The following is a 60,948-nucleotide window of genomic DNA, read 5'->3' on the forward strand; positions in this document are numbered from 1 at the left end:
GCGGGGTGTCCCTCAATGATTAGGTGAACAAGATGATCCGCCTATAGATTTCAGCCAGCCTCTCTCTCTAGTCACACCAGTTCCTACTATACAAAGTAGCCATTACAGCAAGATGGGGGCTATGCATGGACTCAGTCACATGGACTTACCCTTGCCAAGCCTGAGTTGGCTATTGACACTGCTATGTGCCAAACCATGGCAGCAAAGTTTATTGCTAAGCTTTTGATGCAGGACTAGTCAGTTACCCAGTGAAAGATAAACTATATTAAATATTTCCTATTATGGAGGGGCTGCTGTATGTTTCCCAGGAATAGATACATATTCAGGTTTGTCTTTTCTGCCTGCGGCATTTCTCACACCACCACCATTAATGGTCACACAGATTGTGTTATCCATTGCCATAGTATCTCATGAAGCATCAGCTATGACCAGCAGACACACTTTACTTCAAAAGAAGTGTGACAGGCTGGGCCCAGTGGCTCATACCTGTAATCCCAGCAATTTGGGAGGCTGACGTGGGCAGATCACTTGAGATCAGGAGTTCAAGACCAGCCTGGCCAACAGGGTGAAACCCCATCTCTACTAAAAATACAAAAATTAGCTGGGCATGGTGGCTTATGCCTGTAATCTCAGCTACATGGGAGGCTGAGGCAGGAGAATCACTTAAACCTGGGAGGCAGAGGTTGCAGTGAGCTGAGATCATGCCACTGCACTCCAGCCTGGGTAATGGAGTGAGACTCTGTCTCAAAAAAAAATAAAATAAAATAAAAATAAAGATTTTCTTATTGGCAATTGGTTGAGTTATTATCTAAAGATCTGGAATCAATAGAAAGAAGTGTCTGGGTAACAATAAGGGTTGTGGAGACCAGGGTTTTATCAAGCAGATAAAGCCTCCAGGTAGTAGGCTTCAGAGAGAAAAGATTATAAGTGTTCCTATCAGACTTAAAGTCTGTTCTATCAGTCTTAAGATCTCTGTTTTAATGTTAATGCTGGCCAGTTGTGAGGCATGTCCAACACCCACTTCCCGTCATGGCCTAAACTAGCTTTTCAGGTTAACTTTGGAAGACCCTTGGCCAAGAGGATGGTCCATTCAGATGGTTGGAGGGCTTAGAATCTTATTTCTGGTTTATATTCTCCCCTTCTGGCCAAGATTTGCCAGAGGCAACATCAATGGCCACCAAACTTTTATTTTGTCCCATAGCATTGCTGGGGTGGCATGACTGCCCACCCCAGGTTGCATGACTGCCCACCCGAGGTCCATCCTGTCCCTCAGTGGGAAACCTATGGCCAAGGGACTTACAGCCAAAAGACTTATAGCCAATTTAAACATTCTAGGCCAGATGTGAATGGACATGGACAGGCATTCATTAATTTTAAAACGTTTAAGTAATATAAAAGCCAACATTATCCCAGCACTTTGGGAGGCCGAGGCTGGTGGATCTCGAGGTCAGGAGATCGAGACCATCCTGGCTAACACGGTGAAACCCCATCTCTATGAAAAATACAAAAAAGTAGACGGGTGTGGTGGCAGGCGCCTGTAGTCTCAGCTGCTCGGGAGACTGAGGCAGGAGAATGGCATGAACCTGAGAGGCAGAGCTTGCAGTGAGCTGAGATAGTGCCACTGCACTCCAGCCTGGGTGACAGAGTGAGACTCTGTCTAAAAAAAAAAAAAAAAAAAAAATATATATATATATATATATATATATATATGTATGCCAACTAATGAAAAGGAAAAGTTGAGGTTACAAAATTGACTTATCTACCTTTAACTTCTATGTGTTGAGCTACTATGATCTTGATTTTAGACACTTACAGCGATTAGCTATATAAAACCTAAGCATTGTTAAAAGTTAAGCTAAGGAATTTAGAGACTTTTGTTGTGCTTCAATACCTTTTGCTGTCTTTTGGTAATTTGTCCTACAGTGGCTGATAAAAAAATTTAATATGTATCTATCTGCACAAATCTCATAACTGGGAGAATTATACCTAGGAGGCTTTGTCACAAGGTATGTTTATATGCTGCCTGTAATAATAATATTTTAATTATATGGGAAGCAGGAAATTCTTTATGGATAGAATGGTTGAAAAGTTACCACTCACATAATAATCCAAGAGGCAAGTCCCTTATTTTACCAGCAGTTTAGCATCTGTGTACCCATTCTTAATTTGAAGAGTCAGAACTAATTCTGTCTCTCAAAACCAGCCCTTACCATCTTATGTACCCACCTCTTCCACAATACTTCCTGGAACTAGAGGGAGGGTGCTTGTATAGTTTTAGCAGCAGGGCATTTGCAGTGAAACAGATCAAGTTCAGTGGGATTCCAAACAAGGACAATTTGCAGGCTTTTTCGAATCATCTCCAGTCTTCAGAATATCATGATTCTAGTTTTCTTTGAAGGAATAAAATTATGAGAGATAAATAACATTAATGATTTGACAATCAAAAGAGAATGTGTGTGTCAGAATAGAAAAAGGAACCTATTCCAATAGGCTGCTAATTAAAAACACAAAGAAAAGTATAACCTGGTACTCTTTAGAGGATTATTGTAGCCAAAAATAATTCATTATTCAATCTGCACTCAAATACAAAAGTCAGGGCTGGAATCCAGTAACAGGTGTTATCGTTTTCCTTTGAAACAATTTCTCTCTAGCCCTCCTTTTCTACTAGAGAGAGATTATAGTAAGACCAATTTGTGTGCAAAATAAGTTTTAGGCTTATTATACTTGGCCTGATTATTTGCATAAAGTATAGCAAGAATTGATTGGTCATATAGACTCTTTTCAAGTTGGCTTTGCTGGAACTTTATCTAAATATATGTTATCCTACTCAAAGCCTTGGTAAAATAACCAGTGTCTCCAATTGTCCTGTTTTAAAAGAAAAGATTCTTACTAAACTCATGCAAATAACTATATTGTCATAAAATCAGAATACTCACAAATAGTTTCCAAATTTTGGAGAACTCAGAGAGAAAGGTAAATTTGCTTATCAAAATGTACTTTAACCAATTGCTGTAAATTATAAATAACTCAAAAGAGAAAGATTTCCTTGACTCCTTTTTAACCAGAACAGCTGCCTTCCGAACAGGATATCATTTGTTCACCTTGGAACGGCCATTCACAAGCCAAGCAGCTCTTGTCAGATGAGAGCTGTTTATCAGGCATTGTAGAATCCAGCAGCTCCTCACACACAGTCAGTCCTAGGGGAAAAAGAGGCTTCCTGCTCATGAGTATCTCCTCCTTGCATCCCCATGTAGCAAGATTCTGTATAAACCATTTCTATTTTATCATGGAACTGTTTTGGGCGCCATTATTTCCATTAGCATAGGAGTATAGGAGTAGCTTCAGTTAACATCCCAAGGTAGTAAATGCTCCTCAAGTGGAAGTTCTCTGGTCCAAAGTCCCAGTAGTTGTCATTGGGAAGTGCTTACAAGCTTTTGCCATAAGCTCCAAATGAACCTTCCTCAAAGAACTACCAAGTGGAGAATTTGTCCTGACCAGCACTCCAACTTCTACCTTATATTCTGTGAACTCAAGCAATCTTACTAGTTCCCATTTAGCATGTGAAATTAACACTTTTCAAAGGACAGATTTACAAGCCTTCAGTTTTATAGTACTAGACAGGGGAAACATCCCCCACTCAGCTACAATACCTATTTTTATAAGACATTTAAGTAAAGGAGTCACAGTTAAATCTCAAGTTTCATAATTCTATCACCCTTTACATTTTTATGTTCTGGTCCCAGGAATTTTAGTTCTCTACCCCCAGACCATTTTATCTTTTCTGGTGAAAAAGGATTTGTGTTCCCAGCAAGGAGCTGAGACAAGAGACATAGGCCCTTTTGACAATCTTTATCTTAATTTGCCTCAACTTTGTCCCAAGGAAGTGTTAGCTTTCTCATTTTAACCTTTGTTTTTTTATTTTCTTACATTTCTTCAACGTGGGGCAAATGCAGAAAACGGGTGTGGAGCTCTTTAATGTTGACCAACTAGCAGGGGTTCCCTTTGTTCCTCCCAACCTTTGTCAGTGTTGTAAAGACCTTTGTTTTAACCCCATCAGTTTTCATTTAATTTATTTCATTTCTAATAACCATCTAAAGATTTCCACCCATCCGGGATGAGTCCTTTGACTCCCTTTTGCCTTTCCTATTATTTTTTGTTAATTACCTTAATGTTTTATTAGCATCTGTAAGACCCATGAGGGATAGCAAGTTTGATAAGGCTTCTGAAACAGTTATTTGATTCTGCATTTCTGTGGGAGTAATGTCACTCAGAGTGCCCATGCAGAAGTGTTAATGAAAAGAGGTCCTGATCCAGACCCCAAGAGAGGGTTCTTAGATCTCACACGAGAAAGAATTTGGGGTGAGTCCACAGTACAAAATGAAAGCAAGTTTATCAAGAAAGTAAAGGAGTGAAAGAATAGCTCCTCCAGACAAAGAAGGGCACCTCTTACTGAAACTAAAAGGAGGAACATGCCCATCCTAGGTATAGTGCTTGTTTATATGGGGAGAAGTTCTCTACTACAAGGGTTTGTGATAAAGGATTAATTTTTGTAATTACTATATTTTGCAAGAATTGATATTATTATCTTTAAAACAAAAATTAAGAATGCCTTTGTTCTCAAGATACTGGGATTCCTGAGCCTGGGTCTGTTCAGTAGATATTACTGATCTGTTCCCTTAACCATATACATCTAGAGGCTAGGAATGCCTAACCTCCTGGGAATGCAGCCCAGTAGGCCTCATCCTTATTTTGCCCAGCCCCTATTCAAGAGTGAGTCACTGTGGTTCAAACGCCTCTGACAGAAGGGGCCACTTTAACCACAGCATTTACCATGACCTGGGTAATAGGCATATTCAGTGGGAGAATATCCTCATCATCATAAAGCCAGCCCTACATGGCTTGTGTATAAAGCATATCAGCCACTTCATCTGGAGTCCTCCACTTAGCATTTTATAGGGAGAGTTGGGCAGTCCCTTTCTCAGGGTAAACAGACCTTACAGTAGCATTTATCCAGTGCATTAGGCTGGTTGTTCTCTCAGAAATAACCTCCAGTGTGTCTGGATCTATATACTCAGTGATTAATAGTGAACTGTGGATCCTGCATCAGCCCAATTTTATTCTGCAGCATGTAAAATTAAAGATATTGTTCTTAAAGTAGTTATTTTTACAAACCATTATAGTAAAGGTTTCTCAGGAAACTGATGATACCAATCTACAGAATGGTTTGTACAATTTACAAAACGTAAAATTCCTTTACATTATACCCTCTGGTTTTGTTAGTTGGTTTTGCCCTTCCCCCACACTATCTTCTTGATAACCTCAGGTATTAGAGGTACTTTCTGTTGTCCCTGCATAATTTTGCCATTGGAGGGGCAGTTTTCAGGCTGGTGGCATAAGCTCGTACAAACCTAAATCTGATCTTGGTCTAGCATCAAGGTCTGATCCAACATTCTCCTTTAATTTTATTTTAGGTATTACAAATAGCAATAACCAAGAGATTGAATATTTTGCTTTTTCTTTATTAGTTTCCATTTCCTTATACATCTAGTGAATCAACTCCCTGGGAGCATGATCCATCTCTAAATTCCACGGGTAACTTTTACCTTTAGAATCTGAATGCAGCTCAGTTGCAGCTCCATACTATGGGTGACTATATAGCCACCCAGGAGTCAAAGGTTTCTCATTCCCCATGCTTTTATTTTTCTCTTAATCTATTTTTAATCTATTTAGTTTTTTTTTGTTTTTGTTTTTTGTTTTTGAGACGGAGTCTCGCTCTGTCGCCCAGGCTGGGGTGCAGTGGCCGGATCTCAGCTCACTGCAAGCTCCACCTCCCAGGTTTATGCCATTCTCCTGCCTCAGCCTCCCGAGTAGCTGGGACTACAGGCGCCCGCCACCTCACCCGGCTAGTTTTTTTTTTTTTTTTTTGTATTTTTTGGTAGAGACGGGGTTTCACCGTGTTAGCCAAGATGGTCTCGATCTCCTGACCTCGTGATCCGCCCATCTCGGCCTCCCAAAGTGCTGGAATTACAGGCTTGAGCCACCGCACCTGGCCTATTTAGTTTTGTCTGTATAAATTTTCTTTATTTTAAAATGATTCTTAAATAGCCTCTAAACTAGAAAAAAAATTACATTTTCTGTAGCAAACCCCACGCATCCTTGTGTGTTGTAAACTTCATCAAAAACACTTTAGTTTGGTATTAGTATATTTTTAATACCAAAGTCCAATTTCTAGAAAGACTATTATAATTTATTTTAATTATAGTCAACTTAATTATGTAACTTTTTAAATAGTTTTTTTTTTTTTTGAGATGGAGTCTCACTCTATCGCCCAGGCTGGTGTGCAGTGGCGTGATCTCGGCTCACTACAACCTCTACCTCCCAGGTTCAAGAGATTCTCTTACCTCAGCCTCCCAAGTAGCTGGGACTACAGGTGCGCGCCACCACGCCTGGCTAATTTTTTGTATTTTTTGTAGACATGGGGTTTCACAATGTTAGCCAGAATAGTTTCCATCTCCTGGTGTGCTCCATAGTATCTTACCACTGAGTCGTTTCCACCCTTTTACCTGAATTAGTTTCTCTCTCTGGAAGTCTATCACCTCCAAGAGGGCTCGAAATGCTGAGTGATCAGCTCATATGTGCATTTCCTGGATGAGCTTTTTAAAACTAATTCTGTTGGAGCCTCGCCATAGGGGGCCACTGCGTGTTATGAGAGGTTAATCCCCCAGACACTCACACTTGGCCTCCAGTCACCCAGGGGTGCCTTTCAGCTAGGATGAACAAAATGCCCTTTCCCTTCAAAGTTGAAGAGCTCAGTCTCTCATTTATCTGTGAAAATGACAGTTCACTTCCTCAAAAAAATGTGCAGACAAGCCAATTGAGCTTCATTTTGGGAAAAAGCAATGGAGAAGTACTTTCAGAATGCATCTCCAAGACAGAAACCAAACAGGGTGCCTGAAAGGGGGTCATTTGCCTTGTCTTTAGAAAAAGACAATGGAGAAGACCCTTTAGAATGCATCTCCAAACCAGAATTCAGATCCTAAACAACAATTCCCTAGGGGGAAAAAGCGGTTCAGAATAAATCAAACACCATCAACCAAATGGAGGTCCAGGGCTTAGGAGAAGCTTGAAGTCAGGAAGGGCTTTCAATGGGCCCTTACAGGTACCTTAGCTCCAAGTTTGGCAACTACTTCAGGGTTCTGAGTCTTCCCTGAGGCCCCATGTTGGGCACCAAGTTATTGTCAATGAAAAGAATTAAACTGTAAAATGTTTGAAGAGACTTATTCTGGGCCAAATATGAGTGACCAGTGGCCTGTGACACAGCCCTCAGGAGATCCTGAGAACGTATGGCCAGGATGGTCAGGCTATAGCTTAGTTTTATACATTTTAGGGAGATATAAGACATCTATCAATACATGTAAGAGGTACATTGGTTCAGTCTGGAAAGGTGGGACAGCTGGAAGTGGGATCTTCCAGGTCATAGGCAGATTCAAAAATTTTCTGATGCTAATTGGTTGAGTTATTATCTAAAGACCTGGAATCAATAGAAAGAAATGTATGGGTTACAATAAGCGGTTGTGGAGACCAAGGTTTTATCATGCAGTTGAAGCCTCCAGGTGGTAGGCTTTGGAGAGAATAGATTGTAAATGTTTCTTATCAGACAGATAGTCTGTTCTATCAGTCTTATGATCTCTGTTTTAATGTTAGTACTGGCCATTTGCGAGGCATGTCCAACTCACACTTCCCGTCATGGCCTGAACTAGTTTTTCAGGTTAATTTTGGAATGTTCTTGGCTAAGATGAGGGGTCCATTCAGATGGTTGGAGGGCTTAGGATTTTATTGCTGGTTTCCACTTCTTAAAGGAAGTGATATGATTATTGTCTATTGCCCCCAACTATGTTGTTAAAGCAAGGACTATGTTTTGTTCAGTACTATACCTGCAGTGTCAATCATTGTGCCCAGTATGTAGTAAAAACTAATACCTGGATCATTGACGCAACCTCCTCCCACTTGTGACTCCCATCTGCTAGTCCCACCCACTCACTCAGTTTAGTAGCATTTTGCAGAAGTGGCCTACTAAGTATACATAATATGTTGCAGAATGTGGGAAAAAGCATGTGGTGCTTAGAGAAGAGGCAGAGGGAATGGGAATGGTGAGAGATGAAAGGGCTGCAAAAGCAGTTTCAGCCCTGTCTTCCCTGATGATTGTAATGGGAGTGGGGGCCATGAATCATTTCCGGGTATCTTTGTGGGAGGCATCTGCCCTCTCCTCAGTACAAGATCCTTAGAGCAACTCCCAGTTCCAACGTGGTCCCTGAAATCTCTGCCTCTCCTTAGATCTCCTCACAGACCCTCCTCCTATCTTACATCCTAGTGCAAACCTATCAACCTTCCCTACCTGCCATCTGCCTCCCTCTTGTCATGTCGTTTCCAAACCTGATTAGGATGGGAATATGAGAGAGTCCAACTGCCTCAGCCGTGCTGACAATAGCCCTTCCTCCTTCTCCTTGTCTTCACTGGCAACTGAAGGCCAGATGCCTTGAGGTAGATGTGTACCCTAACTCAGACAAAAAGAGAGAGAAGGGCAGTGGGACAGAAAGAGGTAAACAAAAAAGCAGGTTAGAGAGACAGAGGAGAAGAGGTGAACAGAGAAGCAACAGGACAGAGCAAAAGACATAGCCATGAAGAGATACACAGTCAGGATTTATAGACAGTAGAGAGAACCAGGGCAGGAAGAAGAAGGTACGCCTCCGATGAGAAGACTCAGGTGTTTCAGGTCCCCTACCCCAACCCCCATCACTCTTTACCTGCTGTTGAGCTCTGTGAGGGGTGGATCAGGAATCTGAGGGGATTCCTTTGAAACTCTGCTCCAGGGAACTTGATTCTCAGGAGGACAATTCTGGCAGCTTTCTAATGAGCTTCTTGTGCCTTTGAATTCCCCAATATCTGAACAATGGGTCTGATCTCCAACACCCAAACTCAAAGCTATGTACAGCCAGACCCCTTGATCCTCCCAACCTGAGCCCTGACAACTCCCATGGGCCCTCCTTGGTGGTCCAGCCAGTTTTCTGACTGCCCATGCCCTCTTATGCTCTATGTTTTCTCTGGGTTAGATTCCCTACTGCATGGGTTTACATTACCAGGTACGAGTTTGGGCAAGTTCAAAAACCTCTCTGGGACTCAGGGTCTTTTATCAGGAAAACAGAACCTGCTTCATAGGGTTGTTGTGAAGATAGAATAGGTTGATAAATAGAAAGCTTTTAGGACCGTGCCTGGATTATAGTAAGAGCTCTGCAAACTTATTATTCCCTTTTTCACCTCTCCTACGCTCCCCACCTGAAGATCTTCTCTTATATCTTCGGGTTGCCCCTGAATTTTAGGCCCATCTCCCTCAGTCTGCATTACCTTCCTGTTACCCTCACTTTCCATCATTGTTCTTAGGATTCCTGGGTCATCTGTGAAGACTTTGAGGCACCCAGCCCACTGTCCCAGCTACAGACCCCAGACTGGCAAACATGCATGACTTCTGTCTCCCAAGAAAGCATGCATCAGCTATCTTGGGCACCTTCATATTCTATCTTCTAATATACACTTTTTATCTCTCCTCCAGGCCAGGTTTTGTGCTGGGAAGAGGGAATGTAAAGCCAAGGGGAAATTTTTCCTGGTAAATAAGCATTTACAACCCTTTAGGACATTCCATGAGGATTGCACTAAATGTAGGAGCTCTGAAGAGGTAGCAGCTAAGTTTTCCCAGGGGAATGCCATTTAATTTGGGCCTTAAGGGTGCAGTGACATATTCAGTGTGGAAAGGAATAAGAATCTTAGACACAAGCAAGCAAAGTCTAGGTGATGTGAAAGTGCACAGCATTTCTGAACAGAATAATTCAGCAGATTGATCTGAGAGTGTCTGAATCAGAATAAAGAGAAAAGTCAGAGAGATAGGCAAGGCTAGGTTACAAAAGGCCTCTGTAACCATGAGAAGAATCTACGACTCTGCCCTGGGCAATGTGGCACGCTTGGAGCATTAATATGAGGGAATGAAATGGTCTGAATTTCAGAAACACTACTCTGATGACTGGTGTGTAAGAAACTAGAAAGGGGATTCTAGAGATAATGATACTAAGAAAGAGGAAACCCCAAACTAGATATTTTTGGTTGTCCCAACTGGTGGCGAGTGGGGGGTGAGGGAGTGGCGAAGTGGAATCTAGTGAGTAAAGGGAGAGATGCTGTTAAACATCCAGCAACATACAGGACAGTCCCTGACAACTATGAATTATCCAGCCCACAATGTCATTAATGCTAAGGTTGAGAAACCCAGGACGATAAGAACATGAGTTCAGATGAAGCCCCCCCTGAAGTTGTAGACCTACCTATATACTGAAGAATAGGTCTGCTTTGACTTTCTGGGGCATCCTTAGGATGGAAGAGACCTGTCTGAGAGGTCAGAGGCCTGGGTTGTATCTTGATTCCATCATACGTAATTTAGGACAAGCTCATCCTATCTGAGAGACAATGCTTTTATTTACAAATGAATAAATATTGGCTTGAAGTGGTGCTTCTTATTAGCCTTCCCAGATGTCAGCTATCTAAAGATCAAAGGAATGACATATGGCTCCTAGTCTCAAGGGATTTACACATATCACACAATAGTATACTTTAATGACAGCATGTCATGGCCATAATATGTAAAGTGCTTAATGAAACAACAAAAAAGTCCAAAACAGATTGAAGAGTTTATTAAATACGTGATGTGACCACAAGAAATGATATATGAGCTAATAGAATTTTAGAAAGAAGTGGAAGAGAAAAATAAAATGACCATAGAAAAGTAAGCCAGACACACATATACACCATGGAATACTATGCAGCCATAAAAAAGGATGAGTTTGTGTCCTTTGTAGGGACATGGATGCAGCTGGAAACCATCATTCTCAGCAAACTATCGCAAGAACAGAAAACCAAACACCGCATGTTCTCACTCATAGGTGGGAACTGAACAATGAGATCACTTGGACTCGGGAAGGGGAACATCATACACTGGGGCCTATCATGGGGCGGGGGAGGGGGGAGGGATTGCATTGGGAGTTATACCTGATGTAAATGACGAGTTGATGGGTGCTGACGAGTTGATGGGTGGAGCACGCCAACATGGCACAAGTATACATATGTAACAAACCTGCACGTTATGCACATGTATTCTAGAACTTAAATTATAATAATAAAAAAAAAAGAAAAAGAAAAGTAAGCCAGACATTGCTAAAATTGCATCAGAGGACAGAGAAGTCAGAATAAAAAATTACGCAATTGAAATGGAAATGAACAAAGAATTTGAAAGGATTACAAAAAAATAATATATATGTAACACAAATGAAGACCAATATATGCAATCAATTTGTGTCTTTGAAGACTAAACTGAATAAACATACCAGAAGTTTATATTTAAAACTTAATACAGGAACATTTAAAAAGAAAAATCAGTTTTCACTCTACAGATTGAAAGGTGACACAATACAATATGTTAGTAACAACTAATATAGAAGATCAGAAAAGAGGCCTTCCCAATAAGTATGTCATGCTTGATAATAAATAAAATCTCCTTTGAAGGATCCAAAGAAAAGAAACACTTATAAGGGAAAAATATTAGGTTGACCTCAAACCTTTTTACAACATCATTCAGGAGTAGAAGATGGGACAGTGAAACAATCTTCATCCGAAGTTCTCAGTGGAAGGAAAAAAGTATGACTCAAGAATATTATAACTAGCCAAACTTTTTTCATACACAGGGAACAAAACTTTTTATATGCAAGAACCCAGGAAATATAGTTTTATGATCCTTTGTTGACTAACAAATGAAAAAACTATGGCTGTAAGCACTGAATTGATTTAACTGAGGCTATATAATTTTTAGTACTAATATTAAAATATGTTAAAGATAATTGTCAATATTTGACCTTTTTGGTGTTTTATTAGAAGGCCCCATTTGCACAGTTGTCTTTATTTGATCTAATGTGGTCCTCATAAAAGGTAAAGCTTTCTGGGGCTTTCTTTTTATCAGGGACATTTGTTGAAAAAAATTAGAAGCAATTTATTAACTTCATGGCTCCCTCAAACGATAAATAATAATTGGGACAAATAATAGACTAGTCAAAAAGCTTAGCAGAAAGCTTTTTGAAATGCTCTGACATAGTCCTTGGAATCTAAAGGGCCACCCATACGCATAGAGCTATATGCAGACCCCCCACTATATATGTAATCAGGAATGACCCAAGAAGGCCCTAGCCCTCACCTTAGGTTGATATTGAGGACCTACACAATCAGGAACCAGGAGATAAGGCAGCATAGTCAAAAGCCTGATTAATGTTGAAGGTATGCCCCACATGCAGAGTGCCTCAGCAAAAACTGGGAAATTTATTGGCTCCAAGGGTTTAAGGAAATCTCTGTCCAATCATTAGCTGGCCACTAAACTAACTGAGAAGAGATGTTAGTGGTCCGTGACACATGATAAAGAGCGCAGACTCTATAGAACCAGCTCAGAAAAGTAACAAAACAAACAACAGCAACAAATCCATGGAAGGCAGAGCAATCGTATTCCCAGAGTCGCCACAGAATGTTATTTAAAATGTCTAGATTTCAACAAAAACATTACAAGACATGAAAAGAAACAAGAAAGTGTGATCCATACAGGGGAGAAAAGGCAATCAATAAGAACTGTCCCTGAGAAAACCCAAACTTTGGACTTACTAGACAATGGTGCTTTTTTGTTTGTTTTTTGTTTTGAGATGGAGTTTCACTCTTATTGTCCAGGCTGGAGTGCCATGGCACGATCTCCGCTCACTGCAAACCCCCACCTCCCAGTTTCAAGCAATTCTCCTACCTCAACCTCCTAAGTAGCTGAGATTACATGCACCCACCACTATGCCCAGCTAATTTTTTTTTTTTTTTTGGTATTATTAGTAGGGTTTCACCATGTTGGCCAGGCTGTCTCAAACTCCTGACCTCAGGTGATCCTCCCATCTTGGCCTCCCAAAGTGCTGGGATTACAGGTGTGAGCCACCATGCCTGGCCTGGACTTACTAGACAGTGGTTTTAAATCAACTGTTTTAAATATGTTCTAAGAACTAATGGAAACCATGTCAAAACAACTAAAAGAAAATATAAGAACAATGTCTCACCAAATATAATATATCCCTGGATCATAATAAGCAAATAAAAGAATATATCAATAAAGAGATAGAAATTCCATCCTTTAAAAGAAACAAATAGAAATTCTGACATTGGAAAGTAGAATAATTGAAATGACAACTTAACTGGAGGGGCTACCAGAAGATTTGAACAGGCAGAAAAAACAAACCAGCAAGCTTGAAGATAATATGAGAAACATATAGAAAAATAAATAAACAGAGCCTCAGAAACTTATGGAACACCACCAAGTGTACCAATCATACAAATAATGGGAGTCTTAGACGTAGAGGAGGGAAAGAGGCAGAAAGAAAGCTGGAGAAATAGTGGTCAAAAACTTCTCAAATTTGGTGGAAAACATTAATTTACACATCTGAGAAAAACAACAAACTCCAAGTAGAATAAACTCAAAGAGATCCATATCTAGACACATCACAATCAAACTGTGAAAAGTCAAAAATACAATCTTTAAAATAGCAAGAGAGAAGTGGCTTATCACATATAAGTGATCCTTGATATGCCGAATAGTTGATTTCTCATCAGAAATGATAGAAGCAAGAAGGCAGTGGGATGACATATTCCAGATGCTGAAAAAAGACTTTCTGTTTTTTAAAAAAATTGTTTTTGCTTTTTTAAAGAGACGGGATCTTGCTCGATTGCCTAGACTGGAGTACAGTGGTGTGATCGTAGCTCACTACAGCTTTAATCTTCTGGCCTCAAGGGACCCTCCTGCCTCAGCCTCTTGAGTAGCTAGAACTAAAGGTGTACAATATCACTCCCAGCTAAGATTTTAGTGGGGTGTATGTATGTGTGGGTTTTTCCATTTGTTTGTTTGTTTTTTGTAGAAATGTGGATCTCATTGTTGCCCAGGCTGCTTTCAAGCAATTCTCCTGCTTCAGCCTCCCAAAGTGCTGGGGAAAAACACTTAAATCAAGAATTCTACATCGAATAAAACTATCTTTCAAAACTAAAGGAGAAATTAAGGCATTCTCAGATAAACTAAAACTGAAAGAATCGTTTCTAGCAAATATAACCTATAAGAAATTCTAAAGGAAGTCTTTCAAGCTGAAATGAAAGGACACTAGACAGTAAATTCAATCTGCACAAAGTAATAGAGAGTACTGGCATAGATATTTACATAGATATACGTGAAAGATAATATAAATGTACTTTTTAGAAACTTTTTTTCCCTATCTTAATGAGCACACAATATATAAAAATACAATTTGTACGAGAACAACAGCACAAATGTTGGGGAAAGAAATGATGGTACATAGGATCAATGTTTTTCTATACTGTTGACAAATTTGATCTTAATCTGAACTAGATTGTTCTAAATGTAGATGTTAATTATAATCTCCAGGGAAACCACTAAGAAAAAACTCAAAAATTACCGTAAAATGGCCAGGCGCGGTGGTTCATGCCTGTAATCCCAGCAATTTGGGAGGCCAAGGTGGGCGGATCACGAGGTCAGGAGATTGAGACCATCCTAGTTAACACAGTGAAACCCCGTCTCTACTAAAAAAATATAAAAAATTAGCTGGGCATGGTGGCAGGCTCCTGTAGTCCCAGCTACTCAGGATCCTGAGGCAGGAGAATGGTGTGAACCCAGGAGGTGGAACTTGCAATGAGCTGAGATTGTGCCACTGCACTCCAGCCTGGGTGACAGAGCGAGACTCTGCCTAAAAAAAAAAAAAAAAAAATTACCATAAAGTAAATGACAAGGAAATTACATTGGTAGACTAGAAAATATCTGTTTAATACAAAAGAAAGCAGTAATGAAGAAATAGAATAGAATAAACAAACAAATAAACATAAGATATACAGAAAATGTTTTAAATGGCAGACATAAATCCTACTTTGTCAAAATAACATTAAATGTAAACGTATTAAACACTCCAATGTAAAAGCAGAGATTCAAAGAAAAGATTTTTTTAAAAGTCCTACTATACAGTCTACAAAAGACACACCTTATCATCAAAGGCACAAATAGATAGAAAGTGATAAATGGGAAAAGATATGTGATGCAAATAGTAACCAAAGAGAGCTGGAGTGACTACACTTAGACAAAATAACTCTTAGGACAAAAATTTTTATTAGAGAAAATAAATAATATTTTATAATAATGAAATGGTCAATCAGTCAAGAAGATACAACAATTATAAACATACATGAATCAAACAACCTAGCTCCAAAAGCAAAAATGGTCAGAATTTAAGTGAGAAATAGGCAATTCAACAATAATGTTGGAATGTCAACACTCAACTTTAAATAATAGAATAACTAGACAAAAAGTAAAGAAACAGAACACTTGAAGAAGACTATGAACAAGCTAAACATATATCTATAGAACATTCTACCTAAGAGAAGCAGAATACATATTTTTCTCAAGTGCATATGGAATATTTTCCAGGAGAAACCATGTCCTAGTACCTAAAACAAATCTTAATAAATTTAAAATGATTGAAATAATACAAAGTATATTTTCTGACCACAGTGAAATGAATTATAAATCAATAATAGGAGCACATGTGGGGAATTCACAAATATTTGGAAGTTAACACACTCCTTAATAACCACAAGTCAAAGAAGAAATCACAAGAAAAATTAGAAAATATTTGGAAATGAATGAAGCACAAACACCAAAATTAATGAGATACAGAAAAAGCAGTTCTCAGGCCGGGGGCGCTGGCTCATGCCTGTAATCCCTGCACTTAGGGAGGCTGAGGAGGGCAGATCACCTCAGGTCAGGAGTTCGAAACCAGCCTGACCAACATGGAGAAACCCCGTCTCTATTAAAAATACAAAATTAGCCGGGCGTGGTGGCACGTGCCTGTAATCCCAGCTACTAGGGAGGGTGAGGCAAGAGAATTGCTTGAACATGGGGGGTAGAGGTTGCGGTGAGCCAAGATCGTGCCATTGCACTCCAGCCTGGGCAACAAGAGCAAAACTCTGTCTCGAAAAAAAAAAAAAAGAAAAGAAAAAAGAAAAAGTAAAGCCGTTCTCAGCATAAAATATAGCTGTAAATGCCTATTTTAAAAAAAAAGAAAGAAAAAAAACCTCTAATCTGGAACCTAATATTCTGCCTAAAGAAACCATAGCAAAAGGGAAAACTAAACCCAAAGTAAGATTAAGGAAGGAAATATAATACAGAATACAATGAGCTTAAACGAAATAAAGAGTAGAAAAAAATTAAGAAAATCTGTAAAACCAAAAATTGTTTCTTGAAAAAAAATCATCAAAATTCACAATCCTTAAACTAAAAGAAAAGACTCAAATTACTAGAATAAAAGGACATTACTACTTACCTTACAGATAAAAAGGATTATAAGGGAATACTATTAATAACTGTATGCCAAAAAAAACTATATGAAATAGACAAATTCCTAGAAAGATATAAATTACTGAAACTGACTAAAGAAGAAATGGAAAATCTAAGTAGATCAATAACAAGTAAAGATGTTTAATCAGTAATTTTTAGAAACTTCCCACAAAGAAAAGCCAGATATCTTCACTGATGAATTTTACCAAACATTTAAAGAAGAATTAATACCAATTATTCTCAAACTCTTAAAAAAAAAAAGAAAATGGAAGAGATGGAAGACTTCCCAACTCATTTGATGAGGCCAAGATTTTTCTAACACCAAATATATCACAAGGAAAGAAATCTACAATAATATTTCTTTTGAATATAGGTGCAAAATTACCAACAAAATATAATTCAATAACATATGAAAAGAATTATGTACCATGACCAAGTGGGATTTATCCCATAATGCAAGGTTAATTCAACACAGAGAAATCAATCAATGTAATCACCATATTAACAGAATAAAGGACAGAAACCACAAGGTCATCTCAACACATTTAGAAAAGCATTTGGCAAAATCCAGCTATGATGATTACTTTTAGGTATTAACTTGACTCAATTAAGGAATATTTAGATGTCTGGCAAAGCATTATTTTGGATTGTGTTTGTAAGGGTGTTTCCAGAGGAGATTGGCATGTGAGTCAGTGGACTGAGTGGGGAAGATTCATTTTCAATGTGGGCAATAGACTTGAGGGTCCAGATAGAATAGAGGCAGAGAAAAGTCAAATTTACTTTCTTTCCTGGAGCTGGGGACTCCTTCTTCTCCTAACTTTGGACATCAGAGTATCAGGTTACCTGGCCTTTGAGCTCCAGGATTTGCATCAGTGTACCCCTGGGTTCTCAGGTCTTCAGTCTCAGACTGAGTTGCACCATTGGCTTCCCTGGTTCTAAGGCTTTCAGACTTGAACTGAGTCATGCTGACAGCATCCCTGGGTCTCTAGCTTTCAGATGACATATTGCAGGACTTCTCAACCTCTACAATTGCATGAGTCAACTTCCCTAATAAAATCCCTCTCACCTATCTATCTGTGTATGTATCTATCTATCCATCCATCCATCCATCCTATTGGGTTTGTTTCTCTGGATTCTGGAGAACTCTAGTACACCAGCCCCCTCTCATGATGAAAACACTTGGCAAACTAGAAATAGAAGGAAATGTCCTCAACTTAATAAAGCACATTTACAAAAACCCCACTGCTAACTTCATACTTATTGGTGAAAGACTGGATGCTTTCCTCATAACATCAGGAATAAGATAAAGATGTGAATCTTTGCCACATTTATTCAAAATTGTATCAGAAGTTCTAGCCTTGGCAATTAAGCAAGAAAAAACATAAAAGACATCAGATTATAAACAAAAAAAAAATAAAACTAAATCTATTTGTAGCAGACAGTATATAGTATATAGAATCCTAAGGAATTTTCACATACTAACAGCTATTAGTGCCACACTAATGAGTTCAGCAAGGTTGCAGGCTACAAGATCAATACCCAAAAATCAATAATATTTATATACACTAGCAACGAATAGTCTGAAAATGAAATTAACAAAACAGTTCTATTTTGTTATAGCACCAAAAACAATAAAAGCTTAGGAAAATTTTTAACAAAAGTCGTGTAAAAATTGTACATTTAAAACAGTAAAAACAAAAAAACAAAAAAACAAACAAACAAACAAACAGTAAAACATCATTGAAAAAAATTAGAGAAGACCTAAATAAATGGAGACACACCCCATGTTCATGGATTGAAAAGCATAATATTATTAAGATAACAACACTCCCAAATCGATCTGCAAATTCAACCTATCAAAATCCTAGGTGACTTCTTTGAAGAAATTGACAAAGTTTTCCTAAAACTCATCTGGAAATGCAAGGGACTAAGATTAGTCAAAATAACCTTCAAAAGGAAGAACAAAGTTGGGGGATTCACACCTCTTGCTTTCAAAACTTTCTACAAGCTACAGTAATTAAAACTGCATGGTATTAGCATAAAGACAGACAAAAAATAAAGGGAATAGAATTGAGAGTACATAAGTAAACCATTTTATTTTGGTCTATTGATTTTTGACAAGGGAGTGAAGACAATTAAATAGGGAAACAATAATTTTTTCAACAAATAGTACTAGGACAACTGGATGCCCACAAGCAAAGGCATGAGTTTGGACCCCTAACTCTAACTACATACAAATATAGATCAAAGACACAAGTGTAAGAGCCAAAAAATATGTAACTCTCAGAAGATAACACATGTGTATATGTTCATGATCTTGGATTAGGCAATGATATCTAAATCCCAAGCAACAAATGAAAAAATAGATAAATTGGACTTCAAAATTAGAAACTTCTGTACCTCAAAGGATACTTTTAATAAAATGGCAAGACATTCTACAGAATGGGAGAGAATATTTGCAAATCATATATCTGATGAGGGAGTTATATCTAAAATATTTAAGAAAAATTACAGCACAACAACAAAAAGGCAACTCAATTTTTTAAATGGGCTAATTATTTGAATAGAAATGTCTCCAAAGAAGGTATACAAAAGGCCAATACGCACATAAAAGATGCTCAACATTGCAGATGCTCAACATAATAGTCATTAAGGAAATGTCAATCAAAACTACTGTGAACTATCACTTCATACCCACTAGGATGGCTATAACAAAATGACAGACAATATCATGTTATGTACCTTAAATATATGAAATGTTTATTTGTCAATATTCCTCAATAAAGCTGGATTAAATAAATATATAAGACAACAACAAATGTTAGTGAGGATGTGGAGAAACCAGAAGACTTACAGATTGCTTGTTAGAATGTAAAATTGTGTTGTCACTTTGGAAAACAGTTTGGCAATTTCTCAAAAATTAAATATAGGTTTTCATGTGCCCCAACAATTTCACTGCTAGGTATATACTCAAGAGAGCAAAAGCATACGTTTACACAAAAAAATTGTACATGATGTTTATAGCAGCAGTATTTATAATAGCCAAAAATTACAAATCTAATTGTTTATCAACTAATAAATGAATAAATAAATTTGTGATATATCCATACAATGGAATGTGATTCAGCTACGAAAAGTAATGAAGGCTACGTACATGTTACAACATGAAACACTTTGAAAATATCACGCAAGGTGAAACAAGCCAGACACAAGTAGTCACATGTTGTATGCTTCTATTTATATGAAATCTACAAAATAAGTAAGCCATAGAGACAGAGTATACACTGGTAGTTCCAAGAATCAGGGAAGGAGGGAATGAGGAACTAATGGGTAAGGATTTCCTTTTGCAGCAATAAAAATATTCTGGAATAAGATAGTGATGATTGTGCACAACCTTGTGAATATATTAAAAAACCACTGGATTATGCATTTCAAAAGGGCAAATTTTATTGTTTGAAGATTATACCTAAAAAATGATCACAAATCTTTCAGATAAAAACATTTATCAAAAAACAAACATGGATAAGCAAGAGAAACACTAAAAACTTAAAGATTATCATAAAATGCAACAGAACCAAGAAGAACTATATTAGTTATACCAATTAAGGTAATTAGACAAAAATTGCATACAAATGTTTCTCAAATTGAGTCACAAAAAAAGGGGTAGTGAAATTAGACCATTAAGTTTCACTCTTAAACTGAAATCAGTTTCTCAATCTTTATTGCCATGACTCAATGGGGGAAGTTTGTTTGCATATTGGAGAGTCAACCAAAATGTCTATTACATTAGTAGATATCCCAGAAAAATCAAGGAAAAACTATCATACATGCAAGATTGCTTGATGAGGTGGACAGCAAAATAAAATGTTGAAATGTAAAATGGTGTAGTCACTTTGGAAAATAGTTTGGTAATTTCTCAAAAAGTTAAACAGGTGGTGGGCAAGCTGGCCACATAGGAAGAACTCCGGTCAGCAGTTCCCAATGATTTCAACACAGAAGGCAGGTGATTTCTGCATTTCCAACTGAGGTACCTGGCTCATCTCACTGGGACTGGTTAGACAGTGGGTGTAGCCCACAGAGGGTGAGCTGAAGCCCAATGGGGCGTTGCCTCACCCGGGAAGCACAAGGGATTAGGGAACTCCCTCCCCTAGCCAAGGTAAGCCATGAGAGACTGTGCCCTGAGGAATGGTGGATTCCAGCCAAGATACTATGCTTTTCACATGGTCTTAACCCACAGACCAGGAGATTCCCTTGGGTGCCTACACCACCAGGGCCCTAGGTTAAAAACACAAAGTGGGCAATCCTGAGCTAGCTGCAGGATTTTTCCATACCCCAGTGGTGCCTGGAATGCCAGTGAAACAGAACCGCTCACTCCCCTGGAAAGGGGTGTGAAGCCAGGGAGCCAAGTAATTTAGATCAGTGGATCCCCCGCATGGAGCCCAGCAAGCTAAGATCCACTGACTTGAAATTCTGGCTGCCAACACAGCAGTCTGAAGTTGACCTGGGATGCTCGAGCTTGATGCAGGGAGGGGCAGCCGCCATTACTGAGGCTTGAGTAGGCGGTTTTCCCCTAAAAGTGTAAACAAAGCTTCCAGGAAGTTCAAACTGTGCGGAGTCAACCGCAGCTCGGCAAAGCCACTGTAGCCAGACTACCTCTCTAGATTCCTCCTTTCTGGGCGGGACATCTGTGAAATAAAGGCAGCAGCCATAGTCAGGAGCTTATAGATAAAACTTCCATCTCCCTGAGACAGAGCACCTGGAGGAAGGGGTGGCTGTGGGCACAGCTTCAGCAGACTTAACGTTCCTGCCTGCTGGCTCTGAAGAGAGCAGTGGCTCTCCCAGCACTGTGCTCAAGCTCTGCTAAGGGACACACTGCCTCCTCAAGTGGGTCCCTGACCCCCGTACCTCCTGACGGGGAGACATCTCCAAGTGGGGTCAACAAACACCTTATGTAAAGGTAAACTGAGGCTGGAGCTGAACTGGGAATGAAGACACAAGGCAAATGGCAGTGAGAATAGCCTTTTATTAGGACTTGTGGGCAAGGTTCCTCGGTCCAAAGGTGCGGGCCAAGGAAGTCGGGCTGAGGGAGGAGGGTAGGGGCTTTTTATAGCCCGAGAGGTAGGGAAGCTGGTTGTGCAAACAGGGCCTAGGGGGTCTTGAAACTACTAGGGCAGGAGTTGAGTAAGGGTCATGAGGAAGGGGTCTTTGGAAACTGTCAACGGAAACTGCTGTTTACGAACTTGTGGAATGCAGGTGAGCTGCAGGTCATGGGGGAGCGTGGTTGCCCAGCCTGAACTCTGACGCATGTAAGTCTGTGGGTGTGTACAAGGGTGAAGGGAGTCTTTAACAAAAGGCCTGCTATGCCAGGTAACACTGTCATGTTGGGCCTAGATTCCTGCCTAACACCTCATACAGGAGAGATCCAGCTGGCATCTGGTGGGTACCCATCTGGAATGAAGCTTCCAAAGAAAGAAACAGGCAGAAATCTTTGCTGTTCTGCAGCCTTCACTGGTGATACCCAGGCAAACAGGGTCTGAAGTGGACCTCCGGCAAACTCCAGCAGACCCGCAGCAGAGGGGCCTGGCTGTTAGAAGGAAAACTAACAAACAGAAAGGAATAGTATCAACAGCAACAAAAAGGATATCCACACAAAAACCCCATCCAAAGGTCACCAACATCAAAGATCAAAGGTAGATAAATCCAGGAAGATGCGGAAAAACCAGCACAAAAAGGCTGAAAATTCCAAAACCCAAAAGGCCTCTTCTCCAAAGGTTCACAACTCCTCACCAGCAAGGGAACAAAACTGGACAGAGAATGAGTTTGATGAATTGACAGAAGTAGGCTTCAGAAGCTGGATAATAAAAAACTCCTCTAAGCTAGAAAAAAAAAAAAAAAAAAAGCATGTTCTAACCCAATGCAAGGAAGATAAGAACTAGAAAAATGGTTAGAGGAAATGCTAACTGTCATGCGCATCCATGTGAAGAGACCACCAAACAGGCTTTGTGTGAGCAAAAAAGCTTTTTAATCACCTGGGTACAGGCGGGCTGAGTCCGAAAAGAGAGTCAACAAAGGGAGATAAGGGTGGGGCCGTTTTATAGGATTTGGGTAGGTAAAGGAAAATTACAGTCAAAGGGAGGTTGTTCTCTGGCGGGCAGGAGTGGGAGTCACAGGGTGCTCAGTAGGGGAGCTTTTTGAGCCAGGATGAGCCAGGAAAAGGACTTTCACAAGGTAATGTCATCACTTAAGACAAGGAACGGCCATTCTCATTTCTTTTGTGGTGGAATGTCATCAGTTAAGGCGGGGCAGGGCATTTTCACTTCTTTTGTGATTATTCAGTTACTTCAGGCCATCTGGGCATATACATGCAAGTCACAGTGGATGCGATGGCTTGGCTTGGGCTCAGAGGCCTGACACTAACTAGAATAACCAGTTTAGAGAAGAACATAAATGACGTGATGGAGGTGAAAAACACAGCACGAGAACTTTGTGGAGCATACACAAGTATCAATAGCTGAATACATCAAGCGGAAGAAAGGATATCAGAGATTGAAGATCAACTCATTGAAATGAAGTGTGAAGACAAGATTAGAGAAAAAAGAATGAAAAGGAACGAACAAAGCCTACAAGAAATATGGGCCTATGTGAAAAGACCAAACCTACGTTTGATTGGTGTATCTGAAAGTGATGGGGAGAATGGAACCAAGTTGAAAAGCACTCTTCAGGATATTATCCAGGAGAACTTCCCCAACCCAGCAAGACAGGCCAACATTCAAATTCGGGAAATACAGAGAACACCACAAGGATACTCCTCAAGAAGAGCAACCCCAAGACACATAATCATCAGATTGACCAAGGTTAAAATGAAGGAAAAAATGTTAAGGGCAACCAGAGAGAAAGGTCAGGTTACCCACAAAAGGAAGCCCGTTAAACTAACAGTGGATCTCTCTGCAGAAACCCTACAAGCCAGAAGAGAGTGGGGACCAATATTTAACATTGTTAAAGAAAATAATTTTTAACCCAGAATTTCATATCCAGTCAAACTGAGCTTCATAAGCAAAAGAAAAATAAAATTATTTACAGACAAGCAAATACTGAAAGATTTTGTCACCACCAGGCCTGCCTTACAAGAGGTCGTGAAGGAAGCACTAAATATGGAAAGGAAACACCAGTACCAGCCACTGCCAAAACATGGCAAATTGTAAAGACCATCGACACTATGAAGAACTGGCATCGACTAATGGGCAAAATAACCAGCTAGCATCATAATGACAAGATCAAATTCACACATAAGAATATTAACCTTAAATGTAAACGAGCTAAATGCCCCAATTAAAAGACACAAACTGGCAAATTGGATAAAGAGTCAAGACCCATCAGTGTGCTGTATTCAGGAGACCCATCTCATGTGCAAAGACACAAATAGGTTCAAAATAAAAGGATGGAAGAATATTTACTAAGCAAATGGAAAGCCAAAAAAAAAGCAGAGGTTGCAATCCTAGTCTCTGATAAACTTTAAACCAACAAAGATCAAAAAAGGAGGGCATTACATAATGGCAAAGGGATCAATGCAACAAGACGAGCTAACTATCCTAAATATATATGCACCCGATACAGAAGCACCCAGACTCATAAAGCAAGTCCCTAGAGACCTACAAAGAGACTTAGACTACTACACAATAATAGTGTGAGACTTTAACACCCACTGTGAATATTAGACAGATCAACGAGACAGAAAATTAAGGATATCAAGGACTTGAACTCAGCTCTGGACCAAGCAGAACTAATGGACGTCTACAGAACTCTCCATTCCAAATCAACAAAATATACATTCTCCTCAGCACCACAATGCATTTATTCAAAAATTGACCGCATAATGGGAAGTAAAACACTCCTCAGCAAATGCAAAAGAACAGAATTCATAACAAACAGTCTCCTCAGACCACAGTGCAATCAAATTAGAACTCAGGATTAAGAAACTCGCTCAAAACCACACAACTACATGGGAACTGAACAACCTGCTCCTGAATGACTACTGGGTGCATAACGGAGTTAAGGCAGAAATAAATAAGTTATTTGAAACCAATGAGAAAAAAGACACAATGTATCAGAATCTCTGGGACACAGCTAAAGCACTGTTTAGAGGGAAATTTAAAGCACTAAATGCCCACAAAAGAAAGCAGGAAAGATCTAAAATCGACACCCTAACATTACAATTAAAAGAACTAGAGAAACAAGAGCAAACAAATTCAAAGTCTAGCAGAAGACAAGAAATAACTAACATCACAGCAGAAACGAAGGAGCTAGAGATACGAAAACCCCTTCAAAAAATCGATGAATACAGGAGCTGGTTTTTTGAAAAATTAACAAAGTAGAGAGACCGCTAGCCAGACTAATAAAGAAGAAAAGAGAGATGAATCAGATAGACACATTAAAAAATGATAAAGGGGAGATCACCACTGATCCCACAGAAATACAAACTACCATCAGAGAACACTATAAACACCTCTATGCAAATAGACTAGAAAATCTAGAAGAAATGGGTAAATTCTGAACACATACACCCTCCCAAGACTAAACTAGGAAGAAGTTGAATCCATGAATAGACCAATAAGAAGTTCTGAAATTGAGGCAGTAATTAACAGCCTATCAACCAAAAAAAAAAAAAAAGCCCAGGACTGGACGGATTCACAGCCAAATTCTACCAGAGGTACAAAGAGGAGCTGGTCCATTCCTTCTGAAACTATTCCAAACAACAGAAAAAGAGAAACTCCCTCCTAACTCATTTTATGAGGCCAGCATCATCCTGATACCAAAACCTGGCAGAGACACTTTCAGGCCAATATCCCTGATGAACAAAAAAAAGAAAATTTCAGGCCAATATCCCTGATGAACATCGATGCAAAAATCCTCAATAAAATACTGGCAAACTGAATCCAGCAGCACATCAAAAAGCTTATCCACCACGATCGAGTCAGCTTCATCCCTGGGATGCAAGGCATGTTTAGCATATACAAATCAATAAATGTAATCCATCACATAAACAGAAGCAATGACAAAAACCACATGATCATCTCAAAAGATGCAGAAAAGGCCTTCTATAAAATTCAACACCCCTTCATGCTAAAAACACTCAATAAACTAGGTATTGATGGAACTTTTCTCAACATAATAAGAGCTATTTATGACAAACTCACAGCCAATATCATACTAAGTGGGCAAAAGCTGGAAGCATTCCTTTTGAAAACTGGCACAAGACAAGCATGTCCTCTCTCACCACTCCTATTCAACATACTATTGGAAGTTCTGGCCAGGGTAATCAGGCAAGAGAAAGAAATAAAGCACATTGAAACAGGAAGAGAGGAAGTCAAATTGTCTCTGTTTGCAGTTGACATGATTGTATATTGAGAAAACCCCATCACCTCAGCCCAAAATCTCCTTCAGCTGATAAGCAACTCCAGCAAAGTCTCAGGATACAAAATCAATATGCAAAAATCACAAGCATTCCTATACAGCAATAACAGACAAACAGAGAGCCAAATCATGAGTGACCTCCCGTTCAAAATTGCTATAAAGAGAATAAAATACCTAGGAATACAACTTACAAGGGATGTGAAGGACCTCTTCAAGGAGAACTACAAACCACTGCTCAAAGAAATAAGAGAGTAAACAAACAAATGGAAAAACATTCCATGCTCATGGGTAGGAAGAATCAATATCGTGAAAATGGTCATACTGCCCAAAGTAATTGGTAGATTAAATGCTATCCCCAACAAGCTACCATTGACTTTCTTCACAGAATTAGAAAACACTGGCCAGGCATGGTGGCTCACGCCTGTAATCCCAGCACTCTGGGAGGCCAAGGCGGGCGGATCACCAGGTCAGGAGATTGAGACCATCCTGGCTAATATGGTGAAACCCCATCTCTACTAAAAATACAAAAAATTAGCCAGGCGTGGTGGTGGGTACCTGTAGTCCCAGCTACTTGGGAGGCTGAGGCAGGAGAATGGCATGAACGTGGGAGGCGGAGCTTGCAGTGAGCCAAGATCGTGCCACCACACTCCAGCCTGGGTGACAGAGTGAGACTCTGTTTCAAACAAAAAAAAAAAGAAAAAGAAAAAGAAAAAAAAAGAAGAGAAAAAACTACTAAAAGCTATTTTAAATTTCATATGGAACAACAACAACAAAAAGCCTGTATAGCCAAGACAATCCTAAGTAAAAGGAACAAAGCTGGAGGCATCACACTACCTGACTTCAAACTATACTACAAGTCTACAGTAACCAAAACAGCATGGTACTGGTACCAAAACAGATATATAGACCAATGGAACAGAAGAGAGGCCTCAGAAATAACTCCATATATCTACAACCATCTGATCTTTGACAAATCTGACAAAAATAAGCAATGGGGGAAGGATTCATTGTTTAATAAATGGTGTTGGGAAAACTGGCCAGCCATATGCAGAAAACTGAAACTGGACCCCTTCATTACACCTTATACAAAAATTAACTCAAGATGGATTAAAGACTTAAACATATGACCTAAAACCATAAAAACCCTAGAAGGAAACCCAGGCAATACCATTCAGGACATAGGCGTGGGTAAAGACTTCATGACTAAACCACCAAAAGCAATGGCAACAAAGCCAAAATTGACAAATGGGATCTAATTAAACTAAAGAGCTTCTGCACAGCAAAAGAAACTGTCATCAGAGTGAATAGGCAGCCTACAGAATGGAAGAAAATTTTTGCAGTCTATCCATCTGACAAAGGGCTAATATCCAGAATCTACAAGGAACTTAAACAAATTTACAAGGAAAAAACAAACAACCCCATCAAAAAGTGGACAAAGGATATGAACAGACACTTCTCAAAGGAAGACATTCATGTGGCCAACGAACATATGAAAAAAGCTTATCACCACTGGTCATTACAGAAATGCAAATCAAAACCACAATGAGATACCATCTCACACCAGTTAGAATGACGATCATTAAGAAGTCAGGAAACAACAGATGCTGGAGAGGATGTGGAGAAATAGGAATGTTTTTACACTGTTGGCGGGATTGTAAATTAGTTTAACCATTGTGGAAGACAGTGTGGTGATTCCTCAAGGATCTAGGACCAGAAATACCATTTGACCCAGCAATCCTATTACTGGGTATATACCCAAAGGATTATAAATCATTCTATTGTTAAGACACATGCACATGTATGTTTATTGCAGCACTATTCACAATAGCAAAGACTTGGAACACACCCAAATGCCCATCAATGATAGACTGGATAAAGAAAATGTGACACATATCCACCATGGAATACTATGCAGCCATAAAAAGGATGAGCTCGTGTCCTTTGCAGGGACACGGATGAAATTGGAAACCATTATTCTCAGCAAACTAACATAGGAACAGAAAACCAAACACCGCATGTTCTCATTCATAAGTGGGAGTTGAACAATGAGAACACATGGACACAGGGAGAGGAACATCACACACAGGGGCCTGTCGGGGGATTGGGGGCTAGGGGAGGGATAGCATTAGGAGAAATACCTGATGCAGAGGACGGGTTGATGGGTGCAGCAAACCACCATGGCATGTGTATACCTATGAAACAAACCTGCAAGTTCTGCACGTGTGTCCCAGAACTTAAAGTATAATAATAATAATAAAAAAGTTAAACATAGGTTTCTGTGTGCCCCAACAATTCCACTGCTAGGTATGTAGTAGTAATATATAATAACTACAAATACTAACAAGTAAAAAGTCTTATACCTGAAAGACAGATTATCAGTATATAAGAGTGTGGATTGAGATAATTTCCTTTCAGCACATTGATGATAGTACTTTATTCTCTACTGGATTCTACCATTGGTGCTGTGAAGATAGCAGTTAGTTCTATTTGCCATTCCTTTATAGGTAAAATACCCTTTTTCTCTGGCTGCTTACAAGATCTTCTGCTTTTCTTTGTTGATCTGAAATTACATTATGATATCTAGGTATGGATTTTATTTTCATCTTGCTTAGTATTTATTGAAATATCTGGGAGTTTATCACAATCCCAAAATACACAATCCCAAACACCATTATCCTGAATGCTGAAACCCGGAAAGATCAAAATCCTCAAGCCTAAAACCCTGAGAATCACAATCCTGAAGATCAAAATCTTGAAAATATAATACTGGGAAAGTAATTTTAAAAATTCTTTAAAAGATGCAATAACATTTTTTAAAGGGGATTTATTTGCAAAACATAAAAACACAACAACACTTCATAGACCACTTTACACAATAAAATAGGCAATAATATAACCTACATATTTTTGTAAGCATAAACACTCAGGTATACCAACGATGGTCACACAGTATAAAAGTTATGAGCAAAGAACCGTATTTATAAAGAAATAGGTCAAAAGGAAAAATGTATAAATGCATATCACTATATTTGGTAATTGTGTGTGCCCAGCTTTACAACTGCAGTCCTCTGAAACACCTTGATGAACAACCTAAGCTGTTTTGTTTAGAGATGGAGTCTTACTTGGTTGCCCCAGGCTGGAGTGCAGTGGCATAATAGCTCACTGTAGCCTCGAACTCCTGGGCTCAAGTGATTCTCTCACCTCAGCCTCCTGAGTAACTGGGACTATGGCACACACCACCATCCCCAGCTATTTTTCCCCATATTTTTAGAAATGAATCTAGCTACAACAACGTAAGTTTATTTTTATGAGATCAATCAAAACCACCACCATGGGTCACCATCACATATTCTGTTGTCCAAAGAGCCAAGATCTTGAGAAATTTTATCTTTCAAAAATGCAGATGCCCAAAAAGGACATATCTTCATTTATTAAGTTTCAATGTTTTTACATTTGTGCACAATGCTTAGACACAGTCAACCTTGTGATGATGCACTTTTGTGGAATCAAATTTACAAAGAAGCCAGGTGTGATGGCTCACATCTGCAATCCCAGCATTTTGGGAAGCCAAGGCAGGTGGATTGCTTGAGCTCAGGAGTTCAAGGCCAGCCTGGGCAACATGATGAAACTTAGTCTTTACAAAAAATATGAAAATTAGCAGGGCGTGGTGGTGCGCACCTATAGTCCCAGCTACTCAGAAGGCTGAGGTGGGAGGATCATATGAGGCTGCGACATCAAGGCTGCCGTGAGCCAAGATTGCACCACTGAGGCAACAGAGTGAGACCCTGCATTGAAAAAAAAAAAAAAGTAAAAAGAGAAAAAAATTTGCAAAGAATGCATAAAACAAATTAGCTCTCTCTGTCTCTATACAATTTATGCCTTCAGTATTGGAAATAATGCAAAGAAAATTCTACAAATGAAAAAAGCGTATTATGGGAATAGATTGTGCAACTGTACAGAGATAGTTCACTGGAGCTGGCTACTTTTCACAATCATTAACTATATTTCAAAGTCTTGCATCATGATGAATAGATGGGGTTTTTTTTATTCTTTTAGAACATGGCTTGCCTCAGACAGTAAGTTCACATTCATTTTCTACATGGTGCTATTTTTTGAAATTCTTGTATGATTTGATATATACTGACATGAGCATTTCCTATAAAATTTTCCAATCTTCTGTTTAGGAATTTTGCTCTTCTAAGATTTCAGCATTTCAACCTTTGTGATTGTGTCTTTCAGGATTATGATCCAAATCCGAAATGCTATTCCCAAATAATAATATCATCAATATGACCAGACTATTCTGAGCCATATATCTTCAAATATTGCCCCTTTTCCATTCCATTTATTCTTATCTTCTGGATCTCCAATTAGCTATGTGTTAGATCTTCTCAAATCTTTTCTATTTTCTACCTCTTTGTTCTTCTACATAATTTGAAATTCATTAAATATATCTTCAAGTTTATCAGTCTTTATTCAACCTCATCTAATTGTTGCTTAATCTATCTATTTAGCTTATTTTGATTATTTTCTACCTGGTTCTTTAAAAAATCTTCTTGATCACTTATTATAGGGTCTCATTCCTTATGCATATTTTAAAGCTTCTATTTCCTATTCTGTATTAAATATTTTCGGTATCTAAAATCTGTAATATGTTTCAACTATCTCATGTTTCTGGTTTTTCTTCACATATGGTGTGTTGTTTCTTACATGTTTCTTTTTTTTTTTTACTCTGAGCTGCTCATTTTTACTTGACCTTGAACTATGAAAATTCTTTGAGGTCAGAATTGAAAGCTGAATTTCTCCAGAAAGAGTTTGCATTTGTTTCAGCCAGTTGCCTGGAAAGGGAGGTACTACCAGTCTGTTACCACTTTATTTTATTGAGACTGTTTTAATTCATGCAGGTGGTAAAATTTTGGACTTCAAACTCTCTTAAGGCTGAGCTTTTTGTAACAAACATCTCAGGGAGATATGTTTGTCTTCCTAGTGGGGTTCCAAATGGGCAAGGTTTTCTGTTGTCTCCTATATAGAAGAGTTTGTTACTTGTTCACTCTTAAAATGTAAGTGTAGTTCTTCAGGGTTGAAGTTCTGCATACAGATCTTCCGTTGCATTCCCCGTCTTTAACAAGCCCTGATTTTGTCTCCTGTCCTCGGCACTCCATGCAGTTATAGAAGCAGCATTTTAAGGTCTCCTGGGTTTTGCAGGCACCCTGTGATGACAGCTAGCTTTGGCATTTTGTTGTCTCCCAGGGATCCTTCTTACATACTATGTACAGTTCCTCTCTAGGTACTTGGATACGAAAATAAATGACATTGTTTCTGCACTGGCGAGCTCACAGTCTAAAGGGAGAGGTGGCCGTATAAGCAAAAAATTAAACTAATTGATTAGTGGAGGCTGGCACAGGGTACTGTAGAAAGGCAGAGGGAGGAATTGTGCCTGAGAAAGGTCAGGAAGGGTTTCCTGGAAGAAGAGACATTCAGTTGGGCCTTGAAGGATAAACAGGAGTTGTCTACATGAAGAAAGGAAGAGAGAATATCTCTTTAGCAGGAGCAGCATCTGCAGAACTGAGGTAGCCTAGCTTGATCACAAACCACTTGCCCACCTGCCCAGTGTTGTGTGGTGTTTATGATTATTGTCCAGTCCCCTCCTAACTTGTTCCCCACCTACTTTGCCCAAATCCCATCCTCATCCAACCTCCGGGTCTTGCCTGCGTGGTTTCTATCTGTGTTTAGCTCTCCTCTGAACTCCATGTGTGTGCTCTAGACCTCTCTGGTGCTGGAACTGGGGTCTTTCCCTATGACGTACAAATTGGTTTGGTCCTCAGGTGCCTGGCAACTGGGTTGCCGAGGGAAAGAAAGTCCACACTAGATGCTTTAGTAATCCCTCAACCAAGCCAACCCTGATCATACTAAGACATGAAAGAAAACAGAATGTTCTGAGGAGAATTATTACCCCAGGATATTCTAAAAGTCTCATGCAAGGCGGGTAAGAGGCATGTCTGAAGAAGGCTTCCAATCACATTCAGGGCCTTGCTAACTAACCAAGGAGACAGACCATGCAGTATAGAGTTAAGCGACCTGTGATTAGACTTAGGAAAGCTGAGTAGTCTTGGCTCCAACACTGGGCTTTCATCACTCACAGGATAAAGTCCGAACTCCTTAGCCTGATAATGCAGCTTTTTGTCATTTGATAATAATATATCCATCCTATTTTTTTCTTCTGATACTTCAACCCATACACTTTTGCTCCAGTTGCTTTGGACAACTTGACCATGTGCAGATATATTTTCTTCTCTCACATTTCTGAGTCTTGGAAACTTTCTCTTCGTGTGTCCCCAGGATTTCCTCCTCCTAGCCTTTTAAGTCCAATTTTAACACCCACTAAAAGATCACCTTGCTAGTGAAGACTTTCTGAATTCCTCTGCTTTTTTCCCCCCAACAAGGTGAGTTGCCCCCTGTTAACCACTTCCATGGTAATTTATATATCTTTTGTCTTACCCATGAAGCTGTGAATTCTTCAAAAATGGGAGACATAGGTTTTTCATTTTAATATTCAGCTCCTAGTGCTATGCTTATACATAGAGGACTCTCAATAAATGTTCATTGAATACTGTGCAAGCTGTCATATATGTGCGTATAATATAAAAATATTTTCAGATGTTGTGGGGACACAGATTATTCACTTCCCATATAAATCCTCTGGATAAAAAAATACTAGGAGGTAAAATATAGCCGACCAAAACTGAATGCAAGAGGAGGCCATTCACCAAAAATTGACCATGCATTAAGCATTTTTAATTTTTTAAAATAAAATCATTTTTAATTTTTAATTTTTCTCCCAAAAAGACACAAGCAGGCTGCATTCATTGAATACAATGCAATAAAATTAGACATTAACAACTAAGATGTGATCAAAGTATATGCTTGGAAATTTAAAAGCAATATTCAAAATTACTTGGGTTAAACAGAAAATCAAAATGGAAATTACAATCTGTGTATCAATGAATAACAAAAAAATGACCATTTCATATAAAGACAGGTAGATTGAAGCTAAAGACACACTCAGGGAAAATTTTATAGACTTCAATACACCTACCAGAAAAAAATACTTTTTCGAAAAATTAAAAATAAATGCAGTACGCTTAAATGTAATAACAACTATTTAAAAACAATTTAATACTGACAAAATAGAATAAAAGTAAACGCATACATTAATGAAATAGAAAAAAGAGGCCAAGTGCATGCCTGCAATCCCAGCACTTTGGGAGTCCAAGGTGGGCGGATTATTTGAGGTCAGAAGTTTAATACTAGCCTGGCCAACATGGTGAAACCCCATCTCTACTAACAATACAAAAATTCGCCAGGAGTGGTAGCGGCACCTGTGATCCTAGCTACTTGGGAGGCCGAGGCACGAGAATCGCTTGAACCTGGGAGGCAGAGGTTGCAGTGAGCCCAGACTGTGCCACTGCACTCCAGCCTAGACAACAGAGCAAGACTGTGTCTCAAAAAATTAAAAATTAACAAAGACCTGGAGTCAATAGAAAGGAAGGTCTGGGTTACGATGATAAGGAGCTGTGGAGACAAAAATTTTTTTTTGTCATGCAGATGAAGCTTCCAGGTAACAGACTTCAGACAGAATAGATTGTAATAGATTGTAAATATTTCTCATCAACTTAAAGAGTCTGTTCTATTAGTAATTCCTATTAGTAATTAGTAATTAGTAATCTATTAGTAATTAGGGAGGAGTATATAATAAGGCATGGCTGACACCCGTCCTCCCTCACAGCCTGAACCAGTCTCTCAGGTTAGCCTTGGAATGCCCTTGCTGAGCGGAGGGGTCCATTCAGATGATCAGGTGAAGGGCTTAGAATTTTATTTTTGGTTTACAATACACGATACACAAAGGAGATTTATATACACTCATATACACTTTATATATTGTATATATGTTAATATATACAATATACATACATGCATATATACAATATATACATATATGTGTAAATATATATTATATATACCATATAAAGGATATATTCAGAACATATAAATAATTTAAAAAACAAAACCGATAGAAAAAGTGGACAAGTGGTGTGAATAGGTAATCCCCAAAAAATAAAAAATTATTATGACCAATATACGTTTGAAAAGATGTCCAACTTCATTTGCAATCAGTGAAATTCAAATTAAAGATGTTAATTCACCCATTAGATTGGCCAAAAACTTTTTAAATGATTGCAGTGACATGAGAAAATGAATATTTTCATAGTTTTTTAAGTTCTGGGATACATGTGCACAATGTGCAGGTTTGTTACATAGGTACACATGTGACATGTTGGTTTGCTGCACCCATCAACTCGTCATTTACATTAAGTATTTCTCCTAATGCTATCCCGCCCCCCAACAGACCCCAGTGTGTGATGTTCCCCGCCCTGTGTCCATGTGTTCTCATTGTTCACCTCCCACTTATGAATGACAACATGAAGCATTTGGTTTTCTCTTCTTGTGTTACTTTGCTGAGAATGATGGTTTCCAGTTTCATCCATGTCCCTGCAAAGGACATGAACTCATCCTTTTTTATGGCTACATAGTATTCCATGGTGTATATGTGCCACATTTTCTTTATCCAGTCTGTCGCTAATGGACATTTGTGTTGTTTCCAAGTCTTTGCTATTGTAAATAGTGTTGCAGTAAACATACATGTGCATGTGTCTTTATAGCAGCATGATTTATAATCCTTTGGGTATATACCCAGCAATGGGATTGCTGGGTCAAATGATATTTCTAGTTCTAGATCCTTGAGGAATTGCCACACTGTCTTCCACAATGGTTGAACTAATTTACACTCCCACCAACAGTGTAAAGGCGTTCCTATTTCTCCACATCCTCTCCAGCATCTGTTGTTTCCTGACTTTTTAATGATTGCCATTCTAATGGGCATGAGATGGTATCTCACTATGGCTTTGATTTGCATTTCTGTAATGACCAAATGACCTTTTTTTTTTTTTTTTTTTTTTTTTGAGACGGAGTGTCGCTCTGTCGCCCAGGCTGGAGTGCAGTGGCTCAATCTCGGCTCACTGCAAGCTCCACCTCCCGGGTTCTCGCCATTCTCCTGCCTCAGCCTCCGGAGTAGCTGGGACTACAGGCGCCCTCCACAATGCCCGGCTAATTTTTTCTGTTTTTAGTAGAGATGGGGTTTCACTGTTTTAGCCAGGCTGGTCTCACTCTCCTGACTTTGTGATCCTCCTGCCTCAGTCTCCCAAAGTGCTGGGATTACAGGCGTGAACCACCGCCCAGCCTCTAATGACCATTCTTGATGAGACTTTAAATTGAATATTGCCCTTTTGGAAGCATCCATTAAAAGTTAGTGTGTACGTATATATATATATGTTTGACCTAGCAATAAAAATAGTTGATAATTTGTATTATTGTTATGTTATGTTATGATGTCATTATATCCTTTACCTTAGAAAAAAGAAACAGAAAAAATCATATTTCTTTATATTCACACACGTAATATTAAAGCATTTTTTTTTAAAGTGTGGAAGCAGACTTAACCTCTGGTGTGAGGGCTAGTGTTGAAGAGAGGATCAAAGAGAACCTTTACTTGTTTGTATTTGAATGTTTATAATGAGCACATTAATGGCTACTCGTGTAATTAGAAAAAAAATTGAAGAAACTACAAACAACAGCAATGAAACTTGAGAGGCTTCTGATGTAGCCAGGTTGTACTAGCCCTTGCACTGTCACTTAAAAACTAGCGAAGTCAACCTTGAAGGCTCCTAATAGCACTGATCTTCAGTGACTGGTTTGCATGTCAAGGATAGCTGAAGGTGGATAAAAACTTCTCAGGCAGACACATAATTACCTGAATTCAGGGACCTGCGTTAGAATTATGTATGTCACTTTACAGGCATAATCACAGGCCCCAGGCTTTGAGCTGCTGAGAATCTCCCACAAGCTCTGCATTAGGCTGACACTCCCCAGGAGGATATAAGAACTGCCAATTATACAGAGAGCTACGTTCTGTAGTATCTTGACAGTCTCCACTCTTTCTCTTTCCTCCTCCTGCTATGAGGCTCCAGGTTTATTCCCCAGTAATTGGGGGCCACTCCTGGGTCCCTCTGCCTCAGGAGTCTTCTCTCCTGGCTGTGGCCCAATTAAGCCACAGTTGAGCTGCTCAGAAGTGAGAATTCCTGGGAGGCTTGTTAAGTTCAGTGCTTCCGAAAATGGAAGGAACATCATTAAGAACTTCAGCTTAATAGGCAGCTGGGCCAACACCAGCTGCAAAGCAGAAAAAGTGTAAGTGACTCAGTGTCCCTCAGAGGCATCCGAAAAAACTTGTTTTAACTTTTACCTAATTCTATCCCAAGTGTGTACACTAGCTACGAAGCACATACCCAAGACACCTCCACTTTCACCACCACTACCACTCTGTTATTTTCATCATACATCATTACAACCTCATCACCCATCAGTATTCTCATCATCGCTTTGCTTCACCGTCATCCCAGAACTATTGTCCTTTTCCTATTACATTATCATTCTCAGTATTATCACCAACTCATGATTTAACCATTATTATCATCATCATCAGTATTATCGTCACCCCATTATCGTTGCAAACACCATCATTCAGCTGCACCATTTCACCACTCCCATGGCCACAACCATAATATACATCTGTAGTTCATGAGAACAGAAAAACGTCCTGAAGATTCTAAGAAAAAGCCCTTATTTGAAAGGCAGACAATAAAAGTATTTTTAAATAGGTTTTCTCTTATTTCAATCAGGTGCAAGAGTAAGAAGGTAATAGACTGAGATAAGAAATTAAATGAAGAAATACAATGAAATAAAATTTGACACAATGGTCAAAATATAACCTAAACTGGAGAAAATAAACAGAAAAATGGACCTTGTATAAACATTAAAATCTTCTCAGAATGGAAGGGAAAAGAAGGAAAATTCTGATAATTACAGAATGGAGGATGAGTTACATAGATCCAACCTGTAAGCATTAAAGAACGTCTAAAGAAGAAAACAGTAAATGGATCACAGAGTCAGAATAAGTATATCCAAAGGTATAATATATAGGAAAACACTTTCTGAATTTCCAAAGAAATACTCTGAAGATTGAAATGTCCCGCTATATTCCAGGCAAAATTAGTAAAAAGATCTACACCTGCATGCATTCTCTTCTGATAATCTCTTTTCCACACTTCAGCTAGAATGATCCATTCAAATCACAAGTCTTAGAACATCATCCCCAGGTTCAAACGCTTTAATCCCTTTCCAGAGCTGTTCAGATAAAGGACTAAATTCCTATGTGGCCCACAAGGCCCATGGTTGGCCTTGCACTTCTGCACCTGCTCTCCCTTGTTTTCTGCCCGACTGGACCTTCTTTCTGTTCCTTGCACAGGCAAGCTCCTTCTAGTAACAGGAACTTGGCATATGTTGTTGCCTTCCCCCAGGAATGCTCTCATCCTCCCCCACAAATTTCCTCTGGTCAACTCTTATTTTAGGATCTCATACAACACTTCCACAAGGAAATCCTCCCAGACCTTTCTAATGAGGCTAAGCGTACCTACTATATGCTCATGTAGCACCATGCACTTTTCTATTTAATACTTCCAACAAGTAGGTTTATGTTTATTTATAAGACTCTTTGACTACTATCTGCCTCCCACTCAGAGTATAACCTCCACAAGGGTAGGGACCAAGGAGCCAAGTTAAGTTTCCAAGCAGGATGCACACTGCCAAATCCCATATTGAACACACACATCCTTGCAACACCAAATCAGGAAGTCCCACTGTTGGCTGTCCCTCAGTTGCCCTTTCTCCTCTTTCTTCTTTCATGGGCCTCTCCAGTCAGCCTTTGCCTTTAGAATTCTCCAGGTGTGCAGGAGACATCAGACTCATTTATCCCCAAAATTCCAAGGGACACACCAAAACGTCCCAAGTCCTCCTGGTGCACCTGTCCAATGTCATCATGGGGCAAAAGTGGGGAGGAGACCTAGAGGACAGCCCAGGAGGGAAAAAGCCACATTACTCTCCCCTGCAATAAAGACTACATTTTCCTGTTTAATGAACTTCTCTTTCACATTTCAAGTCTTTTCTTGTAGTCTATAGGTATGTGATAATGGAGTGATGGTCACAGGATTGGTTTGTGTCTAGCAACTTGCTGAGACTTTTTTTTAAAAGTAAAGATGTAAAGATCTCAAGATCTTCTGAGATAACAGGAAAAGTCCCAGTCAACATCCTGTTGTGATAATATTCTTGAAAGACTGGAAGATAGGGAATACGAAAAGGGGATCAACCATGATTCCACTTCCCCAAAACCAATGACTTTTTCTTTTCAGTGTATTTTCTTCCACTATTTTATACATATTTTTTGGATATATAAACTTGCACTTGTTGTATACTAGTCATTTGGTAGACTGCTTTTCTCCACTTCATATTATATCACATGCATTGCTCCAAGTTACTGCACATTGAATACATCTATCTTAAATGGATGCATAATATAATGCATGGTTTGTAATCAATACTGAAATGAACTTCTTTGTAGATGTAGGATTCTCCATTTTTGTACTAATTCCTAAGGGATGATTTCTAAAATTGATGTTATAGACTATGTTGGGCAACTGATTTTGCTAGCCAACATCCACTGCTTCTAGTAACAGGACTCTGAAGATTTCCTCTGCTGAAGCTTAGAAAAGCCCAGAAATTCCAACACATTATTTTGTGTGGTTAAAATAAAAGGATGATCAAAGTATGAAGCACATAGTTTATTGCCATACAAAAAGTTTCCTTTGATCATAATGCTTAAAGACGGGGAGAATAATTAGAGCAAATTTCACAGGGAATACACTTGACGGATGAAGTACATTAACCACATAGTGAATGAGTTCCAATTTTGTTACAGGCTAATTATTAAAGTCTAGTTGGTCAATTAGGATGACAATGGGCTTCTATGGAAAGAAAAGTCTAATTGAAGTTTAGGGAGTACCTTTATATGGCTTGAGCAACACAGTAGAAATCTGTGACAACATTTATATTTCCTAGACGTGAGAGGGCAGTGCCAGTGTTGACTGGTGAGGCTTCAGAGATTAACTCAAAGGCTAACATGGTTCAGCCCTGTTGCAGCCTGAGTTGTAGGTCTTTGGAGAAGCAGCCGACAGAGTGTAGCCCTGCCAAGGCCTAAATTCTCAAAGTGCCTGTCAAACTCTTAGGTTTATATGTACTTTAAAATACAGTAGTTGAAGTCTGTAACTCACCTATGAGGTCTCATAGGTGTGATGTGTGATGTAACATTCTCAGGGGGAAGGGAAGTACACTTCAAGTTCTTACCACAGTAAAACATGTATCACTCATGTAGCAAACTACGTAAGTGTTTGAAATCATTTCAAAGCTATGTAACACACATTGAATAGTTGTGTCAAATGTCCACATAGACAATCGTGTCATCAAATAATAGACTCCTTTTTTCCCCAACAGTTGCCTCTTCTTTCTTTTTCTTGCCTTATTACACTGGCTAGATTCTCCAGCACAACATTTAATAAAAATGGTGAATGCAGATGTTCTTGTCTTGTTCTTGATCTTAGGACACAATCATTCATGCCTTTCACCATTAAATGTAATTTTAGCTGTAGAGTTTTCATAGACACTCTTCATCAGGTTCAGGAAGTTCCTTCTATTCCCTCTTAGCTGAGAGATTTATCAGGAATGGTTGCTGGATTTTGTCAATGCTCCTCCTTCATCTATTGAGATGGATCGCATGGTTTTTAGTTTGTTAATATGGTCAAATACAGTAATTGATTTGGGGATGTCAAATGAACTTTGTGTTCCTGCAATAAACCCTACTTGGTCATGATGTTTTATTTTAAAAACATATTGTTAGATTTGATTTGCTAATTTTTAAAGAATTTGTGCATATATGTTCATAAGGGACATTGATCTATAATTTTCTCTTCTTGTAATATCTGATTGGTTTTGCTATCAGAGTAATTCTAGCCTCATAGAATGAGTAGAGAAGTATTCTCTTCAATATTCTGGAACAGTCTGTGTAGAACTGAAGTTGTTTTCTCATTAAATGTTTGGTAGAATTCACCAGTGAAGCTATCTGGGCTGGGGTTTTCTTTGTGAGAAGGTCTCTTCAAAAATTTAATTTATTTAATAAATAAAGAACTATTCAAGTTGACTCTTCTTGAGTGAACGTTGGTTCTTTGAGAACTATTCATTGATTTTTCTTCCTTGTTTACTGTTTACTGCTTTATTGATTTGCACTCTAATTTTTATTATTTCATTTCTTCTGCTTATTTTTAGTTTCATCTGCTCTTCTTTTTCCAGTTTCTTAAAGTGGTTAAGAACGTTGCTTAAGTACTGCTTGAGCAACATTCCACAAATTTTGATATGTTATGTTTTCAATTTTCATTCAGCTCAAAATGCTTTCTAATTTTCTACTTTTTAGAAGTCTGTTATTTAGTTTCCAAATATTTGGAGATTCCTGTTAGTCTTTGTTACTATTCCCAATTTAATTTGCAGTCACAGAACATACTCTTCTGAAAGGAATATAAAATCTTGGCACCTCAAATTAACTATGCCAAAAGGGAAAAATTAACCTTGGAAGCTAAGTCATGAAATAAAGCAAAACGCTTGCTTTTTCTTTTGTTCCTAAACTGATAGCTACAGCTAGAAGGCCACATGTGGGGGCCTCCCTCACCCTGACAATACAAATTAACAGCTTATCTTCACAGGTAAGGGACAAAAAGAAATCATCTCCCACCCATCCCAGGATTGCATGTTTGACTGCTTCCTCTACTCTATGTTTATTTTATGTGAAGTGCAGATTTACTGGACAGAAGACAAATACATAATTGACTGTTCCCTCTACCCTTCCTTTTGTTGTGCAACATTTGGATTCAGTGAGCCTAATCAAAGCCTTGGAAGAATGTGACCATACACTCCCTCTTTTTTTTCTTTTTCCCCTTTCCCCTCCTGCCCACTTTTCCCCATTTAAACATTGAATCCTTCAAAATCCCATTTGGAAAAAAGTACAGGTCACAGATCCTACAGTCTTACTGTGGCTTGTGTCTCTTTTTCCCAGGCACATCCTCAGCCTTGGAAAAATAAACCTTTAAATTGATTGAGACTTGCCTCAGTGATTTTCTTTGGTGTACACTCTGTATCACTTGAATACTTTTCATTTGAAGACACGCTTTATAATCCAGCGTATGGACTATTTTGGCCCAATGTTTTCTATGTACTGGAAAGAAATGTTTATTCTGCTGTTGCTGAATGGCATGTTCTATAAATCTCAATTCCATCAAGTTGGTTGATAGTGTTGACATCTTCTATATCTCTGTGGATTTTCCATTTGTTCTAGTGATTATTGAGAGGTATTGATGTATCTGCCTATAATTCTGGATTTATCTGTTTCTCTTTGGAGATTTCTCCATTTTTGCTTTATGTATTTTGCAACCCCTACTCACCAGCATGGCCTTCCTGAGCCCCTCCAAGAGTGATCTCACCACCAGCCCATCCACCCCTACCCCAAGGTCAACAACAGTGTCAGTAGTTGGCCTACGGGGGACCCCATTGTGTGCGTGTGATTGGGGAAACTCCAGGACCACCTGTCTAACTCCTTGCGCATTTCCAACCACCCTTACTCCGTGTCTCCCAGGCAACCAGACTGGGGTAAGTGTTGGGAAGATGGAGATACAGGTATGATCAGGGAGGGAAAGAGACTCCTCCCCCTACTCTAACAGGCACTGCTTCCAGCCCAGACTGGTGTGTGTGGTTGTACGGCAGGAGGGGATGTAGGGCCAGACCTGAATCCATCTATGAGGAAAAGTGAGCCTGTAGGCTCAGGTTTCCACTCCACCCTGAAGTTTGGCAGGGTAAGACAGATGGAACTCCTCTAGCTCCTCCAAATACTGTGAGCTGCCTCATTTCTGAAAGAGAGGTACGACTTGTGAGTCAGTGCTTCAGGTGTCCCCATGTCACTACCAGACTGCTCATGGCCACCAGATTCTTCCGGCAGCCTTGGGCTGGGAGAGGAGGCAGTCAAGGTGACTGTTGAAGGCATTAAGTGTTGGAGGGCTGTGCGGCTCCCTGCCCTTCTACCCACTCTCTTCTCTTTGGCTTTCCAAAAGAAAACTTCATTGTATCTCACCTTTTCTTACCTTCTGGTGAGGTAAGGTGAGGGAGAGAGGCCTCACATTTCTTCTCACTGCCTCTCACGAGTTATCCAGGCCCAGAAGTGTTACCAGAAAGGGGACTGGATCCAGACCACAAGAGAGGGTTCTTGGATCTCATGCAAAAACAGAATTCAGGGCGAGTCTATAGAGTAAAGTGAAAGCAAGTCTATTATGAAAGTGAAGGCTGGATATTATCCAGGCCTGCCCGCAGTCATCAGGAGGTCTAAACTCCTCCCTGTGGTGCTGTGCTTCAGTGGTCACGCTCCTTGTCCACTTTCTTTTTTTTTTTTTTTTTTTTGAGACGGAGTCTCGCTCTGTCGCCCAGGCTGGAGTGCAGTGGCCGGATCTCAGCTCACTGCAAGCTCCGCCTCCCGGGTTCACGCCATTCTCCTGCCTCAGCCTCCAGAGTAGCTGGGACTACAGGCGCCCGCCACCTCGCCCGGCTAGTTTTTTGTATTTTTTAGTAGAGACGGGGTTTCACCGGGTTAGCCAGGATGGTCTCGATCTCCTGACCTTGTGATCCGCCCGTCTCGGCCTCCCAAAGTGCTGGGATTACAGGCTTGAGCCACCGCGCCCGTCCACTTTCATGTTCCTCTCATACTCCTGCTTCCTCTTTGAATTTCTTAGGAGATAGCGGTAGAAGAAATAGTGAAAGTCTTAAAGTCTTTGATCTTTCTTATAAGTGCACAGAAGAAAACGCTGACATATACGGCCTTCCCTCCCTGCTTCGGCTACCTAAAAGCGAAGGGCCCCCTGTCCCATGACATGTGACTTGCTTGACCTTATCAATCACCTGGATGACTCACCCTCCTTACCCTGCCCCCTTGTCTTGTATGCAATAAATATCAGTGCGCCCAGCTATTCGGGGCCACTACCAGTTACCGCGTCTTGGTGGTAGTGGTCCCCTGGGCCCAGTTCTCTTCTCTTTATCTCTTTGCCTTGTATCTTTATTTCTTACAATCTCTCATCTCCGCACACGGGGAGAACACCGTAAAGCCCCATAGGGCTGGACCCTACACCATAGATTAGTTTTGCTTAGTTTTAAATGTTTTATAAATGGAATTACACAGGATGCATTATTGTGTCTGCTTTCATTCAACACTATGTATGCCAGATTTACCCATATTATTGTATATAGCTGTATTGTTCATACATTTGTATTGCTGTATAATATTCCAGTGTATGAATATGCCATAATTTATTTATCCATTACATTGTTATTGAGTTGTTTTGAGTTTGGGTTTATTACAAATAATGCTGCCATGAACCTCTTTCATATCTTTAATTATACCTGTGTAACCATTTCTTTAATACATATAGATAGGCATGAAGTTACTGGATTATACAATACACGCATACTCTTCTTTAGTACATAATGTCAAACATTTTCCAAAGTGGTTCTACCAATTTACATACCCAGCATCAGGGTATAAGAGCTCCAGTTGCTCCATAATCTTGCTAGTATTTGGTATTGACCATCTTTTTTATTTTAGCCATTCTGATGGGTCTGTAGTGTTAACTCATTGTGGTTTTAATGTGTATTTTCCTGAACATCTATGAGGCTGAGCTCCTTTTTGAATATTATTAGTCATTTTGCTCTCCTCTTTTGTGAAGTACCTTTTCAAGTCTCTTACTATTTTTCTACTGGAGTGTGTATTTTTTAATTTATTTATAGGAGTTCTTTTATATATTACTGAAAAGATTCCTTTTTTATATTTGTGGATTTTCTTTTTACATTGTATGGTATAGCTCTACCATAATTTACCTATTTTTATTTATAATTATTTAGATTGCTTTCAATTTTTTTATTCCAACAACTTCTACGAATTGAGTATTGTGGGTATTGTTTAGGATAGAGTACTTCAATCTCTTAGGTTTTATGAAATATTTTCTCAACAGCATTCAGCACCACAGGAAAGGCAAATGGCTGGGATCAGCCAGGTTGAGTTTTTCTCTCCAGAAAAGTGAGATAAAAAATAATAATACTGCAAGATAATTGATAATATTGATTTTTAAAAAGTCATTGAAATTGGCCGGGCGCGGTGGCTCAAGCCTGTAATCCCAGCACTTTGGGAGGCCGAGACGGGCGGATCACAAGGTCAGGAGATCGAGACCATCCTGGCTAACACGGCGAAACCCCGTCTCTACTAAAAAAAACACAAAAAATTAGCCGGGCGAGGTGGCGGCGCCTGTGGTCCCAGCTACTCGGGAGGCTGAGGCAGGAGAATAGCAGGAACCCGGGAGGCGGAGCTTGCAGTGAGCTGAGATCTGGCCACTGCACTCCAGCCTGGGCGACAGAGCGAGACTCCGTCTCAAAAAAAAAAAAAGAAAAAAAAAAAGTCATTGAAATTATAAAATCATAGACTCTGAAGTATGTAAGGAGGGAAGTAAAGACAGCATGGGAATTAGAGTTACTAGATATAGAAAAAGAAAGGATGGTGGGCTGGAGACCAAGTGAACTGGGAGGAATAGAGTGATTACACTGTAAGGACAGGAAGTCATGGTCAGAGAACAGGATATCTGAATATGTGGTTTCAGAAGTGCGACAATTCTTCAGTAATGAGAAGGACCAGATATGTCCATAAGTGGCTGAAGTAGAAGGCAAGTGGTGAATTTTGGTGAAGATTTGCAAACCATGCATCTGACAGGGGATTATATCCAAAATATACAAGGAAATCAAACAACTCAATAGCAACAAAACAAACACCAAATAATTTAATTTAAAAGTGGGCAAAAGACCAAAATAGACATTTCTCAAAAGAACACATATATATGGCCAACAGGTATATGAAAAAAATGCTCAGCGTCACTAATCATCAGGGAAATGCGAATCAAAACTACAGTTTGATATCACATCACCCTAAATAGAATGAGTACTATCAAAAAGGCAAAAATGACAAATGCTCGTGTGGATATGGAGAAAACAGAACCCTTACACACTGTTCTGGTGGGAGTGTAAACTATTACAACCATTATGAAAGACAGTATAGAGTTTCCACAAATAAATTAAAAGTAGAAGTATCATGTAATTCAGAAATCCCACTACTGGGTATTGATCCAAAAAAAATGAATATGTCAAAGGGAAATCTGCACTCCCATGTTTCCTGAAGCATTATTCACAATAAGCAAGCTATGAAATTATCCTAAATGTCCATCAATGCATGACTGAATAAAGAAAAGGTAGTACATATGCACAATAGAATAAAATTTAGTCATAAAAAAGCATGACACCTTGTTATTTGCAGCAATGTAGATGAACCTATAGGACATTATGTTAAGTGAACCTAGAGGACATTATATTAAGTGAAAAAGCCAGGCACAGAAAGACAAATACCACATGATCTCACTCATTTGTGGGCTCTAAAAAAAGTCAATCTCATAAAAGTACAGAACAGAACAGTGTTTGCTAGAGGAGAAATGGGGAGAGATTGGTGAAACAGTACAAAATTACAGATAGGAGAAATAAGTTCTGGTGTTCTATTTCATATTAGAGGGACTATTGTTATTTCAAGACATATAAAAGAGTCTTTTCGATATTTGCGCCAAGAAGAAATAAGTGAGGTGATGTATTTGTTACATACACTGATTTGATCATTACACAATGTACACAAGTATCAAAACATCACACCATAAATATGTGCAATTCTCATGTGTCAAAAATCAAACTTTTACAAAATACAGAATGTGTTATAAGTAAAACACACACACACACACACACACACACCCAGTGGTCAGAGAATTGAATCAGGCCATCTAAATGGATACTGAAGTCACTCAGTGTGATGAACTCAAGAATAAGACTTTGAGACAACTGTAACAATGTTAATAGGAAAAGAGAGAAACAGAGTGTCCAGGAGATGTTAGGGGATGATGCAGGGAAATGGTGATGTATAGCACAAACTTTAAGAAGCAAGAGGTTTTCTTTTTTTTTTTTTTTTTTAAACATCCCTCCACTGGGAGTCCAGACCCACTGCCCATCTCCCCAGCACCTGCTGCTCTGTGTTCCCCCACAGGCCCCTCAGGTCACTCAGCATCCTCAGTGTTGGGCGGGTCACTGCTTGGCTCAGCAGGGACACGGGGAAGGGTCCTGAGCTTTATGACCCTTGGGCACTGTAGTGGGGAAGCAGCCATGGGCTGGGGCACTATTGCTGGTTTTCAGTGTTCATGCTGAATTTATTAAAGTTTAACAACATACCTTATACCAGCAATTCAAGTCTATTTATATGTAAATATGCATATTATATTTATTAATCATATATAGTTGCATAGTTTATATAAATATCAATACAACTGACATCTAAAATATTATATATTTAATATATAAAGTCTATATTACAAATACATGTAACACATACACATAATATTGTGTGTATTTCTTTTTTTAACTTTTAGGCTCTGGAGTGCATGTGCAGGTTTATACAGGTAAACTGCATATCACGGGAGTTTAGTGTACTGATGATTTGCCACCCAGCTAATAAGTATAGTACAACATAGGTAGCTTTTCAATCCTCTCTCTCCTCTCACGACCCTCAAGTACACATGTAGGAGCAAGAGATTTATAGTAGGAAGAGAGGAATAATGGTTTGAAAGGAATCAAAAGGAGCAAAGAGAACCTATATGCCACATTCCCACCCTGAAGTACTCAGAGTTTCAGAGAGTAAGTAGTCTCTACCTGAAATACACAGGACGCAATGTCCTCAAGGGAAATCCAAGCTACATTTAAAGCTGGGAGAAGCAAGGAACTGTCCATACAGAAGCAGTCTAAGGAAATAGGGAAGTTTGCTAATCGTGCAGCTGAACCCATAGAGTACCACTGAAAGTAAGGGAGGAAAAGGGTGTTGGGTCAAGAAAAAACAATCAGAATATTATAGTGATAAAAATACCAGAGAGAATAGGTGAGCAAATGGACATGATTTGGATGGTGATCAAAGAAAGGAGGAATGGTTAGCAGAAGAATGGATTGCTTCGTCAGACTAAAGAAAGGGGGAGGGTGCACTCGCCTTAATTATCTGACATGGAGACAGGCATCTCAGGTAGTGAGCAATGAAGTCCAAATCTAGTCGTTAGGCACTCAGGAGTGGGAAGTCATCCTACCAGTTTCAGCCCTATGTTTATGGTTCCAGTTAAGAGTAAGTCATCAAACCAAGGGAACACAGGAACCAAGATGGTACGCTCCAAAAAGTTCAGTTCTGCTCTGAAGCGCCCCCTACAGGATCCTGTTCAGAGACGCAGGAGGAGGCAAAGCTGCTGGTCTGCGCTTTGCACCATTCTGTGCTCCCTCATTCCTGCCCCCTTCTTTTGGCCCGAGTTCTAGTCCCATATGCTTTGTCACCCCTTTGCCACCTATGGGACTTCCTTCTCTGGTCTTCACCATCCTCATGGTAAAATGGACACGACATCTCTAATCACACATATCCATCCAGTGATGTAAATGCGGTGAAAAGGGCTTTGAACAGTGTTGTCAGGGAAGGATACTGGGGCACTGATGTCTTCCCATTTTCCCAATTCCTGCTTCAGCACTGCTCTCCTAGGCTCCAGCCCTCTAAATCTATCCTAGCCCTTTGGTCAGTCTTTGCCTACTGAGGGCAAAACTACGTAGTATCCCAAGAACAAGGATTATTACTACAGCCCCATTTCTTCTCTTTGCCATTTCCCATGGCAACTCTTAAACCTAGAAACTAGCACCATTTCCCTGATTGGTGGGACCTGCTCACTAGACCAAAAGAGATGTGTATGTACATTTCATAATGGGCATTCAGTTATGGGATGATGTGAGGGCTGTGTGCGAGATAAATCTTGGAGTAGGTCTGCCCACATCCCAATGACTCATTTGGATTCATTTGGACAAGTAACGAGAGCTCCCATTTGAAAGAATGACAAGCAAGCTACCTCAAATTTCTCTTTCTCAACCCACGATTTCACCTTTTCTATTCCTTAATGCTCTCATTATCCAGCCCTCCTTTCTGCCATTTTTCCTCAGTGTTCAAGCCTGCACCCTAGTCTCCTGTGCCATCCCACATTTTCAGGGTTCTGCCCTATTTGAATAACGGGGTTCTGCCCTATTTGAATATCTGAATAACCCCTCTCTGAATAACGTCAGCCCTGCCCGCTACCCTACTGTAAGGATCTGCCCAGCTCTTCCTCTGTTGGTTTTAAACCATGCATCTGCTGTTGCCGTGTTCATCAGGGTCCCAATTTCCATTACTCCCCTGCCTTTCCCTCTGCTCCTCCTCCTAGCCCTTGTTTCTAATCCATTGTACTCTAGCTCCCACTCCCTATCAAGCCACCCCCAACCAGCCACGACAATTCACAGCTCTCATCCTGGAGAGATGGTTTCCCTCCTGCTGGGGCAGTTCTGGGGCAGTTCAGAATGGCCAGGACTGTGGATTCCCAGCAGCTTGGCCTGGTGGACACACGGAATGCAAGACAACAGCAAACCCACCTTCAGCCTTGGTAAGTGACAGGACCCCTTTTCCATGACCAGATCCTGGTTACCTTGCTACTATCTCTATTTTGTCTCCATTCCCATCTGGGCAATCCTCTTCAGATGCCAGAGATTTCCTTTTTTTCAACAGTTCCCTCCTTTCCTCTCATGCCTGGTCAGCCAGCCTGCGTGAGGCTCTCTACGTTTGAGACTGGCTTCTCCATGGAACTTGGTCTGTAGTCACAGAGCAAATTGCGGGGCCAGTGACAGAGAATGAAGAGGAGAGTGAGGAGTGGAACACATCTAATGTGTTCTCTGGAGGGTAAGTCCTGTTGATCTGCCCTGCATTCAAGTGAGTGCAACCCCTGAGGATCACACAGGGCACAAGGTCCCTGCTATAGATAGATGGAGACTCAGGTTTGTTTCTGTTTCCTTTGGTCTGGTTCCTCCCAGACTCCATTTTCTTCATCCTAGGATTCCAGGACCATCCCAAGGACTTTCTGCCCTTGAGAAATGTCTCCTGCAAAAAGGGGAGGGTCCCTCCATTGTGCTCTCATCAAAGCTCTGAGGGTTGAGCCTCTTGCTCAGTCAGCACTTCTACTTCAGAATGGGAAAGGTAGCAGTCTAGAAGGCAAGAATGTGTCCAGATCCTGAGCAGATGATAGCATCAGATGAACACATGACATTAAGAAGTGCTCTCCTCAGGCCGGGCGCGGTGGTTCAAGCCTGTAATCCCAGCACTTTGGGAGGCCGAGACAGGTGGATCACGAGGTCAGGAGATCGAGACCATCCTGACTAACACGGTGAAGCCCTGTCTCTACTAAAAAATACAAAAACTAGCCAGGCGAGGTGGCGGGCACCTGTAGTCCCAGCTACTCGGGAGGCCGAGGCAGGAGAATGGCGTAAACTCGGGAGGCGGAGCTTGCAGTGAGCTGAGATCTGGCCACCGCACTCCATCCAGCCTGGGCGACAGAGCAAGACTCCGTCTCAAAAAAAAAAAAAGTGCTTTCCTCAAACTGAGGTCTGGATTCAATATAATCTCAATAAAAATCCCAAAAGGTATTTTTAGGGAACTTGACAAGCTTGTTATAATTTATGTGGACATACAAAGGGCCAAGAAGAGGCAAGACTCTCTTGAGAAGACATCCTTCCCTACCAGATGTTAGAATTTGTTAAACAAATTATGATAATTAAGATAGTGCAAATAGACAAATAGACCAATGGCACAGAATAGAGTCCAGAAACGGACTTGCACATATGGGGACACTTTCTTTATGGCTGCAGTAGCACAGCAGACCAGTGAGGAAGGACTGTCTCTTCCATAAGTTGGTGGTGGGTCAACTGGATGCTTGTTTGGAAAGAAAAAATTAAGCTGGATTCCTACCTCACACTGCACTCGAAAACCAATTTCAGGTGGAATACAGATCTCACCGAGAAAGGGTAAAACAACAAATCCTCTTAAATATTAATAGCTCTGCCCACAAATGGCCATGGAGCTCTTGAGATGTACTATGAAGTATAAAATCTGCACTGGATTTTAAGCATTAGTAGGACAAAATAATGTAAAATATCTCAATAATTTTTATATTCAAACATTGAATCATTGACAAATTGGATATACTGAGTTAAATATCACATTATTAAAATTAGTTTTATCTAATTCTTGCCCTCTTAATGCAGATACTAGAATATTTTAAATTACATGAGTGGCTCAGCTCATACTTTCACTGAACAGCACTGCTCTGAAAAGTAAAATAAAAATAACCTCAGGTCATCAAATTAGAAAAAGATGTCTTAAATGAAAATCAAGAAGCAATAATCATAAAGGAAAACACTAATATATTTGACTACGTCTAACTTTTGGTGTCCAAAAGACACCATTAAGAGACTAAAATGGCAAGCCACACAGAGGGAAAGTAAATTTGCAGCATGTACAGCCCTCAAAATAATACATTAAGAACTCCAACAAATTGATAAAGATAAATGATCCAATTAAAAATTGTGTTCGACACTGTGTCCTAGACTAAACCCATTCTGCAAATCACATTGTGTTCTGAGTGAATGAATGAATGGATGAATGAATGAAGTACTGAGTGGGGAAGAGCACAGTCTTCAGTCAGTATTTAGGTGCTTACTAAAACTAGGGGTGGCTTCTTTCTTTATGCTAGACCTACTTTTGATTCTTTTTTTAAAAAAATCTTTTTAGACAGAGTCTCTGTCACCCAGGCTGGAATGCAATGGCGTGGTCCCAGCTCACTGCAACCTCCACCTCCCAGGTTCAAGCGATTCTCCTGCCTCAGCCTCTCGAGTAGCTGGGATTACAGGCATGCGCCATCACGCCTGGCTAATTTTGTATTTTTAGTCGAGATAGGGTTTCACCATGTTGGTCAGGCTGGTCTCGAACTCCTGACCTCAGGTGCTCCACCTGCCTCGGCCTCCCAAAGTGCTGGGATTACAGGCGTGAGCCACTGTGCCCGGTGATTCTTTTAAAATAAACTACATTATTTAAGGTAGCTGGCAGACTCAAATTCATAGAAACAAAAAGTGAAATGACAGGGGCTGGAGAGAAGGGAAAACGGAAACGTTGTTTAATGGGTGTGAAAAAGTTCTGGAGATTGGTTTCACATAGTTTGAATATACTTAATACTACTGTACTGTAATACTTAAAAATGGCTAAGATGGTAAAATTATATTATGTGCATTTTAAACACAAACATTAAAAATAAACTATAAAGTCAGCAAGTTCCTTAATTAGGAAAAGTTTACTCTGTCAATATTATCACATTGGTAATCTTGGCCACACTGGCCACAACGTTTTCTCAGAGAAGAAACCTCCGATTTTTTTGTGAGGTTTTGATTCTGGGCATCTGCTTTAACGTGGAAGTGATTTCTGACTCCTTCCAAAAGCTTTTTTAGAAAATGATTGGCCAAGGTGAGGTCCAATCATCTGTCCCTTACCTCCTGGGTCTGCCCCCTTGCCAGGAAGCCCTTTCCTGGCGGTATCCAGGGGACCTTATAGTAACCAGCCCGGCCTGAGAAGCTGGGGCAGGTGAGTGCAGCGCCAGAAAAGGGCGGGGCGCGAAATAAGATCCCGACAGGCGGGCGCGGGGCGGGGCGATGCAGGCAGGGGAATGGGTTGGCCGAGTGAGACCCGCCCCGACCCGGCAGCACTACCAGAGCGCTGTTGCCTGGAGACCGCGGGACGCCGTTGTCTGGAGACAGCGGGGACGCGCTGCCTGGAAACTGTGGAAGGCCCAGGCAAGAGGGCACCGGGCAGCCGAAGGCCATGGCGGGACACCCAAGAGAGAAGGTGATTCCAGATGAGGTCCATCAGAACCAGATCTTGCGGGAACTGTACCACAAGGAGTTACGAACCCAGAAACTCTACACGCAGTATCACGTGAATCCCCTCAGCAAGAGTGAGAGGCACTGTGGGGCGGGGGAGGGGCGACAGCGGGAGGGCGTCGGGGAAGGAGCCCTCCGGGCTGCGGGATGGGAACGCGGTCCCAGCAAAAACGCTTTCCCCAGCATCCACCCCCTTTCCTAGATTTCAGGCACCATGACTTTGGAGAGGCCACATCGTATCAGATGTATTCGCTGTATTAAAGTTCATGCGCAACACGATTAAACCTTTTCATTGTAGAAGAAAAAAAAGGTTGTATAGCTTTTTATGATTTTATTTTTGAAATAATTATATTTTGCAGGCTGTTTGTGTTTAGTTTTTGTTTGTATTTTCGGTTTTTAACAAGTGAAAGGTTTTTCTTCAGGCTTCTTATATTGTCCTTCGGAAAGTTCCGGGGTGCCCCCTGATAAAACAGCCCTACCCTCCACTCTTGTCTCTGTGCACCCTCCTTGGGCAGTTTGATCTGTCCTGTCACACCAGTTTCCCCTGAATGCCACTGGGTCTCAAATGGAGCTTCAGATGCACACGCCCAACCACCTCCCAGCTCCCCTGCCTGGACCACCCACAGGCACCTCACACCCAGCAGGAGGAAAGCCAGGCTCATCCCCACCTTTCCCACTCTCTGCTGCTCCAGAATACCCTGTCTCTGCAAAAGGATCCCCGGATGATTCACTCTCATGATCAGGATCATTCACTCTCATCATCTAACGATCTCGTGATCATTAGAAGCCTCGGAGTCCTCCTCAAGGTCTCTCTCCCTCCCTCCACACACTTAAAAAAGGCACAAGTCCTGTTTATTAACATTCCTCTCCCCTCACCTACCTGTTCCTGCTTCAGTGAAAGACACTATCATGCATATGGGTTCCTCTCTGCCTCTGCTCAGGTACTTTCATGCTCTAAGTAGCACCTCAAACAGCCTCTGCCTGCATCCTCATTCCTGAAGCCTCTGCAGGGCCCTAGTCCTTACCGCCTGGATTGGTCTGATGGGCTCCCAATTCCTTATTCTCTTTCCCTCCAAGCTGGCCCCTCCGACCAAACGCCTACACCCTTGCTAGCTTAGTGCTATGCTAGGAGGACAATTAGATCACATCAATCCCACCTAACATCCTTCTCATAGCTTCTGAGGTAAAGCTAAAATCAATCCGGACATAAGGCGCATTGGAACTGGCTCTGGTTCCTGCCAGCTTCATCCCATACTCCTCTCCCCGACTTTACCCTGCTCCTTTAAGAAATGCTTTGGTGGCTACTCTGCACCAGCCATTGCTGATGAATCCCACACACACGCCTTTCCCCCTGCTGTTTCTAAATAAATGGATTTCCTAAATGCGTCATGTCATTTCCCACTTTACCTGCATAAACATTGTTGCTTCTTCCTGAATGCCTTTCCCAACTCTGTGCCTAATAAGTAAAGTACACTTTGTTGCCCGGCTCTGTAGAGAAAATGTACTGTCTTCACTTTCCTTCTAACTAACTTGGTTTTCTTCTGGAGCCCCCAACCGCTAGTTTCAGGAAAGCAAATTAGCGTGGAAAGCCGTTCAAACTGGGTCCTTTCCAACAATGGAAATAACCTCTTCAGGCAACCTTCATGCTTTCTAGGGAAAATGCTGTCTCCCAGCTCATGTCCCTCGAGCATGTGAGCCATTGGAATAAAGTGAGAAAATATTACAACTGGTATTGATTACTTTTATTTATAAAGATAGAAATTTTCATCGCTAATATACTGATAATAGTGCATAAAAACTATATAATTATACATATTTTAAGGGCGCATGTTCTAAAGTCCTTTTACTGACAGGAGTTTGAGACAAGCAGCTTGGAGACCACTGGTTTCTACTGGTGTCTGCTCATTTCCCACTACTCTCCATCTGGCTCACTCCACTGGAGCCACTCTGGCTTTCTTGACGTTTCTCAAACTCCCCAGGCTCACGCTCATACGCTTCCCACATACATAGCACATTCCCTCATTTCATTCAAAGCTCTGCTAATATGTATCTCCCTAGAGATACATCACTCACACCCCAGCCCCAATGCCAACTCTCCATCCACATAACCTGCTTTACTGTTCTCCATCACACTTACATTTATTTGCCCACATATATATATATATGTGTGTGTATATATATATATGTGTGTGTGTATATATATATATATATATATATATATATATATGTTTATTGCCTGTCACCACAAATAGAGTAAAAGCTCAGAGGGCACAAGAGCCAGCTCTGTCTTGTTTACAACCTGTTCTTCAGTGCACAGTAATTATGAGCTGAGTGGATGAATGTGGGTGCTGCTCCTCTGCTACCATGTGCCCTCCTGGGCATAGATCACTGCCTGGCAAACCTCTTTGGCCTTCCCCATAGGCCAGCACTGTCCAAGAGAATTTATCAGTGATGAAAATGTTCTCTGTCTTGGCTGTAGTCAACACTGTAGCCATTAACCACATGTGGCTATTGAGCACTTGAAGTGTGACTAACGTGACTAAGGAACTGAACATCGTATTTAATTTTAGTTATTCAAATTCAAGGAGCCACACGTGGCTGATGACCACCATTCTGGGCAGTACCACTCTAGACTGTCAGGTTCTTGAGGGCCTTATCCAATCGTGTATTATCCTAGCACCCAGGATAATGCCTGGCATGTACCAGTGCCAGATGGGTGCCCTGTTTAAGGTGGGTCTTAGAGAGGGCAGGGAATTCATGTCTGAACCTGTGATGCCACTTTTTTTCTTTTTTTCTAGTTCACACAATCACCAGGAAGCCCATGTCTTGGCATGATAACCTGGAGGAACCTGCAGATGGTAAGTCCTGCGGTTTGAAATGCCATTGAGATACAGCCCAGAGAGGCAGACCGGCTGGAGAGACCTCTCAGGGTACTGATACCCTGGAGCACGCATCAGAGTCCTCTGCTTTGATCCTGGAAATGGGACTCATGCTAACCAAGCTCAAAAAAGATGGCTACTCAGACAGTCTGTGGCAGATAGAATAAAAAATAATTTTTAAAAAAAATTAGTATAATTTTTAAAAGATGGACATATGCAACTATAACTGTCAAGCCAACTAGTGTTCCTACTGGCTTAACATTGCCTTCATTCATTCATCAGATACGTAAATGTTACAAGCACAAGTTCTGAAGCTGTACTCACTCAGTCCAAATCCTGGTTCTGCTACTCATTAACTGTAATATTGGGCAGGTTTTTCACCTCTCTTAGCCTATTTCTCAGGATTGATGTGAGGATTAGACAAAACAATGCCAGTGCATAGAATAGTAGCTGGTACATGGTCCTCAGGAAATATTAGTCCCATTGTTATTTTCATTATTAGGTCATCTCTATGCTGGCTCTGGGTTGGGGAGATCTCCTAGAATAATGAAGAAGAAGAGAAGTAGACTTGGAAATAAGTAGACAAGTAAAGAGGGACCATGACTGGTGTGAGAACAGCATAGGAAACAGGTGCCTCCATCAGGCAGTGGAGTTCTGGGAAGACCTCTTGGAGGAGGTGATCACAGAGTGAGGTGGAGAAGATTGTGGAAGGACATTCCAAGTTCTATGGAAAATTACAGAAAAAGAAACATGACTACAAGTAGTTTGGCATGGCCACAACATACAGGTGGAGAAAGGGCCCTATTTGGGAGTGAGGGAGGAGAGATATTTGGTGGAAAACTGCATCCCTCTTGGAAAGCTTTCCTTCTTCCCCTCTACCTTCTATGAGCAAACTTTGGTGAAGGACAGATGACCGTGGCTGGGATGGGAAGTAAGGGAGCAGAGGATCTCAGAGCTTTATGAAGGAGGTAGGCAAGTCAATAGACTAATAGAGAGGGCATCATCACAGGCAGTAAGGTGTTATCCGTAGTGTTCTCTCCCGACTAGGGCAAAGGGTGCAATCTGAGAACCTGTAGCAGTAAGGAATACAACAGGAAATGAGGGTCCTGAAAGTCAGGCAGGAGTTAGCTGCCCTCTCCCTTACATTAAGGATGCGCCAGCCCAGTGTCAGTCCCTTGAATCACCTTCCTTCATTTCATTCCCAGCCATCTTGCTGAGATAGACATTTTCCTCCCATTTCACAGATGAGTGAAGTGTGGCGCAGAGAAGTGATGCCACCCAACAAGCCGGTACTAGCACTGACTCCAAAGCCCAGGTTCATTCCATTGTCCGCCTGCCTCTCTCTGGCGGAGACTTGATAGGGCAGAAGAACTATGGAGCTGCAAATCCATCTGGTGTCGGCAGCCATACTTATTTCAGTACACAAAGATTTAACCTCACTTCTTACAAGCTTGCTCCTCACTCTCTGCTGTGCTACACTGGCCAAACTTGCTCATGCCTCGGGGCCTTTGCTCTTGCTGCCTGCAGTGTGCTCTTCCTCTGCCTCTTCCGGGGCTGGTTCCTGCTTGTCAACCAGAGAGGCCTTCTCTCGCTGCCCCCTCTACAGCAGCTGCCCTTGCCTGCACATGACCCTTCACCTATTCCTTTCTTCACAGCGCATATCCCCGTCTGCCACCATCACGTCATTTTGTAAACCTGCATACTGTGTCCTCTGCCCTGTCTAGACCATGAGCTCTAGGAAAGCAGGGACCACGCTGTCACTCAGCACTCTATGCCCAGCGCCCAGAACCATGCCTGGCATAGAGTTTGAGCTCACCACCATCTTTGTTGAAAAATGAGTGGAGAGACCAGACACCCTGGTCTCGAGGATGAGACAAACCTTCAAGGCCCAGATGCTCTGCCTGAAAGGAACAATGTGGACGCAGGAAAGGGCACAGGACCAATCTCTGGTCCCAAAGCCTGACTCCTTCGTAACTCATACCTCATCTCCCAGCCAGGTTTCTGAATCTCATTCACCATACTGCCCAGGGACCAAGGAAGAAGTACCCAGAGACACAGACTGAAAACCAGGAAGTTGGATGGGACTTAGAGCCCTTGGTAAGCGTGGCTCCTTCCTCAGGAAACACGAGGAAACACAGCGGCAATGTAGGTGGTGACTGTAGAATAGAGCAGGGGGCCAGACGTGCCTGGGCTTGAACCTGGCTACTTCTTACCAGCTGGGTAAGTTACTAAGCTCTCTTATGACTCAGTTTAATTGTTGTAAAATGGAGCTAATACAGCTAATACCTATCTCAAAAGCTTGTTATGAGGATGAAACTAGGTGATATTTGTGCAGTTCCTGGAACAGGGCCTGGCACATGGTAAACACTGTGTGTTTAAATAAACGTACTGACGACAGATACCTAAGTCAGCTCCATCAGCTATCAGCAAGGTGGTCTTGGGTGTGCCACTCAATATCTCTGAGTTCTGCTTCCTTATCCATAAAAAATGGACATGTGACTGGGCGTAGTGGCTTATGCCTGTAATCCCAGCACTTTGGGAAGCCAAGGCAGGCGGATCACCTGAGGTCAGGAGTTCGAGACCAGCCTGGCCAACATGGCGAAACCCCATCTCTACAAAAATTGGCTGGGCGTGGTGTCGCATGCTTGTAGTCTCATCTACTGGGGAGGCTGAAGCAGGCGAATCACTTGAACCCAGGAGGTGGAGGCTGCAGTGAGCCAAGATCATGCCACTGCACTCCAGCCTAGGTGACAGAGTGAGACTCTTTCTAAAAAAAAATATTAATTTTAAAAATATATAAATAAATAACATTTTTAAAAATTAAAAAATTTCAAAAATTAAAACAAAAATACATAGAAAATGGACATGTGAGTAAGGATCCTCTCCTTGTTTGATTGGAAAGGCACAATTAGCCACTTTGGCACACAATCACCCTAAGGAATACAGCGCTTCTGTTTTTAAGGGAGAAATGTGCAACATGGAATAGACAAGTCAAAGAAATTTCTGCCACACAAGTCTTTAAATCTGCTTATGTCTTTGATCATGCAGAAGGTTTTCATTTTTAAGTCATCAAATATACAACCAATTTTCATTATGGTTTCTGGGTTTTGTGCCTTGCTTAGGAAAACCTTCAACAACTACATTATCAAGCAACTATTCTGTATTTTTCCCTAACTTTTTTTTCTTCTTCTTCTCTGTCTTTTTTTTGTGTGTATATATATACACACACACATACACAAAATATGTACATATAGATGTACATACACACACGTATGTATACATATATACACACCTACAAGGAGGGACTTGGTACAAAAGGAGAGGTATGGTTAGCGAGCTGGAGAAGATAAACACTCAAAGAGGAAGAGGAGGTGGGGAGGTCTAACATCATGAATAAGAGAAAAGTGTTAAAATATGTATTCAGTGACAGTTATTGAATATAAATATGAATAATAGGCCAATATTCAATAACTGTTAAAAACCAGAAGGAATGGTACTGGAAGTGCTAGTGGAAAAAAAATAAATTTTAAATTTAAAAACCAGAAAGAAGACTTTTCAAGTGGGGAAACTACGGTGAAAGGCGTAGGCACCACTGTGGGGTTTTGCGGTGAGGGAGGGAGAGAGACTGGTCTCAACTCTGATTATAGCATGGGCAAGTGCGACTGTGTAGCCAAGGAATAAGGTGGGGGTCAGTGATGGAAAAATACTAGGAGGAAACATCAGGGTAGGGGTAGATTCTGGCTAACTTCCACCTAACAGGGTGCTTGCTGAAGGCAGGCTAGCAGGATCAGACATCCCCTGGAGAGTGGTGGAGGATGAGGAACCCAATCGGATATCAAGGGTGATCAGATATGAAAGGTGGGGGGGTTCTGGTTAAATCACCTTAGCAGGATTTTTGCTAGAATTGGACAATGCAGAGGAAATGGAAATCCCAACATCAGACCTGGTTGAAAAGTAGTTCAGGGAGCCTGAATAGAGTTTGGTCAAGGAAAAAATCTTTGCTAGGGAGAAGAAAGGTTGTGAAGGAAGGAGTGTTGGCATGAAGACAGAAATCAGCCAAGATAGATCATGAAACAACTTAGAAAGTAGTGCAACGCACAAGTAAATTAATTCACCACTCTTCATTTTTTTAAAGAGTAAAGACAGGCCAGGCGCAGTGGCTTACACCTGTAATCCCAGCACTTTGGGAGGTCGAGGCAGGCAGATCACAAGGTCAGGAGATCAAGACCATCCTGGCTAATACGGTGAAACCCCGTCTCTACTAAAAATACAAAAACTTAGCCAGGTGCAGTGGCGGGCGCCTGTAGTCCCAGCTACTGAGGAGGCTGAGGCAGGTGAATGACATGAACCCGGGAGGCGGAGCTTGCAGTGAGCTGAGATAGTGCCACTGCAGTCCTGCCTGGGATAAAGAGCAAGACTCTGTCTCAAAAAAAAAAAAAAAAGTAAAGACCTGGCTCACACAAGTACAAAGTGTGCATGTGGAGATGTTGCATCTTTGACCCTCCAGGACATCTCACGCAGGCTTACGATGACAGGAAGGACAAGTGTGGCCTGCCCTGCTCAGACCTTCGTAGGCTCTGCAGATCACAGATGGCATGTGTCTCCAGATCAGTGAACACTCTGGAGTTGCAAAGGGTCTGCAAATATTCCATGCTGTTCATCATCATAAACCTGGGGACAATGCCATCAGAGGCCACCGTTAGCATAGTAAGAAAGTGTACCTTAAAAACCATTAGATGCAGGTGCTGTGCAACCGGAAGAGGTAATTAAGTTGGAGTTTCAGAGTGAAGTAGTTGGAGCTTGATCAGCAGCAACTGGAAGCTCCCTGCCCCCTGGCAGGGCCTCACCTTGGATAGACAAGATACCTCCAACCTCAGTATTGGGACACTGGCAAAGCCAGACTCAAGGACCATCACTCAGCCTCTCATCTCCTGGTAATATTTTTTGGAAATACATTTTTAAAATTATTTGCACGGTGTAACTTCTATAAGATCGATGTGTCGGAGTGCTGACTATTACTCAGGTTCTATGTGACTCTTTCAACAAATTCATTCTTTCAGCAAATATGCATTGAATACCTAGTGTGCACTGGGTCTTGCTCTAGGTGCTGAGGATACTGTGGCCTCCAAGTCAGGCAGTGGGACAGGGAAGACCACAACTGTGCATAGGTTATTCTCCTCCGATCTCACAACCTTTTTGATGTGCATGTGGTCATCTCCATTCCACAATGCAGCCACAGGTCAGGAGGGTGAAGCCTGATATAAGCCAAGTCCATTGACTCCAAACCCAGGTCCTCCTGCATCCTCACAGACTTCTTCCTGATTCTGCATCCTCCTTTCTAGGTCAACCCAGAACGCCATGACCGCAGGCTGAATCACTTCAGGGTCTGCAGTGACATCACTCTGTACAAGGCTAAAACATGGGGCTTAGGAGATGATCGCCACAAGTAGCATCCCAGCAGAGGAGCCCATCTGTGGATCTAATGCCCTAAGTGTGCACGGCCCAGAGAAATAAAATATAACTTTAAAGTCAAGTCTCACTTTTCTCATTTCTGGCTGAGTCCACTGGTTGAAATCCTTGTGTGGTAAAGTAAAGTGAGAAATCAGATAAAGATGGTGGGCTAATTGCACACAATCATCTGCTCTGCCTTCCTAATACTAATAAAGGATCACAAAGGGATACAAAACCCACCACTGAGAGAATGGAAGGAAAATGTTACCAACAGAAAAAAACTGGAAGTGTGTTCAGGAGATAGAAAGCTGATGGAGGAGGATGGCAGGAACCACAAAATGCAAGCTGATGGAACGCCTCTGAGCACAGGCCTTCCAGAACTCTAGACAGAGGTTCAGGACTCTGAGACAGAGTGGGGTGTGAAGCAGAGGACTGAAATTGGATGTGGGTAGGGGTAATCCCACCCCCCCACACACCAGGAGCCAGGTGTATAACATCTCCCCCGCGCTGGAGGCTGGGGGGTTATTCTTGGGGGAAGAGGAGAAGCCCAGGGCTCAGGGATACTAAAACACAAGGCATGAGTCAGGCACGGAGCTGAAAACAATCTGTGAAAATCTACAAAAAGAAGGCTGAACCCCTAGCCCAGGTGCCCACCCACACATATACTACATTTTTACCCTAGGTTTGAAGATGGAGTGTTCCCCTCTGGAAAAATAATGAAACTTCTCTAGAGACCCCCAC

General features: G+C 40.7%; 1 protein-coding gene across 1 annotated transcript; it reads left to right on the forward strand.

The window, feature by feature from the left end:
- The first annotated feature begins 51,795 nt into the window (after nt 1-51,795).
- On the forward strand, nt 51,796-60,284 carry FAM183A (family with sequence similarity 183 member A). The gene is made up of 4 exons (XM_025389193.1): nt 51,796-51,951; nt 54,676-54,735; nt 56,750-56,853; nt 60,099-60,284. The coding sequence occupies exons 1-4, from the start codon at nt 51,819-51,821 to the stop codon at nt 60,204-60,206; spliced, it is 405 nt and encodes a 134-aa protein (XP_025244978.1). The 5' UTR covers nt 51,796-51,818; the 3' UTR covers nt 60,207-60,284.
- Nucleotides 60,285-60,948: the final 664 nt, after the last annotated feature.

Source organism: Theropithecus gelada, chromosome 1 (assembly GCF_003255815.1).
Source record: "Theropithecus gelada isolate Dixy chromosome 1, Tgel_1.0, whole genome shotgun sequence".
Taxonomy (NCBI): Eukaryota; Metazoa; Chordata; class Mammalia; order Primates; family Cercopithecidae; genus Theropithecus; species Theropithecus gelada.

What these genes read in the sequence shown, in the direction of transcription:
- FAM183A (XM_025389193.1), top strand. Translation starts at nt 51,819, where the DNA reads ATGGCGGGACACCCAAGAGAGAAGGTGATTCCAGATGAGGTCCATCAG. An exon ending in CGTGAATCCCCTCAGCAAGA is followed by an intron (nt 51,952 to 54,675) that starts GTGAGAGGCACT and finishes CTTTTTTTCTAG; the next exon opens with TTCACACAATCACCAGGAAG. An exon ending in GATGGGACTTAGAGCCCTTG is followed by an intron (nt 56,854 to 60,098) that starts GTAAGCGTGGCT and finishes CCTCCTTTCTAG; the next exon opens with GTCAACCCAGAACGCCATGA.